This window comes from Adiantum capillus-veneris, chromosome 15, assembly GCF_014529385.1.
Source record: "Adiantum capillus-veneris isolate H3 chromosome 15, ASM1452938v2, whole genome shotgun sequence".
Lineage (NCBI taxonomy): Eukaryota > Viridiplantae > Streptophyta > Polypodiopsida > Polypodiales > Pteridaceae > Adiantum > Adiantum capillus-veneris.
In genome coordinates this window covers 128,479,762-128,551,850 of record NC_140945.1, presented here as the reverse complement: position 1 = coordinate 128,551,850, position 72,089 = coordinate 128,479,762, and the positions used below count along the sequence as shown (strand labels likewise).

Below are 72,089 nucleotides of genomic sequence, written 5' to 3'. Positions count from 1 at the left end.
TCTTCTCACTATGGTCTTCAGCTTTCTCTTTGCCTTTTTCTGCTTTCCATTCTCTGCAGTCTCTTTTCATGTGACCCTTCTTGCCACAATGGTAGCATTCTATGTCACTCTTGCCTTTAGCACTGCGGGACTTGCTACGAGACTGATTCCTCTTTCCACCTTTGTACTTTTCTTTGGTCCTTCCCCTGACAACTAAGGCTGTTCCTTTGCCTTTGTCCATTGTCTTTCTATTGGTTTCTTCAGTAAGCAGACTTCCTTCTACACCTGCTATGTTCAAACCATCTGGAGGTGCAGAATTACTCAAAGCTGTGCGAAAAGTGTCCCAACTTTCCGGCAATGTGATCAACAGGAACATAGCTCTAACAGGTTCATCAAACTTGACACCTTGAGCTGAGAACTGACTATAGATTGTGTTGAATTCATTCAGATGATTGGACATAGGTGTCCCTTCTTTCATCTTCAAGTCAATAAGCTTCTTAAGCCAGTATACATGTGAAGGTGCACTCTGCTTCTCATAAAGATCACTGAGCTTTAACCATGCTTGATAAGCCGACATCTCGTCTGCTACATTGAAGTAAACGCTTTCTGTCAAAGTCAGCATAATGGTAGAAAGTGCCAATTCATCCATTTCATTCCATTCATCTTCGTCCATATCTTCTGGTTTTATCCCCTTGAGCTTTATAGGTTTTATCTGCTTCTTTTGTACCAACACGTGCCAAATCTTCTTCTTCCACAATGGGAAATTGGTTCCATCCAGCTTCTTGATATTGTAAAGAGCAGTGTCATGTGATCCAGCCATAGCTACTCTTCACAGTGGTTTACTTTCCTGGGAAAAATTCGGCAGAGTTTCCCCTGTAAACTGACCTCTGAACCAATATCAACCTGTCAAATGAACCAAGAAAGCTTCACATTCTGCATAAATTTCGGCAGAGTCTCCTTTGTAAAATGGCTATGGTGTACTCAAAAACAGACCAAAAAAACACCTCAAAAAACACTGTCTCTCTGACACTGTAAGCTGCGGGTAAACCTGTCCTGCACCTGTACTGTCTCTGACTGTCCTGTCACTGTCCTGTAGGCATAGACTGCGACATACCTCAACGGCAGTAAAGCAAAGATGCAATCCCAACTGTCTAACTCACAGTCAATACATCCTAGCTGCCTATCTAAGGGTGCTCGAGGGATCGCTCCAAGACCTTTATCACCGAAAGGATCTCAACATTCGAGAATCCCTCAGCTCAATAAAACCTCACTCGACCCTCAACAAAGGCTGCAGTAAATCTGACAGTACATAGACTTCCCACAAAGTCATACATCCACAAATTTCCCATTGTATGCTGTAACCGCTGCGGCGGTTGTTTGCTGCGTGACTCACAGCCAGCAAACCCTCAACAGACATACATCATCTCTGACAATACATCCCATGTGGAAGTACCTGCAATGTCAGGATGAAATCTGAAATATCAAGCAGCAAGCACAAGCTACCTGATGAACTAGTGGATGTCGCCTACAGTCTGTGTGTAGATGTGCCCGTGTCGTATGTGACACGCCTCCAAGAACTGTGAGCCGTCCTTCGATGTGTAGACAGCCACAAATCAACACTCTGGGAGTGTCGATATCCTCAGCACCTGCAGTCGTAGGCCGAAAACCCCAAATTTGCAGAGTCGGATCTGCACCCGTCGAGACCACGTAGTCGAAAATGGCCTGCGCAGACCTTTGTCGAAGCCGAACGGTGGCCGAGATGACCTCAGAATGAAATTCTGAGAACACGAAGCCCTTCGGGCCGGCCCACAGGATTTGGGGCCGTGTCTTCGCCTGTCGAATTTCACTCCAATTTGAGCTGGTGACTCTAGCCTCCTGCAGTGCTGCCGCGAGCCTCGATCTGAGCTCTGATACCAGTTGAAGGAGTACGAGTGGAAGTGCGACGCGAGAGAGAGTGCGAGAAGAAGAGCACGACGATATGGTGAACTCGCTCTACTGTAATGTGTAGAGCATAGTGAGTTCTTATTAGGTTTTTACAAAAGAAAATGTGTACATACCTGGCGGCCCGCCCACTTACCTGGGCGACCACATTGGGCTTTATACCCCAACAGTATATTCCGTCCTCGGAAGCTATTGAGTTGAAGCTCGTTTGTCGAGGTGGAAGGCATTTGAGATGAATGTCCTTAGCCTTCTTCAGTCACTGCAAAATCAAACAACATTGGCACAGTAATTGCATTCTCATATAGAATTAAAAAGCATATGCAGTTTTAGGCAAACAAATTGATTGGTAACAGAATTTTAAACAATTTGTCAGCAATAAACATTAAATTGCAATATAATCAAATGCATAAACAGATGTAAAGGTAAAAAATTAAACAAGTCTAGGGTCGCTAATTTAACGATCGAAAGGCACTAGAGATCGACTATTAATACCATGGGTAAGCTTCTTAATTTTCTCTGGTCAATTAAGTTGTTTAATCGCGAGAGCCAAGTATTTCATGTTCGAGGGCTGACTAGAGGCTATACCTAGAAGACCTTGTAGTTAAGCTACGATAAAAGGAATTTCTCATGAAATCATCGCCTGACTGAGTACCTTTTCTTTGACCCCCCAAAGTCTTTTCACAGTGATTCAATTTTGATGTGTGTGCTTATTTTGTATGCCAAGTGGGTTTTTTGCTTTTCAAGGAAAAGCGCCCACACTGGGAACCTCTAGGGCTCTAGTACCATAGGCGATACATGTGAGTGAAGTACCCAATCAAGCTGAGATTTCTCTTTCAGCTTAAGATTTTACAATGTGGCACTTTGATTTTTTGTTTGTTCATTTTCAACATTTTAATTTTGTAACTTTGGGGGGTCATATAATACTGATACACCTCCCCAGGCTCATCACACAAGTAAACTCCCTTTATAATACTTAAGCTAAAGGTCAATTAGGTCAAGCCCACTAGAAAGCCCTAGTACATTTCACACAATTCTGCCTAAATCGGATTAAGAACCTAAGTAACCATTGATTATTAGGAAGGCATTCCCCATGGTATTAAGAAAAGATCTCTAACACCTAACTTGGTCAAACTAGCTTAATCGGACTGCTTGATTTTTAAATCTAGACAAGTGATTATGACAAAAATTCATTGAATTTAATGTTTGGTACTAAGCAAATGCGCTGAATATTATGCTACCAATCACAATCAAAGCAGACAAACATGGATGCAAAAAGATAAGAGGCAATGCTAATGGACAAGAAACACCTGTTTGTGTCAATGGTCGCGCTTGATTTGAAGTGTGAATGAGAGAAAGATCCCATGAAGGTCCAAATCCTAACAACAGCAACACGTTCCTGTACACACTAAGAAACACAAAGAATACCTCTAGGAGGCACATCAATGGGAAAAGGTACCAACACTTATTGAACACAACAAAAAAAACATAAGGAATCCTAACCTAATTATTTGCACTCCCCCTAGAGAGTCAAGGGAATAGGATATTGTAGAGATTGGGGGGAAACCCTAAGGCTAAACCCCTATCCTCGTCTTCAAGATAAACAAAGTCATCATCCATGAGACCATATGTGCCATCCGTGTAGTCATGTAAATCTTCTTCTTTCTCATAGGTACCCATGTTTACTAAGAAGGTCACTAGACGCCTATAGTCATCTTGGTCAAAAGGATAGGCTTGTGCAATGGGAGAAACGCTCTCTACTAAGTATGGATCAGTCGTGGTCAAGAGATATATCAGCCACTCGAACTCCTCAAAATTCCTCTCACATGCTAGCGTACTTACCAAATCCCATTCACATGCAAGCACCGGAAAGACCATGTGAAACATTTGTGAAAAGTAACGAGGGTACCTCTCACCCAAGGTAGGAGTGGATGACTCTAGCGTACTAGCCATATCTGTACACGCAAATAGATGATGGTTAGAGTGCAAATATTACAAGGGTCGTGTTCTTGTGCATAATGTGTTTTAATGATTTTGTATTATGGTTCTTGCTCTTTTACTTTTTTATCTTGTTTTTGTGAGTATAAGGCTTTATATATACATTCCCTAAGATTGGAGATTAAGAGGTCAGGGAGAAAGTTTGAGAGGGAAGCAAGTGAATGATGGATGTCAGCAAACACTCCCCCCTTCCTTGGGTAGATCATACCGTTTGAAATGATGTCGTCACCCTTTGAAACCAGTTGTTCCAAGTTGTTATAGGTGAAGGCTTTAACCAATAGTTTTCGATCTCCCTATGCGTTTCATCTAGTTGCAAGGGTGGTAAGGTACTCTCTCATGATTTTATTTGCAACATCGTTGTAGGTGGTGAACTTACAACCGGAGGTATAAAATCTTTCTTGCTTGTATGGATATGTGCAATGATAGGTGGAGGTTGTGTCGAAGCTTCTATTTCCGTACAGGAACTACATGAAGAGAAAGAAGCTTCATTTGTTTTCCATGTTCCTGAGCTAGGTGGAACAAATCGTTCTTTCTTCGGTACCCAAACTAGCTCTGGAGCAGGTGTGTAGCATTCTATGATTTTTTTCTTTCCACGATCTTTAGTTCGTTTTGAAGCTACAGGATTGGGCTCATATGGGTCAAGTGACAAGTAAGAACACAATCTACATTTTGGCACCCAAATTTGATCATTTCCTTCATAGTAGCCTTGGGCTTCCAATAGTTTTTTAGGAATCCAACGCCACATTTCCTTACATTTCTTGGAGCGAGTGGGACGTTTCTTACAAGGCTTCTGTTTTTTAGCCCTAGCTATGGTCGCTAAAGAAGCTTTAGGGACTCACTTGTATGTTTTCTTCGTTACATTAGGATGAGTCTTGTCATAAGCTATATGCATTGCTTTTAGCATATTTAAAGGTACGAGTGGTGGCATTTCATCGCCCTTAGGTGTTACCCACGTCCTCCCCCTATTTCCCCAAGTGTCTATGGTTGCTGCTAGGTGGAACCAATCCACATTGTCCGACTCAGTCATCCCAGGTAGTACATCCATATAAGAAGAACCTTCCCCAACATCAGTGTCCGCTTTACATGTGTAACAATACTGTAATGGGGCCAAGTGAACTGTGGTGTTAGATCTATGATCAATTATAAACCTGTTTCCTAGAGGACGTGCTTGACCAGTAACAAGATCCACTCGAATGACAGAATCTTGGAACTGCAAGTAGACATGGTTTTTACACCAGTCATGCACCATTTTTGCTTCCCTCATGAAAGGACATCCTAAGATCATCTCTGATGCCATAGTGTGCTTGGAGAAATCCATAACAATGAAGGTAACTCTTATTTTATTTCCAAAGACTTTGATCTTGAGATCTTCTAGCATCCCAATAGGTTTAACAATAGACCCATTGGCCATCTTCACTACTATGGTTGTGGTCGCAGGGTGAGGTCTTCCCATAGTTTCCCAAAAAATTTTAGTCACAATGCTAACCCCGGCGCCACCATCAAGGATTCCCTTCACAGTTAATCCCTTAGTAGTGATTGGTATGGTCACATTGGATTCATCACCCTCAAAGTATTGTCCCAACTTGTTAACATGTATTTTTATAACAAGGCTCTCATATACGTTGGGTTGTGGATCTATGTATTCCTCCTCTATTGGCATCTCCCCAGCTCCATCCATCTGTGCAAATTGTGGTAGCCCAAACTTCAGTTCTCCATTGAGGAAGGCTCGAAGAGCTGAGACTAGCTCAGGGTCTTTATATAGTTTGGACATGATGGCGGTTCTAACTTCTGAAGACATGAAATCCATCAATTTGGCAATGTTTAACGGCACCTTTTGGCCTTGAGTCCCTTGACATGGGGAAGATGGGATCTCCATTTCTTCGATAGGATCAGGTAGTCCCTCTGTAAAAATTCTTTCCATCAAGAAGTGAGTACGCCCACTTTCCCATGACTTTAAGTCGCTTTCTTCTTGGATGAGACTAGGTATGTCCAAGGGTCTATGGACTTGGTGAGGTTGTTGTTGCGTAGGGAACATGATGTCTGTAATCTGGATCTTCCTAGGTGCTGGTTCTAGATCCCTTTGGGTATCTTCTACCAAACTCCTTAATTGCTTGACTCGCTCAATCTCCTATGTAGGGTTTGGGTAAGTTCATATCTTCTTTTTGGATCCTGGCCATTGTGGCTCATGAAGATCTTCCTTGTTGGTTTCTATGTTAGTGGTCGTTTTGGTCTCCATGGTTTCACCTGAATCAGAATCCTCTTCAGCGTCATTCATATATACGGGGTCGTCACCAGTCCCTATGTTGGTCTTTGAATTGCGGTCTGACTTTGCTACTTTTTGCGATCTCTTCCTTCATGTTTTCTTATTTTTCTGAGATTGGAAAATTGATGCCGTGTCTCTTTCCTCAAGAATATAATTTTGTTTTTATAGAATCGATGGTACCACGGGTGTACTTGGTGATGGCTCCTCGGTAACTTCAATCCAGTTTAATGGCATGATCTTCGGTGCATTTGGATTATTTGGACATTGGGCAATCAAATGATCTATGCCACATCGATTACACATGAGTATCGGCATTGTAGATGTGCTCGCTTGATTGGTTTGCGTTAGTGTGGCGTTCTTTTGTAGCCTAATAGGGCACTCGGCTACACGATGTGGACCTCCACACTCATAGCATTGAAGAGGTGGTCTCTTAGCGGTGTAATTGATATTTTGGCCTCTTGCCGCAAGAGCAGCTACTTGATAGACAGGTTTGACTTGTCCCCAATAGTCCTCCATGTAGTATTGTGGACTTTCTTCAAGCGCATCCATCCCATAGGCGATATTAGGATCCATATCTTCCTCATAGCCTTCCAAACAAGCAATAGATAACTCACAACCTACTTGATTCACATAAGTGATTCTCGGATGTGGTGGTTGCGGTCCTAGCACTAGAGGTGGTAAAGGTGTTGTTTGTGTTAGGAAATAAGATGTAGCTAAATAGATATTTGAGTAGATTACTTAATGGAGAGAGATAGATTTAGACACAAGATATTATAGAGTAGAGAGAGAGAGAGAGTACACACGATATACGTGGTTCACCCAATGTGGGCTACGTCCACGGGAAAGCAGCCACTCAATGGCTTTAGCACTTCAAAAGAAGAAGTAGTTTACAAAGGGATTAAACCCTTAATAGAGCTCCCGCCTTGCTTCACTCTCACCACCTCACACTCACCTTGTTGCATCAACTTCACACTATGAAATGTGTGTAGAAATGGCCTCCTTTTATAGGCCAAAAGGGTTGCCCTCTCTTATGAGAAGCAGCCATGTGTAGCCGCCCTTGTGTGAATAAGTCCAAATCGGACCTTCCAATCCGCCCATGTGTGGCCGCCCTTGTGTAGACAAATTCGCTTTTGAATTCGGCCACCGGCCATTGACTTCTGACCACCGGCCACCGGCCATTGACTACCGGCAACCGGCCAACCGACCGGTTGTTTTCCGACCACTTTCCAACCGCCGTCCGGCCATAATATTCCAGCAAAAAGGAATATTCCGGCGAGGAAAAAAAAAGTCTCGAGGGCTTCCGTCCCCGAGGCCCCTAAAGTTCCCTTGATTTTTGGCCGTGAAAATTTTGGTTTCCGGCGAGTGATTTTCCTTCATGCACGATGGCTTCTCCTCATAATGGGGGCCTTACAAATGTACGCTTTTATCACAAAAAATTACAAGGGTAAATCAGGCTCCATATTAACAATCTCCCACTTGGAGACTGATCTCCAAACCAAACCTGTGACTGCTTTCCATTCTGACTTCTTATCCTTGAATGCCGATTGAAGATGAGCAAAAGCTCAACTTCTCCTTGTTGACCACCTTTGTAAACATGTCTGCATGATTTTCACTTGTATGCACCTTTCCTAGCTTTAGCTGTCCCTCTTCCAAAAGAGTGCGTATGAAGTGATATCTCACCTCAATGTGCTTTGTCCTTGAATGAAAGGCTGAGTTCTTCGCAAGATGGATAGCGCTTTGGCTATCACTGTACAAGACACAATTGTCTTGTTTGAATCCAAGCTCTTCTAAGAATCTGTGAAGCCACAGAATTTCTTTGCTTGCCTCCGTCATTGCTACATACTCTGCTTCTGTGGTAGAAAGTGAAACCACTTTCTACAGCTTTGAAGCCCAGCTTATTGATGTGCCTCCAACCGTAAACACATAGCCAGTAGTGATCCTTCGAGTATCTTTGTCACCTGCCATATCTGCATCAGCATACCCTTCTAGAAAAATATCAGTTCCTCCAAAATACAAAGCATTTGTTGTTGTCCCTTTTAGATATCTAAGTATCCACTTCACAGCTTGCCAATGCTCTCTACCTGGGTTGTCCATGAACCTCCTCACAACTCCCACTGCATGTGCAATGTCTGGCCTTGTCCAGACCATAGCATACATTAGAGAACCTACCGCTGCAGCATATGGAACTTTAGACATATAGGCTATCTCCCCTTGTTTCTTTGGACATATATCCTTCGTTAGTTTAAAATGACTAGCCAAAGGTGTAGAAACTAGTTTTGCATTTTGCATTGCAAACCTTTCTAGTACCTTCTTGATGTAATATTCTTGAGATAGCTTTATTGTCTTCTTCATCCTGTCCCTTGATATTTTCATACCAAGTATCCTCTTTGCAGCACCTAAATCTTTCATTGAAAAAGATTTAGACAGCTCCTCTTTTAGGTCTTTGATGTCCTGCATGTTAGCACTTGCAATCAACATGTCATCAACATACAACATTAGGATGATGAATTTCCCATCTCCCAAATTCTTCGTGTAGACGCAGTGATCCGAGTTGCATCTTATGAATCCATGATCCAACATCCATCGCTCAAACTTCAAGTACCATTGTCTTGATGCTTGTTTTAAACCATACAAGCTCTTCTTTAATCTGCAAACCATTTTCTCCTTACCTTTTACTTCATACCCCTTTGGTTGAAGCATGTAGATTTCCTCCTCTAAGTCACGTGAGGGAATGCCGTATTTACATCCATTTGCTCAAGATTTAGATCATGAGCAGCCACAAGGCTTAAGATAAGCCTAATTGAGTTCATTTTTACAACAGGAGAAAATATTTCATTGAATTCAATACCTTTCTTTTGAGAAAACCCTTTTACCACAAGCCTAGAATTGTACCTTTTCTACCCACCTTCTTCTTCCTTCACTTTGTACACCCATTTGTTTTGAAGTGCCCGCTTACCTTTAGGCAACTCAACCAACTCCCATGTTTGGTTGCGATGTAGTGAGTCCATCTCCACTTGCATGCTCTTCATCCATTCTTCTTTGGATTCATGTTGCATAGCTTCTTCATATGATTCTGGCTCTCCGGAATCTGAGATCAAGAGATGGTTGAAGGAAGGAACAAACCTTTCTGGAGGTCTACTTGCTCTTGTAGATCTTCGGGGAATAGGTTGAGGCTCCTCATTTGGTTGACGTTGTCGCACATTGTCACCGTTTGCAGTCCTTGAGTCTTCACCGTCCTCAAGCTCCATGTACTCATCACCTGTTTCTTTTGTTTGTTTTCTTTCCAAGTAATCTTTGTACATATTTTGTTCGTTAAAAATTACATCCCTACTCCTTAAGATTTTACCATCTTCAGGATTCCATAGGCGATACCCAAAGTCACCTTCTCCATAGCCAATGAAGAAACACTTTTTGGACTTTGCATCTAGCTTTGATCTTAGGCTTCTATCTATGTGCATGAAAGCCTCACACCCAAACACTTTGAGAAATGCATAATTCACCGGTTTACCTGTCCATGCCTCTTCTAGAACTCCCCCATCCAATGCCGTTGAGGGTGACCGATTGATTAAGTACACATACGTACTTACAGCTTCCGTCCAAAGCTCAAGCGGTAGGCCAACATGTAGCCGCATGCTTCGTGCTCACTCCATGATTGTCCTATTCATCCTTTCCGAAATCCCATTTTGTTGAGGTGTCCTTGGGGTTGTCCTTTGCCTCTGAATGCCATTTCTAGCACAAAAGCTTTCAAAAGCTTCGCTGCAATATTCACCTCCATTGTCAGATCTGAGGCATTTAACCTTGGTACCTGTTTCATTCTCCACAAAGGCTTTCCACCTTTGAAATATGGAAAATACATCGGACTTATTCTTCATGACATAAACCCATGTTTTTCTAGTCACATCGTCTATGAATGTTACATAGTACAATGAGCCACCAAGTGATGGTGTACTTGCAGGACCCCAAACATCAGAATGAACCAACTCAAGTTTTTTTATTTTTTCTTTCATTTCCTGATTTTTGAAATTTTACCCTCTTTTGTTTACCATAAACACAATCTTCACAGAACTTTAAGTCTACTTCTTTCAAACCTGGTAGAAGCTTCTTTGTTTGAAGGATTTTCATTCCTTTGGCACTCATATGCCCAAGCCGGTAGTGCCACACCGCACTGTCAACTTCTGTAGTTGCTGCATAAGCTGAAGGTTGTGTGCTAATAGTACACAAGTAAAGTGTACCGACCTTTTCTCCTTTGGCAACCACCAACGATCCCTTTGAGATCTTCCACAGTTTGTTTCCGAATGCAATGTTGCGACCTTCATCGTCCAATTGTCCTGTAGAGATCAAATTTTTTCGAAGAGAAGGAACATGCCTAACATCTTTAAGCTTCCATTCATTTTCATTAGCAGTTTTGATAGAAACTGTACCTTTGCCGACAATCTCACAAGCTTCATCATCTCCCAAGTATACATACCCAAAATTACCTTTGGTGTAGTCTTGGAAATGTTGCTTGTGTGGTGTCGCATGGAATGAATCCCCGGAATCTACTATCCAGGAATTAGACACATTGTCTAATGAGAGAATTAGAGCATCTTGCTCTACTTTACCTACCACATTGGCCTCTGATGTTGGCTTGTTGTCTTGAAACTCTACCTCCTTCTTCTTCTTGGACCAGAAATCCTTCTTGACGTGGCCCTTCTTGCCGCAGTTCCAACATTCAAGAATTGACTTTGTGCGTGACTTGCTCCGCCTTGAGCAATCACGACCCTTTTGGTTTTTGAACCTTTCCTTAGGCCTTCCTCTTGTTTCCACTGACAGTGCAGCACTTGATGATTCTCCTGTGCTTCTCCTTCGTATTTCCTCGCTTAGGAGAACACCCACAACATCATCAAACTTAAGAGTATTTGTGCCAGAAATAGAATTACTTACAGCCATCACAAGGCTGTCCCAACTATCCGGTAGAGATGATAGTATAAGGAGAGCTCGCACTTCGTCATCGAAATTGATTTTCACCGATCAAAGTTGACTTATGTTTGTGTTAAATTCATTTAGGTGTTCTGCAACTGAACATTCTCTGTCATCTTTAGATTGAACAAGCGCTTCATAAGAAATACCTTATTGGATGCCGATGGTTTCTCGTAGAAGTCGTCAAGTGACTTCATCAAGTCCTCCGTGGTCTTCATCTCCGAAACATTGAAGGCCACCGTTGACGCCAAGCTTAACCGGATTGTTCCCAATGCCTTTCGATCAAGGACAATATATGCTTCATCTACCATTGTTGCGGGCTTCTTCGCAAGACCGCTTAGTGGCAAATAGAGATCCTTTTGGTAGAGATAGTCTTCAATCTGCATCTTCCAATGTTGGTAGTTTTTGCCGTTGAACTTCTCAATCTTGAGCTTCCCTTCCTCCGCCATAACTCCCACTTAATTCAAGGAATCCTTTCCTTGAGATAATTTAGCTACGAGCAAACCTTGCTCTGATACCAGTTGTTAGGAAATAAGACGTAGCTAAATAGATATTTGAGTAGATTACTTAATGGAGAGAGATAGATTTAGACACAAGATATTATAGAGTAGAGAGAGAGAGAGAGAGTACACACGATATACGTGGTTCACCCAATGTGGGCTACGTCCACGGGAAAGCAGCCACTCAATGGCTTTAGCACTTCAAAAGAAGAAGTAGTTTACAAAGGGATTAAACCCTTAATAGAGCTCCCGCCTTGCTTCACTCTCACCACCTCACACTCACCTTGTTGCATCAACTTCACACTATGAAATGTGTGTAGAAATGGCCTCCTTTTATAGGCCAAAAGGGTTGCCCTCTCTTATGAGAAGCAGCCATGTGTAGCCGCCCTTGTGTGAATAAGTCCAAATCGGACCTTCCAATCCGCCCATGTGTGGCCGCCCTTGTGTAGACAAATCCGCTTTTAAATTCGGCCACCGGCCATTGAATTCGGCCACCGGCCATCGGCCATTGACTTCCGACCACCGGCCAACCGATCGGTTGTTTTCCGACCACTTTCCGACCGCCGTCCAGCCATAATATTCCGGTGAGGGAAAAAAAAAGTCTCGGCGGCTTCCGCCCCCGAGGCCCCTAAAGTTGCCCTTGATTTTTAGCCGTGAATTTTGGTTTCCGACGAGTGATTTTCCTTCACGCACGATGGCTTCTCCTCATAATGGGGACCTTACAAATGTGCGCTTTTATCACACAAAATTACAAGGGTAAATCAGGCTCCATATTAACAGTTTGAACAACATTTTGGGCCCTAGGGACCATGTGTTGTGATGTTTGTTCAAGAGGTGGGGCCGGCATCAATGCAGGCACTCGAGATGTATCTGTCCATGCTAAGGTTGGTCTATTGGGCATCGCGCGCTTAAATACTATGCAATCCTTAGCTTGATGACCATACCTCCCACAAGCATTGTAGTTCCCATTGAATTTTACTCTAAAAGTAGGGCATTCACTGGTACTATGCGGTCCATAGCATACTGAGCACCATTGCTACTCCCTTCTTGGATACATATGATTGTTTTGCGGAGCACGATTGTCTCTAAGACTCTCTTGAATAGCTTTGGTGAGATCTTCTAAAGTCATCTCAGATATCTTTGGCTCCTTAGCAATAGGCTTTAGGGTCATTGGCTGATGCCCTGATGCTTGCGAGCTAATAGATTTAGTCTCAACAAACACTCTTTCTCCTTGAATCATTAAATTATCCTCCAATTGGATCGCATTGGTGGTGATTGCTTCCCAAGTGGTGATACCTCTAATGACTAGGCCATTGTAGATATCCTCATGTCGTAATCCCCTAATTAATTTATCAAGCAATTGGTTATTGTTGAAGTGCTCATTTGGATTACAACGAGAATTCAAATGCTTCAAGCGACTTATAAAGTCTCTCACCGACTCTCCTTCCTCTCGTTGGGCTTTTTGGAGTTGAGAGGCTACACCCCAAAGCACTGCCTCTCGTATGTATTCTTTTAAGAACAGTCTGCTAAGAGTAGGGTAAATCGTTTTTTCTTCCACCCTTAGGGTTCTATACCAATCCCAAGCCTTTCCACTTAAGGTTAGGATTAAAGCATTTCTCTTATGTAGGTCATTGTGTTCTCCTAGAGAATCGCATATTTGTTCAAACACTTCGATATGCTTTCTCACATCAGTGTCTCCATAAATTTTTGTATGAGCTTGGCTATTTGTACTGCCTTACTTCTAGGCTCTCTATCAGGCGCATAACACATATTCTCAGCAATAGATTGACCGATAGCTTGAGCAAATGTTGCCAAGTCACCTAAATGAGCAGGCACCGTGGGTGAAGGCGCTCCAAAGACTACATGTGGAGTAGGTATTGGCATTGGGCTTGGCGCATAGGAAGCCCTTGGGTTCCACGTTGGGTATGATGTTGTGCCATGTGGTGGTCCATAGTTCATATGGGTGGCCCTAGGCATAGCAGATGTCGGATGTGACATGCTAATGCTAGCTGGTATAGTCCCATGGAAATAAGAACTTGTGTATTGTGGTTGTGGAGCATAGGTAGTTGAAACAATGGGAGGAGTAGGGACAACATGAGTGTGATGACCCATAGGTGCATACGATTGGTACACACTTGTAGGTACTGTTGCAGGCATTGAGCTACCATGTAGTGGTGCTTTACTAACAAAGGAGGTCCATGGCGTGTTTCTCGGCATGCCCATCATTGGGGTAGGCATGGTAACCATGGTGTCATCAAGGGAAAGATGAGCTAGACTTGGAAAGGTGAAGCTATCACTTGTGGGCTCAGATTGCACTGAGACCCCTGGAGAAACAACATATGGGGGATCCATCGGACTTACCGAGGGAGTCTCCATTTGCAATAAGGTCGGTTGTTTAGCCTTCCCTGTATCCAAGAATCTCATGAGACCCGTTGAAGGCATGTTGATCCCCTTGTTCTGTCTCTCTAACTCAATGACCCTATGGATGACCTCACAAACTCTTTGTTGTTGATCCTCTACACTAGTAGCACCCATTGTGGATTGTAGGACATCTAACCAACCCACATGATAGGTGTGACATGTGTATAGGTCGATTAGAGTCTCTGTTTGTAATTTGTACTCCCAGTTCTCATTTAAGAACACTCCATCTAGGATTGAGGTGCTCGGGGTGTCCTTTGAGCTAGATGCAATGTTGCTTTCTAGGGGTTGGCCCTTAGCGGTTGCTAAATCAGGAGCACTTGATTGCTCTCTTAGCAAGGATATTGACATAGGAGCTTTCGCTTTTAACTCTCTTCGTTGCTCCGCCTTGCGTAAGCTCTCGACTTCCATTTCCCTCGCTGCAAGGATATATCACTCAACCTCTTGCACTTCGGCAAGGCTTCTACCATCGGGTAATATGACCTCGAAGGGGAATAGCTCTGAAGAGTCAGGAGGTGCGGTGAATGAACTATTCACGTGCACATTCTCTAACGGTATAGGATCTACGTTTGTCACGAATGGAGAATTTACTTCCCCACCCCCCTCGTTTACATCATTAGCTCCATGTTCGGAGCGAGTGGCTCTACTAAAGGTTTCCTTAGGCGGCTAAGCACGCTCGGCCCGGATCGTGGGCCCATGGCATGCATGTCTTGGCTTGAGCTATCGGGATTAGGCATTGGGAAACCCTCCATGACGTCGTAGTCAGAGGAAGAGTCACTAGACGCTATGTTCGGGTCTTGGTTTGTACTACCTTGGGTCCTCGCCGAGGGCGTGGAACCTAAAGTAGGTGGATATTGAGAGCTGGCGTAAGTCAAAATTCTCTCTAGTTGCTCCGTCTCTAGCACACGACCAGAGCGTAGATGCATGTGTCTTCGAAGGTTAACCGCTTACCTTTTTTAAGCGTCCGTTTTCACTCATGTTTTTTACATTTTTAATTTTTTTTTAATTTTTTTTAATGTTTGATTTTTTTTATTCAAGTGTGTGATAGCTCGAAATGAGCGTATCACTTAGAGGGTCGCTCTGTGCTTTACAGCACAATTTTTGGGCATCTGACGTTCTATTGGTCCTCAAAAAATCGATTTTTAGCTACGTGTGAAGCTAAAATTCATTTTTTTTAAAGGTGACTGAGGCTTAGGCCTGAGCGTGAGCTTGGGCTTGGGTCTGGGAGATATTCCCGATCCCGGTCCTACCTTTAAATTTTATTTTATTTTTTATTTTTAAATTTTTAAATTTTTTTTTTTAAAGGATAAGGTCGTCGTGGCCTGCGCGAGAGCACACACACACTCTATCTACCTACTTCTAACTAATACACCTACTATTACACACTAACACACTCTATTAACTCTCACAAATCTACTTCCTACTTACTGTACACAGAAAACTAACAACCTTAGTACACAGAGAATAAACACAGTACCTTTGAAAACTCCATTAACAAATAAAACTAACAACCTTAATACACAAAGAATAAACACGGTACCTGTGAAAACTCCATTAACAAAAAAAAACCACACATTATAACACCAAATCTCTCTTCTCAACACTCACACCCTCCTTCCTTACCTTTCCTACAATAGAAATTGCACAACAAAATAAGCACAGAGTGCCATTCAACCTTAGTGTATGGCATTCCCCAGCAGCGGCGCCAAAAATGTGTGCATATGTCGCACGTGTCAATGCAAGGAGCTTGTCGATACACCGTGTGCGAGCCACAAATGGCTCCAAGCACACAACAAGCCTAAACTAGTAAGCTCAAAGAAGGCGATGGTGTGTCACTCATCGCTCTACGCTTGCTTCGTGGAGGATTCATCGCCGCGAAGAAGAAGGAGCCGCCGCTTCGCCACGCTCAACCGCTTCACCGCCGCCGTGCCGTCGTCGCAATGTTCAATCGCACTCTCTCTCTCTCTCTCTCTCTCTCTCTCTCTCTCTCTCTCTCTCTCTCTCTCTCTCTCTCTCTCTCTCTCTCGCATACACACACACACACACAAGGAGAAGAAGAAGAAGAAGATGGAGATGGAGCGAGAGCACTCTTCTATTGCACAAATGAGAGAATGACTGAATTTTAGGTTTAGTTGACTTTTATATGAGCTCGCCCCATTCACACTTGGGCGCCCATGCTTAGCCAACTAATCCCTTGAATGTTCCAGTTAGAGTGCGTCTCTCATCAACGATCAGTCTTACCCTTTTCCTATTGGACCGACAAGCCCAGTACCTAACTCTACAAGTAAATAATACAACGTCCGTCGTAGGTGATAGGGTGTCCATCAGCCGTGAGGGTTAACACTGAATCACCTTGTTTTGGACCCTGCAATTTTTGAGAAAATCAAAGATATCAGTAAAATTGTATGTCTGAACATATAACTCAAAATTTAATGCATTCCCAAGATACACTCACAATTTTGGCAAAATCTTGCATCCCATTCAATTAAGAAAATCTACACTGAGTCAATCCATGGAGGATGGTAGGAGGCTCGAGCTCAAGTTTGAGCCTGTATGTACATCCAAGTGCTAGAAATCTAAAGCTGACAAGAGTTGCAAGATAGGGACTATGTTACATTGTAGAGGCACCCATGGAATTTGATAGGAGGATGAAGCCTTTATGCACATCGAAGTGCTAGAAATATATAGCTCACAAGAGTTACAAGATGGATCTCGAGTTATATTGAATCAACCCATTGGGGATGGTAGGAGGCTCGAGCTCAAGTTTGAGCCTAAATGTACATCTAAGTGCTAGAAATCTAAAGCTGAAAATAGGTCCAAGATGGTGCCTAAGTTACAATGTCGGAGCATAGATGCCGGAGCATAGATGGAGCCTAAATGTAGGTCTAAGTCCTAGAAATCTTTAGCTTAAAATAGTTGCAAGATGGATCTCAAGCTATATTGAGTCAACCCACGCACGACAGTAGAAGGCTCAAGCTCAAGTTTGATCCTAGATGTACATCTAAGTGCTATAAATACCTAGATAAAAAGAGTTTCACAAAGCCAAAGTTTCATAGAGACAAGCATGGAATTTTGTAAGTGGCTCGATCTCAAGTTTGAGCCTAAATGTACATCCAAGTGTTAGAAATCTATACTTGTCACACGGGTTGCAAGATGTAGCCCAAGTTACATGGAGGCACCCATGGAATTTGGTAGAAGGCTCAAACTCAAGTTTGAGCATAGATGCACATTCAAGTGTTAGAAATCTACGAGCAACAACAGGTGTGAGAAAAAACCCAAGCTATGTTGAAGTAGCCTTGAATTTGGAAGGAGACTCAAATTGAAGTTTGAGCTATATTGTACATTTAAAGAGTTGTAAGGTGGAGACAAGGTAATGATGAGCTTCACATCAAACCTAAGTTTCCTTGAATGACCTATCAAAAGAGTCGGAGCTTACAAGAAGGTGAGGCTTCAAAGTAGTTGCATGAGTGGCTCAAACTTAAGTTCGAGCATAGTTAGTCATATAGTTTTCTTTTAGGATAGGACATTAGTTCGAGTATAGGTGGCCTTGGAGATTATGCTATGACAATTGAGCCTTGATGGACATTCAAAATACAATGAGGTTTTTTTCTCAGTTGTTTATGTGTAAATCGATTCTTGGTGATTATAGTCCTGGTGTTTTACATGTTGTAGCAAGACAATTTTACATGCAAAAAGGTGCAATGATATCGGTTAAGGAAGAGGATTGGTGGAGGCGGATCCCTCACTCATTGATCCTAAGAGGTTTTAGCCAAGGGAAGTCAAAACTATGTCCAACTTGTGAGTATTATTTTTCCAAAACTCTCAAAAAACTAGTTCTAGACACCCCTAGCTTCGTCGAATTTTTTGACCCCTTAAACGTCGTTTTTTTGAAAACTGTTCAGAAAAGTGTAGAGCCGCTCTCAAGTTATAGGTTCATAAAAAAAGTTTTGCAATCGGACTCCGTATGTGAAAGTTATGCTAATTTTCGTGAAAAGGTTTTTTCCACTTCTTTTAACCATCATGAAAACCATTAGTTTTGATCCACGCATGTGAGTTTGCTAATCTAACCTTCGTAGGGTTGGTGAGAAAAGCTATTAAAGACTTTCCAATGCTTTTAAAACCTTCTATATTATAATAGGTTTGTATTTTTCTACAGACTATGACGAATTCGACAACGGCGCGACAGGTGAGATTCTTTACTCCCACATCTCCTTGCCCTCTGTGAATCTGCTCGCGGCCCCACAAGGCTCTTTTTCACAACTCTATATTAATTCTCTATCTCTCTCTCTCTCTCCCTCTCTCTCTTCTACATTAAAACAGGGTTTCGGTTTTTGTGCAGACTGTGAAAAAACTGATGACGACGTGACAGGTATGGCTCTTTACTTTTCCATCTCCCTCTCCTCTATGAATCTATTTGCAGTCCCAAAACGCTCTACATTAACTGTGTGTGTGTGTGTGTGTGTGTGTGTGTGTGTGTGTGTGTGTGTGTGTGTGTGTGTGTGTGTGTGTGTGTGTGTGTGTGTGTGTCTTTTTTACTGCAGGTGAAGATCTGATTGCAGTCTAGATTTGCAATTTGAATTTCAAATTCGAAAGGCTTATCCAGGTGCACTTCTTTGTCTCTCTCTCTCATGTGTGTGTGTGTGTGTGTGTGTGTGTGTGATATCTTCTTCTAATCTTTCTGTGTAATTATCCTCAACTCCTCTTAATCACTCCCTAATCTCTCTATGTAACCTCCCTTGCCTCCTCTTAATCACTCCATAATCTCTTCTAATCTCTCTATGGAATCTCCGTTACCTCCTCTTAATCATTCCCTCCCTTCCTCTTAATCTCTCCTAAACCTGCATCTCAAAAATTCAGTCTTCAATATCATTCTATTAGTTTCTAATCTCTATTTAATCTACTTCTAATGACTACATATACTCATTATTGTTTGCTACCGTCTCCTTGATACACCTTTTAAACTCTATCATTAAGTTAATCAAACTACAACTACGTCTAAAATCACGCTCTATAAATAGAAAGTAAGTGGCTATTCTTTAATTAGAGTACTTAATCAATAAGTACTTTAATTAACTTTTTTTAAAACTGTAATTAAGTAATTAATCTACTTAAAGAAAAAGATAGATAACAATACTTACTTGGTTGGGTACTGAGTGTGACATTTCCACTTGACGTAGATTCTTTGCTTTTGATATTTAGCTCGTTTTTGGTGCCTTGTTTCCTTGTTGAGAGACTAGAACAATGAGCTGATGTACCTTAAACCTCACCTTCTAATGCTCTCAAAGCACTAGCATATTCCACTCTAGTGTGACCTCATGAGCTTATTGTGGATATTTTAGCATGATAGCGTTGTCTCATGCAAGTGCTTGAGACTTAACCAGGGCCAGAGCATAATAGATCTAGGGAAAGTGGCTCAAATTTAAGTTCGAACCTCGCCTACATATGCTATTGTAGCAAGTCTGGCTTAATGGCATCCTTGTGGCTACTTAGGGAAGAGGCTCGAGCTTAAGCTTAAGTTCGAACCTTGCTTATATATGCTAATATAGCAAGTCTGCCTTGAACTTAAGCTTGAGCCTCAACTGTATATGTTACTTTAGCACTAGGGTGTACGGTTAGCCTCATGACATCTGTGTGGCTACCAATGCCAGTAGGCTCAAACTTAAGTTCGATCCTCACTTGCATATAGTAGAGTAGCACCATCATGTAGGGCTTGTTGCTACCAAGGGCATAGAAGAACACCTTTAGGCTCGATCTTAAGTTCGAGCCTCAAGTGCATATTCTTTAGAACTAGGATGCAAGGCTTGCCTCCTAACATCCTTGTAGCTACCAATGGAAAGAGCCTTGCTTGCTGTGTAGCCCTACTATGCAAGGGCATAGCCTCATGACATCCTTGTGGCTATCAAGGACATGGCAAAATATCTTTAGACTCAAGCTAAAGTTTGAGTATTTCATACTGTAGCGCTAGGGGGAAAGGTTAGCCTTGTGAAATCCTTATAGCTACTAAGGTCATAGAATAGCATCCTTGTGGCAAACAATGGGAAAAGGCTTGCACTTAAGTGTAGACCTTGCCTACAAATGTCAGTATAGCACTACGATGCATGTATAGCTTCATGACATCCATGTGGATACCAAAGGAAAAGAAAAACACTTTGAGGCTCGAGCTTAAGTTCGAGCCTCAATTGTATAAGCTATTGTAGCACTAGGGAGTATGTCTAGACTCATCCTTTAGAGATACTTATTCCAAGAGGCTCGAACTTAAGTTTGATCCTCACTTGCATAGGCTAGTGTAGCACTAGAATGCAAGCCTAATGCCATCCTTGTGGCTACCATGGGTATAGAATAGCACCTTAAGTTCAAGCCTCATTTTCATATACTGGTGTAGCACTAGGATGCAAGGCTTTCCTCATGACATCCTGGTGTCTACTAAGGGCAAGAGGCTCTAACTTAAGTTTGAGCCTTGCCTACATATGCTAGTATAGCACTAGCATGAAAGTCTAGCTTCATGACATCCTTGTGGATACCAAGGGAACAGAACAACACCTTTAGGTTCAAACTTAAGCTTAAGCCTCAATTGCATATGATATTGTAGCACCAGCGTGTAAGGCTCAAGTGCATATCCTTGTGGCTACTTAGGGAAAGAGGCTCAAACTTAAGTTCGAACCTCGCCTACATATGCTAGTATAGCAAGTCTAACCTAATGACATCCTTGTGGATACTTAGGGAAAGCGGCTCAAATTTAAGTTCGAACCTTGCCTGCATATGCTATTGTAGGCTATCTTAATGACATCCTTGTGGCTACTTAGGGAAAGAGGCTCAAACTTAAGTTTGAACCTTGCCTACTTATGCTAGTATAGCAAGTCTAACTTAATGACATCCTTGTGTCTACTTAGGGAAAGCGGCTCAAATTTAAGTTCGAACCTTGCCTACATATGCTATTGTAGCAAGTCTGGCTTAATGACATCCTTGTGGCTACTTATGGAAAGAGGCTCGAGCTTAAGTTCGAAAGGCTTGCCTACATATGCTAATATAGCAATTCTGCCTTGAACTTAAGTTTGAGCATCAACTGTATATGTTACTTTAGCACTAGGGTGTAAGGTTTAGCCTCATGACATCTGTGCGGCTACCAATGCCAGTAGGCTCAAACTTAAGTTCGATCCTCACTTGCATATACTAGAGTAGCACCAGCATGTAGGGCTTGTTGCTACCAAGGGCATAGAAGAACACCTTTAGGCTCGATCTTAAGTTCGAGCCTCAAGTGCATATTCTTTAGCACTAGGATGCAAGGCTTGCCTCATGACATCCTTGTGGCTAGCCTTATTTGCATATGCTATCATAGCACTAGGGTGTAAGGCTAGCCGAGGGACATCCTTGTGGCTACCACAGGCAAGAGGCTCGAGCTTAAGTTTGAGCCTCACCTAGATATGTTATTATAGCACTATCATGAAAATCTAGATTCACTAAGTCCTTTTAGGATTCATGCAAGAATAGAAAAACACTTAGGATTGAACTTAATTCTAGCCTCATGGCATCCTTTTGGTTACCAATGACAAGAGGCTCAAACTTAAGTTTGATCCCCACTTGCATATTTGAGTGTAGCACTAGCATGTAAGGCTAGCTTGATGACATATTTGTGGCTATCAAGGGCATAGAATAGCACCTTTAGGCTCGATCTTAAGTTCGAACCTCAAGTGCATCAGGGAATAAAAAAATCACTTTTAGGCTCAAACTTAAGTTTGAGCTTCCTCTCCATATGCTAATGTAGCACTAACTTGCAAGACTACTCTCACGACATCCTTGTGGCTAGCAAGGGTACAAAACAACATCTTTTGGATCAAACTTAAGTTCGAGCCTCGCCTACACATGCTAGTGTTTTTTTTTAAATGTACTATTTAACTTAAACATATGCTCCTTGTTTAGGTTCTAACATTGTTCTTTTTGGTTGTTTCAGGAATGGAGGCTTCCAATGTACCAAGTATCCCAAAGCAAGGTGCACAAGTCTTCACACTCGATGTTCTTGGAATGTCCACTCACGCCAAAACTACTGCTCCAAGAATAAAGGTTGACAAGACCTTTGAGTTAACAAAAGAAGAAGGAGTGAAGTGGTTTGTGGATACCTATGATACAGATGCAAACTACAAAGGTGACATCCATCTATATTTGTCACAAGGTGATATGAAATATGGAGACATGGGGATTTTTGTGGGTGTCAAAGATGACGTGGATGCAACAGAAATGCCATGCTTTGCATGTAATGTGCTACCTATTGGAGAGACCACAAAGGCAAACAAGTTTTGCTTATCATTGGGCACTTTTCATGTAGCAGACATGAATGGTAGCAAACTAAGAAAAGAAAATTCTATTGTAAAATTAGGATTGAAGATCTCCAGCTTCACTAATCAAGAAGACTCGGGTGTGGACTGTGTGGAAGAACTAGTGAAGGCAGTGAAACATGCAAAGCGAGTCTTAAGCTTACCAAAGAATATTGTACCTGCAAAGAAACCAATAGGGACACTACCTAAGAAAGTTATGGAGAAGACAGGGAAATCCATAGTTAGGAGTGCACTTGCAGCATCAAGAGGTGCCCGTGCAAGCGCTTCAACACATGTAGAGAAGATCACTGCCACCATTAATTTAGAGGAGCAAGAAGGTTCACAAGGGCAAGATGCACAAGGACTCAGAAGAAAAAGAAAGGCAAAGGATGATTCTAGTCTTGAGGAAGATCGACAAAAACTAGCAAAGAGGAAGATGAAAAAGAGTGCAGAAGAAAAAGAGGTTTTGGAAGAGGAGTTGATGGACATGGAAACTCCATCCGAAGATAACAAGGCACTGACCTCTTTAGAATTCAAGAAGGGATTCTATCCTTTTGGGATCAATGAAGTCTTTAGCATTGACGTGACAAGGTGTTTTCTTGCTCCATCAAACTATGTGTACAGAAGATTAAATCTAGATTGGGTCAGGATTTTGACTTTAGACTTCATTCAAGAACCAAAGCAAGATGAGATACTAGCAATTTTGATTCCTTGTGATCCTTCCAAAAAACATCCTCTTGACAAACTTGCCAAAGAGGATGTTCGCAATGTTGATTACTGGATCATCTCTAGACAACACTCCATTAGTGCTGCAAAACATTTGCAGGGTGCAAACATTGCAAAGGTTACCCCTCAATTGCGTCAACAATTCAAATATAGACGATCAAAGATTATTCTCAATTTCCCACCAAAGATCTCTCGTGAAATCTCCAAAGATGTGAATCTATCTGTTGCAATGTCAATGCAAAAGGAGCCATTTCTTGACCAACTTATGCAAGCGCGAGCACAATGGCATGCAAATGGTTGTCCTTCTAAGCCACCACTTGGTGTCAACCAAACCAAGAAGGACTTTGAGGCTTGGAAGGTACTTGTTTGATTTTTTGAAAACATGGATGTGAGTCTTTTTAATCAATATCTATTTGTAAACTAGAGTCTATCATAGGCTCAAGCAAGACCTCCATGTGCTCATTTAGAACTTAAATTGAGGTTTTAACTTAAGATTTAGTGTCACTTGCATATGAGGCTATAACACAAACAAGCGAGGCTCGAACTTAAGTTTGAGCCCCACTTACATATACCCATGTATTTTGGACTTTGCATAGATGTATGTGAGCATATAAAGAAACAATTTAATCTAGCTAGTCTTGAACTTATTAAGTATGTGTCTCAATCCCACAAGTTAGAGCCTTGTCAATATTGATGTTGGAATTTTCAATTTTGCAGACCTTTGTTGAGACAACAGAGCACACACTTCGAAAGGGATTTGTCAAGACCAACTTGCATTTGCTTCTATGTGATGAGAAGATATGGAAGAATTGGGTCAAGATCATGAGACAATATGCTCGAGGCTTGCTACCAAATACAAAGGGAGAAACAATTGATGAAGGTTCCAACGAAAATCCTAAATTTCTAACTATGAAGGGTGGTCAGATTCGACAAGCACTTGGCACAGCAACACTGGCACCTACATTGTTCAGGTGCATTTTAGGCCTCGAGAATAAAGAAGTTCTTGAACTACAAAATGCAATCTTGGACAAAACCATCTTGCTAAAGAAGAGCAAGCATACCCCTCATAGAATGGACATGGATGAGATGGCTTGGAAGCTAAAAACAGATCGAGTGTTGAAAGAAGCAATAATATCATTCTTCTTTGATTTGACAAGCGAAAATTTATCTTGGGAGCAAGTTTGTGAGAAGTACAAGCTAGGAGAGCATGAGTACAATCAAATGAGGAGCTATAGCCAGTACTATGTCAAGGACTCCCTCAATAGAGCAAAGAAGACTCCACCCTCACTTCCAAAAAGTGTAATAACTCTCCTCAATCATCTTTACAGAGCTAATATGGGCATAATATCTCAAGATGAGTCTATTCCATGGAGAATCAAGGGGGTGGGATTTGATGTGGGGAAGATCAAAGACTTTTGCAATACAGAGCACGTACCATTTCAATTGGTTGTCTTGGATCTTCATGGTACTAAAGAAAAGCTCTCTATAGATTTTTTTGCAAATTTGGCACTCAATCTAAACACATTGAATGCACAATACGAATATGTGCTAGTGTGTTTCATTGATTTCATCAATATCGGAATGCTTGTTGAACGGGTTTCTAGCCAGTCAACTAAGGTCCATATTGAATATGGAAATATCCAAGCAACAAGAGATGACTCATGGATAGATGGAACTGTGGACTCTGCAATGGTTGCTCTTTTTGTTAGCAAGGTTGATAGATTTGAGGCTATTGACAAAGCTCATACAAAAAGAGTCTTTTTCTCAGGCTCTTGTGGCAAGGATCATGAATTTATTGATAGAAACTTCATTGATGGCCTTATCATAAGGTTTTGTCCTGAGCAAAGCTATGTTTTGGAATTTTTTTGCGGTGGAGTTGTGTTGGAGCAAAGCTTGTCAAAGAAGAGAAGGGCAATTGCTCCATGTAAAGATGATTTTGAAGTAGTGGAGTTAGAATCTCAATGCTCTAGTATTTTGGAGAGCAATCCGTCCTTGCAGAAGTGGTGTGGTGCAAGTCAAGCATCACTTGCAAGACAAACAGTGGAGCTGGATGATAAAGAAAAAGAAGACCTTAACAATCTTGACATCGATGAGCAACAAAGCAGTGGAGAGGATGTTGATGGAAATGAAGACAACGATAATGTAGACAACACGGATGATAGTGAAGTTTAAGAAGCTACGAATCTTGATCATTAAGGGGGGGGAGACAATGTTGGAGAAATGAGTCCAGTTGTGGATGTTGAGTGTGCAAAAGAAAACGATGAAGATAATGAGGATGATGATGCAGGCAATGAGGATGCACATGAGGATGATAGAGCCCCTCAAGACATTGTAGTAGCTGATGAAAAAGGTGTGAATGCTTCTTAGAGTATTTTTGATACTAGGTTTAATGATGCATGCCATTATCATGTACCAACAGACTCCTAAAGTATAAAAAGGCACGATAGTGTATTGAATTGATCAATTGTGATACTTTAGGTCCTTCAAACACTATTTTCTTAATACTATCCTGTGTCTTTATCTAAAAGTATGTCATTTTAATTAGATTTAATTGCTGTTGTTTTAAAAAATGATGTTGGGGATCAAACTTGAGTTTGAGCCATCACAAAGCACATGTCTTTATTTAAAGTGTCAATTCACAAAGCATAGCTAACATACAGATGTGTATTAAGAGTAAGAAATTTTGGTTTTGGTGAGACAATAATGAAGCATTACCAAACACTAATGAGACTCAACTTAAGTTCAAGCCTAACAAGGAGAAATAGTGAAGCACTTTTGTATGAACTTCAATCAAAAAAGTCACGGCTGAGTTGTTCTAAGTGAGACTTGAACTTCCATATCCTAGCATAGCACTTGTATATGTTACGTGAAACTCATAATGTCTTTGTACTTAACAAGGCATTGAAAATTAGTTTGTAGGCTTAAACTTAAGTTTGAACCTTGCCTCCACATGTTAGTGTAGCACTACCATGTGAGGCCGAGCTCATGAGCACTACCATGTTAGTCCAATCTCAAGAGCATTGTAGTAATATAATCTTCCAAATAGCAATACTTACGGATCATGAAGTAAAAAGGATCATACCTTGAAAAATTCATAGTTGAAAGGTTTTTTGAATAGGCCCTAGATGTGCACAATATAATAATTTTATACATAGTAAATGCGTTGAGACTAAACATGGCTTGAGATTTAAGCCTTACACTTTAAACATAAGCTTAAGGTTAAGACTTAAGCCTTAGGCATGAACTTAAGTTTGAGCCTCACCTCCAAATGTGAAATAGGTAGCATGTTAGGTGAGCATCACGTGATCATGTGTATGAGTTTCAACAACAAAAGTCCTTGTCATAGAATCCTACCTCAGTACTTCCAAGTGAAGCTCACAATTTCATATCCAATTGTAGCGATTACATATGTTAAGAAAGAGTCGTAATCTATAACAAGAAACTGAAATTTATTTTGTAGGATCGAACTTAAGTTCGAGCCTTGCATTTGTATGTTAGTGTAGCACCACCATATGAGTCCAGTCTCATGAGCATTGTAGCAAAAAAATGTTACAAATAACAAAATACTTATAGATTATGAAGAAAATTGGATGATACCTTGAAAAATTCATAGATAAGGGGTTTTATAAATAGGTCTTCAGTGCACATAGTATAAAAGGTTTTCACATAGTGAATGATGAAGACTAAAAAGGGCTTAGGACTTACATTTTAAACTTCAAACATAAGCATAAATTTTGAGGCTTAAGTTTTAAGTTTGAAACAAAAGCCTAAACTTTGAGACTTAAGCCTTAGGCTGGAGCTTAAGATTAAGCCTCACTTTCAAATGTGCTTTAGGTATCATTCTAAGTTAGCATTTTTGTGTTAATGTGCTAAATGGAGCCTTTCTAGCATAAAACATCTGGGTTAGATGATGGAAATGAAATGGATTCTATGGTTATTGAAAATCCACTAGACTATTTTCTAAATAGGTAAAAATTTGGCTTTTTTCATCTTTCAGATGAAGACAACAAAATAGAAGATGGAGATAATATATCTCAAGCAGCACAAGTGCTACCCACCATTGTTGGAGAGACCCAGTTTCATAAAGGTGATCTTGTAGAGCACAAAAGTGATCTTGTAGAACAAACCTCTCAAAAAACTTCAAATGACATGACTAAAGAGAGCGAGAACATGCTACCTACAATTGGAGAGACCCAAATTCATGAAAGTGACATTAGGAATAGTGAAGAGGAGATGGTGGTGGTAGAGCATCAAAGTGATTTTGTTGTGCAAAATTCTCCAAAACCTTCACACGACACTAACAACATGCCTCAAAGAGATGAGGATGCAGAGGGTAGTGAGAAGAAGGGTGAAGCCAATGAAGAGCTCCAAGCGACTCTTGCAACCAAGGACATACAAGAAAAAACTGACAAAGGGAGAGGAAAAGCGACACCAAATACAAACAAAGTCCAAAGCATTCAAAAAAGGTAGCAAGGGATTGAAGTTGGTGAGAAAAACAAAGGTACTTATTTGTCCAATGTGATTAGTATAGATATGGCCCCTTTTTGGAAGATAATACAAAATTCTATTATGTTGTCTTTGCAGGTGAAATTGACATTCAAAATCAAGGATCCAGTGTGCCACAAGTAGACATCAATGTTGAGGAGCTACGTCGTGATGCACAAAAATGTAGGCCACTTGGAAGCTTATATTCTTTTCAGAGAGATGGAGATAAACTAGTCTTTCAGTCTTCCCACATCAATAGAGAAATGCAATCACTTTTAGGAGACATCATTATAGATGAGTATGGGAGTATGAGACGTAAATAAACGTGTGCAATTTATAATTATGTGCTGCAAATATATGGTTCCTTGTTTTGAGATTTATAAGTGCAAAAACTTAAATTGTTATCATTCTTTTGTATCGTATGCATAAAATATTGCTCATGCAATCAGCATGAAGAAACATGCACTCATTCTTGATCTTAATGGAGTTTTACTCAGCAAAGAAGACAAGAGGCATCCATGCACAGATTGTGTCAAAATTGACCTTGGTCACTCCACAATTGTTGTTCGCCCGGGTTGTTTTGAGTTTTTGGATGAGATATGTCAGTACTTTCATGTTGGTATTTGGTTCACCATGCTACAAAAGAATGTTTGCACTTATGTGAACACTCTTGAAAAGCATGCACATAAAAAATATCATTTCTTTATGGTATAGGGACAAGAAGATTGCTACATCCATAATCTTCGAAAAGTGTATAGACCGGATAAGCCTAATGTTGAGGCTATGTTTAAGCCTTTGTTGAGGGTCTGGTATCAGTGCAGGAATTTATGCAGTACAAAGAATACATTGCTCATTGATGATAGCCCTTTCAAGGTATGTATTAACCCAAACGATAACTGCTTATATCCTGAAAGTTTTCAAGGGAGGCCCGACTATCTTCTTTGCAATGAGCTTCTACCATACCTTTTAAATCTAAATAATACAGATGACATTTGATTAGTTATTTCACTCAATCAGCTGGGACAATCTCCAATCACAGAGGTTCATGACCTATTTACAAAGTTTCAAGACATTATGGAAGAATGGGGCATGTTCAATGTCCAAGTTCTAAGGGAAGAACTTGACAACAATTCAGTCGAAGTGGAAAGCTCATCTTGTGCATCTTCACAGCTACCATTGTGCAATAACAAGTTAAGTTATGTTCAAGAAAGTAGAGGCAAGAAAGTAGTAAACTCCTTAAGCAAGGATCTAGCTATGTTGGCATCCAAGTTTGGTGTGCCACTATTATCTTCAAACCAACTGAACTTGTTAAAATTGTCTCACAAAACAAAAAATTTGAGTGATCAACATGCTATTGCTTATGCTACTAGCTCGGGGTATGGTCGTGGTCATTTCATTACCGGAGTTGCAGCAAAAGCATACATATCAAAGCTACAAAAGGCCTACTTAAGCTTATGGGTAGGACTCACTTTAGATTTATAAAAAAATATAAAAAATAAAATCAAATTTTATCTAATCTAGCATATTTGTTATTGCAGGTGGAAGAAAACAACTAGTAAGGGCTTGGCGTGCACGTTGACTTAATCACCTGGAATGTTCACATACATCTAGAGTGGTCGAAATGTGTTAAGAAGATTTTGACCAAAACAATGTGTTGGGCTCTAGTATTCCGGCCAAAACAATGTGTTGGGTCCAATTATTTGAACATGAACCAAATATGTACACTTTTATATTTCATCAACTAGATGTTATTCAACCTTGGAAAAGAAGTCTCTCTTTTATCTTTGTGGTTGGAGCTCTTTGTACAAGATTTCTTCTGTGTATTGAAGAAAAATATTTTCTTTTGTTGTCTTCTCAAGGTTTAAGTCTATATATATCATGGATAAAATAAATAATGTTCGTGCACAGTGTGTTAATTGAAAATAATATCTCTTCCATTGACCATCATGTCTTTTTTTTGGAACAGGAGATTCTGAAGCATATAAATTTGATTTCAAATGTACAAAAGCATTTACTATTGAGGTGGCACATGTCATTGAGGACTCATAGGCCTAGAAGGAAATTGATTACACCACCCTCAGATACTATACGGAAACAAAGAAGAGTATTGATCCTTGAACTCAACGGTGTTTTACTTAATACCATTGAAATGCAACATGGTGATGTATGTCCAGATTGGGGAAAACATATACATCTCGTTGAAGAGAGTACAAATGTGTGGCATTTTATTCGCAAAGATGCATTCACTTTCCTTGATTTTTGCATGCAATGGTTTGAGGTGTGGATTTGGAGCACTAATAGATTGCAAAGGACTCGTCGTATTCTTGAGTTATGCTTTCCACAACACCATCAAAAATTTACTGTCATAGCAGGACAGACAGCATGCCAAAAAACAAATCTTCTAACTGGATATCGATTTGTATACCACAAGAACTTGGATGTAGCATGGAGAATTTTTCATGATTTGGATAGAAAGAATACTTTAATTTTTTACAAGGCCCTTTACAGTGTAATGTGGAATATGCCCGGAACCTACTTGATTTTTCCAAAAGTGTGGAATCAATCAAAAGAAGAGCTTGAAAGTTTTTTGGAGAGAACAATCACTGCATGGTTTCTTGGTTGGATCTATGCAAGGGACAAACGAGAGTATACTTGCAATATGTTGGTAAATGAAGCAGCTTGTGATAGAGAAACCTTGTACGTATTGGAGCAATACATGAGAAAACGCCAACTTTAATGATGTATTTATAGTCATTGAGCCTCTTGACATAGTATCATTTCCTCGGATGAGTTGTACAATACTTGGATCCATGTAAATATGTGAATTGAATTTTATTTTTTATCTTGGTGTTTCTAAACACCACACTATTTTGAGGTCCTTCAATTCTAAAATTTGTTTTTGATTATTGTAGATTCTTTTTATGAGTGTTGATGTAGCCAATTCTTTAACGTTAATGTCTCAAATCTGAGCTACTGATTCAAAGAACTTTTTCTACATAAATAATGTTGTATAATGCAAATTGAGTTAGTGCCATGCTTCCCACATTCTTTTGATGTCATTCTAGTTGATGCATATAAGTATGTATATAAATACACATATCCCTATAGATATGTGTTAAGGGGTATATGAAACATGGAGTGTAACCGTGAATAGATGATAGCTCAAACTACACAAAAATACTAAATTTTTAATAGCGTTATAAGAAATGGGACTTGAATAATTCCCAAAATTCCTAAATAGGTCTTTGTTGTAGCCCGAGTCCATTCTCCGACACGAAGACAAGGTACTGAGAGGCAGTAAGACTATCCGACGTTATCTTATTAAGTTTAAAAATTATCCTTTTAAAGATTCTAGATGGATTCAAGGCATACAATTAAAGGATAACCTAAACCTTGTCAATGCTTACAATGATTCCCTAGAGTAAGCAAATGTAAATGTGTATAAATGAACAAAGTTTTGTCTTATAAGACTCTCTTTTCTTTATTGTCCACAAATATTAATAAGTATGCATGCTTAGGATCATGTTTGTGGAGACGACGTCTCCCGAACACCAAGTAGACTTTGTCACTCTACTACAGAAGATTGATATGGACTAATGTGCAAACATGCTTGCGGAAGCTACGGATCTCAAACACCAAATGGACTAGTCATCCATTCTGGAACTGTGTCGTAGGGTAAAATAGGGATCCTCTACCCGCTAGCAAACGGACTAATGACTAGGCTTTATCTTCTCTACCTCACAGTCGAGGACGACTATGATTTTAAGAGAGAGGTAATATCATAAAAACTAATAACTAATTCTCCCAAATGATTTTCTCATGTTAAAATGATCATTTAATATGGGGAAGTACCAATGGAGTAAAAGATAGAATATTGGTAAGGCTGCCAGACTGGCCTCAACAGGGATCCAAAGGAGGGAAATTAGGGATCCAAAGGGGGGCCAATCTTCTGCAAAAGAGCAATGTGCATCAATGGAGCTTATAAGACCTAAGGTTCAACTCCATTAAGACCTCCATAGGCTAAGGTCCCAAAAATCAACTAAAAAGTCCAATGGCCAAAGGTGGGATAAATGGATGGTTATGGGAAGACTAAAAAGTCTTCTCACATCCCTAGGAAGGAGGGGGCAAGTCCTAAAGGTAGGGGAAGAGAGAGAAACACACACACATACACACACACACACACACACTCCCAAGCTCTCCCCAAATGGAAGAATGGGCACATGGCATGCTCCTAGTCCAATTGCCTCCAATCTCCCCTCAAATCCTATTGGATGGCCATAGAGGTGGACCAATGAGAATTAGGCTAGAGTAAAATTAGTCTAATCAATTTAAAAAATTCTGATAAAAGAACCAATAGAAATTAAGCTCCCTAGAAGACTATTGGACAGTCTACCAAGGGGTCTAATGAGCATCCAACAGCCCAATGGCTTGCTTGATTCCTATTGGTCAGAAGACAAAAAGATCCAATGAGAATTTAATTAAATTATTTTCTTTACCTAAAGCTCTCACAAAAGGGGAAAGGGGGACACTTGTCACAAGGCTATCAATTATTCTTCTTAATTGTTATTGGCTAAGCCCTACAGGAACCAATGGAAAGCCAGCAAGAGAAAAGGGAAGAGGGGTCGACCAAGAAGAGAGAGAGTTGGCATTTTTAGTCTAACTCACTTGGTTACACACACACACAACTCATGTGTTGAGCAAGAACTCCATCTCCTTCTCCAAGCATTGAGAAGTAGAGGCCTACACTAACAACTCTTGGCTATGGAATGCAAATCCAACCAAGAGCCAAGCTTCAATGGCATGCTCATCTCCTCTATCATTCTAATTACTAAGCTAAGTTATGCTATTAGAGTGATTATGTGAGGAGAATACTTCTTTCTCGTAAGATACATCTTCTTTCTCTCAATCTTTCCTCATTTCCTGCTAGCTCTCACCATTTTTGAAGGTGTGTGAGGTCTTGGGACTGAGGCTAGGGACACTAGGTGTGTTTTTCAAGCATAATTTGGTGCATGAAGCTTCCATCTTCATTGCACCAACGAGTTTTGTCAAGGAACACAAGAATTGTATTGTACAAAGTCTCCTTTGATGGGAGAAGCTATAATACAAAGCCTTTTTGGAGGGGACCAGCTCCATGTAAATCTGGTCCTCAATTGTTGTCAATTGTTCTATTTCTCTCTCTTTTGAAGTATTGTCTATTGCCAAACTAGCTAGGTGTAAATTGCTATGTTGCTTTCTCAAACTAAGTACTCTCTATATGCTCATTAAGAACTTATTCTTAATGAAATGCTCAGTATGTTATCATTTTCTGCTACACACAAGTTACTAGTGCTTAAATGTTACAATGGGTATCTACGCTAGAGCTTACATGCAAATCCCACAGAAAACTCTATATAGTTTGCATAGCCCCACTATGAATCATGCTAGTGTCAATCACTGCACGACTGATAATCCCTGTTGCAAATGCTCCCAATGTAGTTGCTAGGTCAAGCCTCAACAATAGTAGATCATATATGAGGCACCCGAACGGTGATGAAATATGCACAAACATGGCTATACTAGCCTCTTGAGTGCTATTTTCATGCATTGCATCATCATGACTACTCATCATGTATGTATGTGTCATCATCGACATTGAGATGGCTACGTCTCTCTCATCCAGAGGCAGAATTGTGTGTCTTGGCATCAACTCATTAGTCTCTAGCATGAGCACATCAAAGAACCTTATGTCTGTCATCTCTGCATGTGTCTCTAGGGAGAAGACCCGCTCTACCTCTACCTGCACATACTCTAACAACACCTGTTGTGTCTCACTATAGCACTGCCGCTCTACCTTTGTCTCTACAGAGTCTATTGACATGCCATGCATAGTTAAATGCTCTTTTGAATGAGCATGGTGAAGCTCACTCGCGAAGGAGACATGTCTCGTCTCTTGCTCAACATATGCCAACAAAAAAATTGAGACTATGGTGTCTCGTACCTCATATACATGCATAGGATATACCAAGCCACTCCCGTCTCCCCTGGCAATCACTAGTGATCCGCAAATGCATCTAGAAAGACTGCTTCTAATCAGTATCCGACACCCACAATTTGCTAAATATCTCATTGAGATCAATAGCTAAGGAACATAGCGCACATGTTGTAGCGTATAGGATGCACCACGATAATGACAAGAAAATATCTCTTGCATTTGCAATGTCAAAGGTCGAACCATCAACCAAGCACACACAACCATAGCTCCCACTAGAGAAAATGCTAAGCCACTCATGATGTGGTGTGACATGGAAAATTGTATCCTCATCTACCAACCAACGGGGAGAAGTGTCACCTCTCAAAGACATACTGATAGAGTCTCCCTATAGACTAAACAAAAAACTCAAGCGAAATCTCAACCATAAACCATGCCAAAATGGCAATAACTTGGGAGATCACTCAACTACCACACAATCATGAAAACCATGATCAATCGCATCAAAATCGATGCTTGCATATCCATAAATAGGTTCTACAATAAGTGTAGAGTGTAAAGTCCACGATCTATAGGCATAAATAGTGTCACTAAACCAAGTGAGCCCAATCTGGGGGACAAACAACTCAACCGAGCATAAAGTGCACAACCATATATGCAAGTAGTGAACAAACATAAAGCTGAAAACACATCCCAAAAGAAAACTACCTCTGGAAAGGTCTGTCAATGGTCCAAAACCCTATAGAACCTATAAAGCTCCTGACTACCTGTAATCTATACCCACACAAGCATATGCAAATCTCACTCTTGCGAGAGTGGGCACAAGAACACCAAATCCATGTCCAAATTGAGAAAACCTGTCAAAGTGAGAGTAAAAATCTATCACCGTCAAAGTGGAAGTCTTGCTCGATCACTAAACCATTAGAAATTAAATTGCATATATGCATAGAGCATGGTAAGAATCTCGAAAAATTCTTGCAGAGTTTCCCCTGAATCTTGAGCAAAATCTTATATTAAACCTCACCAAAACCACATGCAAGTGTGAATAGTCTCAATAGCAAAACCACATATGGCATACATAAACTATCGAAAGTCTGTCAATCTAGCTCACTCCTGAACGATCGGCTTTATGGACAGTTGTACATGTCCAAAATATTTGTAAGCCTGCAAATTTTCCACTTGCGAGTTGTACCTAGCTCACGCTATATTTGCATATACATATACATCATAAAACCACACAAAACCCTACTAAAACTACTCTCTAGAATGACCCACACGATAGAGTGTAGGCAGTTCGACAAAAAGTCTTTCGCCCTAGTGCAACATTGCAACATGGCTGTAGGCAGTTCGGCTAAAAGTCTTCTGTTCTAATGTGCCCCCCCCCCCCCCCCCAAGTGAAAAACTGCTGCCCCAAAAGCTGACAGACCAGTACCAACAACGTGTTCAACTGTTGCACTTTCCCTGAAGCTTTGACACGTTCGCTTAAATCAAGCTCCCATGATCCTGCTGCCTGTGAGGATAGCATCATGACGGCAAGTGAAGCTTGAAGTAGTGACAAGTGAAAGTAGGCGCCCTATTTGTCACACAGGACGAACTAACTTCAAGCATCCGACACGTCACGAGCGGACGTTTGTTGCCACAGCATCCCACACGTCACGAGCGGACGTTTGTGACAGGGGCTTAGTATGTTACATAGACATAGTGCATCGTCCATGCCTGGGGAGTTTTAAATGGAGACTCTTTGCCTGCATCTCGATTACTGTGCTGGCGAGGGCGATAGAGATGGCGAGCGAACCAGTGGGAAGAAGGAGGCATTGGGAAGGCTCGAAGACTTCCTTTGGCAACGTTTGGGCTCGGAAGGGCGCTCCGAAGCACGGATGTGGCTTTGCACAGATATCGGTTCGTTACAGAATATACCTCGTGAAGTGCAGGCTTCCATCTTTCTCAGCCTCATCAGGCCCAATGGGCATACCTTGGACGAGCTTTTATGCAGGCAGACTCTACGTGTAGCATGCGAGCGGCAGCCCCGCAGGGTAATGCGGATTTTTACCAGAGATAGCAAGCTAATTCGCAACTTCTTCTCAGGTTCCTCCCTTCCTATCCTAGTAGAGCTGCTGCAAGTTTGGAATCCAGACTTTAAATTTTCCCTCAGTTCCTTGAGTAGTCTATGTGCCCTTCATTTCTATCTGTTTCTTCATTTTTTCAAATGGTGTTAAACAACCCTTTGTCAAGTCAGGAGGGTTTGAGCTCTGTTTAATCCATTTTGCCATTTACAAGCAGTATGTAGCATGGAAAGGATTCTTCTGCTTAAGCAAACCTCGGTAGCCCGTTGATTTCCACATATTTTGATCTGTCAAGGTGTGTAGATTTTTTTTGTGTGGCATGGAAGCCAGCGGGTGTGATTTGTTTGGTATGCATATCAACATCTACACTCTAGCGAAAGGTTGTGTGAGCATTTACTTTTAGATTGTTGCGATGACCGATTTTACTGAAATCCTTTAATTTCATGGTACACTTTATGTTTAGAGATTTGTAGTCTTGAATGGGAACACTCCCCAATGCCTACACATAGTAGACACTGGTTGTGCTCATGTGCAATTAGAGGATATGCAACTACACTAAAGTGCCTGGACATGGACGTGTTGCGTACAAGGCTCACAAAGGTATCAGGACACTTCCTAAGATGTCCTAAACCCTAGAAATAGGAGTTATAGCTAGGGTTAGATGTGCACATGACAAGAGGTGCACATGACAAGAGGACTCACTTATCATTAAATTAACCAAAGTGACTGCTCACATGCGTAAATGATTTTTACGTCTTATGATTGCACCGTGCAAGTGAGGTATGCAACTATAGACCCGCCTGATCATGCAAGTCCTTCTAGAGGCTCACAAAATTGCCAGGCTAGATACGTAATCTTTTCTAACTAAGACTGATGCTGAACTGTAGCGGTAGCTTGTTCTCGTGGCTCAAGTGCAATGGGCATGTGACACTAAAACTCCCTTGCACAATTTCAAGGCTGTTTGTAGAGCAGATGCTTCGTCAGCAAGCTTTTGCAATTTGCGGGCTGGGCGCCACCGGTCATGTCAGCGGCGTGATATCTTTCCTTTAATCTGGAAAGGGCCATAATACCTTATACTAAGCTTTGGAAAAAGCCGCTCCTTTCCCTTTCGTTTCCTTAGGCGTGCCTTCTCAAAATGTAAGAGCACCCAATTGTCTTCCTTTAATTTCAAATCTCGTCGATGTCGATCTGCTTTCTCATGTGAGTCCCAAAACGTTTTCGTGGTTTCGGTCGTTTCGGGGTTTTGAGGTTTTGAAACGTTTCGTTTCATAGCATCAAAAACATGAAACAGGTTTCATAAATGACATTAAATTATATATTAATAAAAGATGATAAATATGTATACAATGTAGCACACATGACTCTAGACTTTAATGTCCACGAGAGAGAGAGAGAGAGAGAGAGAGAGAGAGAGAGAGAGAGAGAGAGAGAGAGAGAGAGAGAGAGAGAGAGAGAGACGTGCTCACTGCTCAGTGCTCACTACTTAGAATCGACTTCAAGCGATAATTGATGCATCATTGATTCATTTAGCAAAGTACTTCTATTGAACAAAGTTCAAACTTAATTCAATGTCACAAACCATAAGTTTTAGGGATCACAATCATCTGTTAATTGGAGCTAGACCTCAAAAAAATGAAAAAAAAGCCCCAATTTTATGCGTTTCATAAAAAATGCATGTCCGTTTCATGCGCTTCGGTAAAATGTTTCATAGGTTTTAGGGTTTCGGGGTTTCATCTGCATGAAACGTCCAAGTCCCTTGTGTACTGGTCGGCTTCAAAAATCTTGTCTTTAGTGCTGAGAAAGAGTGGAACCTTCTGAGCACCTTCAATTATCTTAAATGGTGCCTTCCTTGTCGAAGAGTGAACCGTGTTATTGTAGGCAAATTCCACCAAAAGGCAATTTTTTTCCCATTGAGTCTTCTAATCAGAGATGTAAGGTCCACGGACACATAGGGTTGGATGTGTCACGTGACATTACGAGATCACAAGTTAGTGATTAATGCAAAGAAAAGTGAATTTTTCCTACCAGAGATACACTTTTTGGGGCACATTGTCTCAGCAGCAGGAGTGCAAATGGATTCGGCCAAGAAAGAGACTATACGTGATTGGCCCGACTTCAAGAATGTCACGAAGTTAGAAGCTTCTTGGGACTGTGTTCGTACTACAGGCGGATCATTCGAAAGTTTGCAGAGGTTGCTTCCCCTTTGCATATCTTGACACAGAAAGCAGTCCCTTTCTCGTGGGGACCCACAAAGGTGAATGCCTTTCAGACATTGAAAGAGAAATTGACTACGGGACCAATTTTGACTTTGCCGGACTTACAGAAGTCATTTGAAGTATATTGTGATGCTTGTGGTCGTAGTCTGGGTGCGGTCTTAATGCAAGAAGGCCATGTCATTGCTTACGAGAGCCGATTGTTCTCTAGGCCGGAGATGACAGCACAGATTTATGAGAAAGAGCTTTTGGCGGTTATCCACGCTCTTACTCAGTGGCGGCATTACCTACTCGGAGCGGATTTTACTGTCTTTACAGACCATTAGAGTTTGCGCTACTTCTTGTCACAGAAGCAGCTTTCGGAAAAGCAGATGCGGTGGGCGAACATCTTGTCACAGTTTCACTTCCAGATTTTCCATGTGCAGGGAAAGAAGTTTGTGGTGGCAGATGCTTTGTCTCGGAAGCCGTTGGTTCTGGCTACTTCCGCGATACATCATAGGAGCTTCGAGGATATGGTCGATCAGTATGCCATAGATACAGATTTTGCAGATATTTTCACACGGATACGGGATGGGGAGACAGTAGCAAGATACTCCATTCGGGAAGGCTACTTGATGAGAAAAACCATGTTGTGCGTCACACAGCCGTTGAGAGAAAAGGTTATGACTAAATGCCACTGTCCACATTTTACGGGTCACCGCGTCATTGCTACCACCATGAAAGGGGTAGAGAGATACTTCTTTTGACCGAGACTCAAAAAAGGATGTGGAGGAGTTTGTGCGCAGTTGCTTAGTATGCCAGAAGGTCAAGTTTGACAGGCATAAGGCACAGGGATTGTTACAGCCTTTACCCATACCCGCCCGCCCCTGGGAAAGTATTGCAATGGATTTCATTTTTGATCTCTTGAGAACACAGAGTGATCACGATGGTATGTGGACTGTTATTGACAGATTTAGCAAACAGGCTCATTTCATTCCAGTAAAGAAAACAGTCAAGCCGGATCACTTAGCGAGACTGTTTGTGGCCTAGATCTTCAAATTACATGGCATGTCTGAGACGATTGTCTTCGACAGAGACCCCAGATTTACGAGTTTGTTTTGGAAGGCAATTTGGGAGAACATTGGCACGCGGTTGCAGTTTTCGTCATCGTTTCACCTGCAGACTGATGGGCAATCTGAGATTGCAAATTCAGTGGTTCTAGATTTATTGAAGTCTTATATCTCAGATCAGAAGACTCAATGGGAAAAGTACTTACCTTTGGTGGAATTTGCCTACAATAACACGATACACTCTTCGACGGGGAAGGCGCCATTTGAGATTGTTGAAGGTGCTGCGAAGGTTCCACCCTTCCTAAGCATGAAAGATAAGATTTTTGAAGCGGATGAATATACGCGAGATTTGGATACGGCTTTTGCCAAGGTTCGCGAGACTTTGCAGAAGTCTCAAGAACAACAGAAAAAGGCAGCGGACCGCCATCGTCACGACTTGAAATTGAAGGAGAATGTTACGTTTTGAGAAGGCACGCCTAAGAAAGAAAAAGGGAAATTAGAGGCTTTTTCCAAAGCTTAGTATGCGATACTACGGACCTTTCCAGATCACTGAAAAGATAAATGATGTCTCCCTCCGATTGAAACTGCAAGATACTTGGAGGATTCACAATGCATTTCATGTGAGTCTCTTGAAACCTTTTAAGGGTGATGTGCCTGATGATGGGAGCTTGATGAGCAACCCGAAGTGGAAGAAAACGAGGAGATCCTTGTTCCTGAACAGATTTTGGCACATAAGGATATGAAGAATAAAGGTAAAGTCCGAAGGCAGTTCTTGGTTAAGTTCAAGAACTATCCTGCATTGGATGCGAAGTGGATGGAGGAGGAGGACCTAACAGATACTCCTCAGATTGTGAAACTTTACCTCGATGCTTTTGGTTTAGCATAGTCTACTCCAAATGGAACCTAGAATTCAGCTTGGCCGTAGATTTGGTGCAGTGGATGCACAAGAGGGGAGTCACTCCGCTCCTTTGTCAACAGATGTCACAAAGTGATGACGCGGCGGGCGGACAGCAGAAACCCTAATTTTTGCCAAAAACCCTAAAATTCCTGCAAACCCTAATTTCTGCCAGAAACCCTAATTTCCGGAAATCACGGAGTCTTTTTTTTTGAAATGATGAGCGACGCGAATTTTGCTTTTTTTTAGTAAAAAAAAAGAGAAAAGATTCTCTAAGAGAGAGAGAGAACTGATGCTTTTTATTTTAAAAGCTTTTGGGGCTTTGCTTTTGGGCATCCCTTGTATCTTAAATAAGTGGTGAGGGCTTCACTTCTCACAGCATTTGGACGCAGAGTCTGAGAGTGAAACCCTAGCAACTCTCTTGTACTTTGAGCTGATTAATGTAAAAAGAAATACTGAAAGGGGCGCCAGTCTTTGGGGCCAATATCTCTAGGCACGGTACTCCGCCGGGCCAGTGCAAATCTATTGTGATCTGTGAATTGTTTTGAAGTGGTTATTTGGTGCTATCGCGGTTGATTCTTGACTTGGAGTGCCGAAGTCTGTTACAATGGTATTAGAGCACGGTCGATTTCTCTTCTACGGGAAATCCGATCCCCAATTTTTTTTTCCGCGGCACCTATGGCTTCAGGCAATGATCAGTCGACTCCCTCTGCATCTGGAGATGCGGGCTGGGATCACAATGAACATTCAGACAGAGAGTATGGCCTACCTCGGCCTACTCAGGCGGAGCAAAGAGAGATGACGCGTCGTCAATTGATCGGCGATTTAACGAAGATGATGTTCAGTTTTGTCAAGGACCCGAAGATGGCAAAATATATGAACCAGACCTCTTTGGAAGAGGTACAGATGGAGTGGCAAAGAACCACAACACCACTCCCGAAACCCGCTCTCAAGAAACCTTCTACCTCCAAGAAATATACGGAGAAGGAACTGGAGAACGTGGTTGATGCACGGATTGCTCAGCTTTTCGACGTGCAAAAGAAAGGCAAAACGCACGGCAAAAAGCAGAAGAAAGGCACTACTTCCCGGGATATTTGGGTCGTCGGTCGACATTTGACAAGGCAAAGAAATTGAAGAAGCGCGTCAAGTTTGAAGACCTACCCAGTTCTTCTTCTTCTGACAGTTCTTCTAGCTCTTCAGACTCGAGCGAAGAAGACAGGAAAAGCAAAAAGCGAAGCAAGAAACAACGCTTCGGAAAGGGCAAGAAAAGGCAAGGAAGTCTTAAGTCTTGCACAGTGAGTGACACTTCTACAGAGGACTCGTCTACGTACAGTTTAGACTCTGACAACGGAAATTTTTATGCGAACAAGAAGAATTTTTACAAAGCCAACCAGTATGACTTTCTCGAAGATAAAAGCAAGAAAGTCCGAGAGTTTAAGGAAGGTTGGCCACTCGATCAAGTTTGATACTTTTTCAAGATACTCAGATGCTTCGAAGGCTTTGTCTTTTATACAGCAGTTTGACATCGCTTTCACGGGAGGACGCTATTCAGAGCACTCCAAGATTCAGAGAGCTGCCTCTTACTTTAAGGGGAATGCTCGTACTTGGTGGTCAACGCTTCTTTTAAACAAGACTGCGCCAGTTAAATGGCTGAAATTTAAGAAGCTTTTATTCCTTCTTGGTTGACGCAAGAATATGAACGAGATATACGAGCTGCTTGGAACCATCTTCTGATGACCAAGAAAGACAGAATCAATGCTTATTGTGAAAGATTCTGGAGCTCTTTTCTACCCGCCTCTTCATTCAAGAAGATCTTGTTAAGAGAACAGATTGAACGGTTTACCTCGGGTCTACCTACAGAGATCCGAGATCACTGCTTGGAATAGAAGTCAGCTTCTATTTAGGAGTTGATGAGTCATGCGAAGCGGGGCTTTGCCATTCACTCTGGCAGTTTGACCTACCCCACAGATAAGGCCATGGCACAACGAGCCGAACAGACTTCTGGGAATGAAAGTAGAAAGAAAAGGAGCAACCCAGAGAAAAAGGATGCACGACCCAAGCTTACTCCTGAGGAGAGAGCTCGCTTCATCGGAGAGGGGAAGTGCTTTGGATGCGGGGAACATGGACATATCTCCGCGAAGTGCCCTAAAAAGGCATAGAAAGAACAGAATGATAAAGACGACGACATGGCTGAGAGTTCGAGAGCAGTTGAGGAATGTGGCAGAAAAGGAAGATAGAAAAGCAGAACTGGTACCACATGGCGTGGGACCTACACCGAATCTAATGAATGAAAGTACAAACTTTGCCGCTTTTGGGGCAAAGTGAAGGATCAGGAAGCTCTTTTGAAGGAGCCAAGGCCAACTTCTTTTCACTTGGAATTGGCGGCTCGATCTGGAATTACGCCCGACAGACTGACGCTACAGGCGGAGGTAGTTCGACTGGCACCCGGATGGGATGTTGCCATTACACCGAGCATTGGCAAACTTCGTTTGCAATGACAGGGGTGTTCAGGGCACGTGAGTGACGTTCTACTCAGGATCCCTTGGTACCACAAGAACTACGCTGTGGTTGACTACCGGGCCGAGAAAGCGACTTTGATAAATGAAGGGCTTAGAGATTGTACTTGATGAACTTCAGTTTCTTACTCATTCTTTTGGGAGAGAACTGAACGATGGATAAAGGTTGAATATGTTTTGACCTGATCAAAAGAACGCCAGGATTTTTCTCCACACTCATGCCGATTGCTTTTCCGAGGGCCTGAAGATCAAACCATTGATCTGATACTTGGAAGCACGCCACCGAATCGGCCACCTTATCGTGTGAGCCAAGTACAGAATGAAAACATTATGAACCCAGTGAAAGACCTCTTGGAAAAGGGTCTTGTCTAGCCTAGTACTTCACCGTATTGCTCTCTAGTGTTGTTGGTTTTGAAGAAAGACGGATCTTGGAGAATGTGCATCGATTATAGCACTCTCAACGAAATCACCATCAAGAACAGATTTCCGATTCCTAGGATCGATGATATACTCGACAGGTTACAGGGATCCTCGTGCTTTAGCAGGATTGACTTGAAGAGTGGATATCATCAGATGAGGATAGCGCCAGGAGATGTCTACAAGACAGCTTTTCGGACGACTTTTGGGTTATTTGAGTTTTTGGTGATGCCTTTTGGCTTAACAAATGCTCTTGCGACATTTAACCGGATGATGGATAGGATTTTTCGAGAATACAGGCTATTTGTTGGCACTTTCTTTGACGACATCATTGTTTTCTCCAAGAATGAGGCAGAACACAGAGATCATCTGCTTCATGTCTTTCAGGCATTACGAGATCACACATTAGTGATTAATGCAAAGAAAAGTGAATTTTTCCTACCAGAGATACACTTTTGGGACACATCGTGTCAGCAGTAGGAGTGCAAATGGACCCGGCCAAGATAGAGACTATAGGTAATTGGCCCGATTTGAGGAATGTCCATGAAGTTCTTCTTGGGATTGTGTTCGTACTACAGGCGGTTCATACGAAAGTTTGCAGAGGTTGCTTCCCCTTTGCATGCCTTGACACAGAAAGGAGTACTTTTTTCGTGGGGACCCACAGAGGTGACTGCCTTTTGGACATTGAAAGAGAAATTGACTACGGGACCTATTTTGACTTTGCCGGACTTGCAGAAGTCATTTGAAGTATATTGTGATGCTTGTGGTCGTAGTCTGGGTGCGGTCTTGATGCAAGAAGGCCATGTCATAGCTTACGAGAGCCGTTGTTCTCTAGGCCAGAGATGACAGCACAGATCTATGAGAAAGAGCTTTTGGCGGTTATCCATGCTTACTCAGTGGCGGCATTACCTACTCGGAGCGGATTTTACTGTCTTTACAGACCATCAGAGTTTGCGCTACTTCTTGTCACAGAAGCAGCTTTCGGAAAAGCAGATGCGGTGGGCGAACATCTTGTCACAGTTCCACTTCTAGATTGTCCATGTGCAGAGACAGAAGAATGTGGTGGCAGATGCTTTGTCTCGGAAACCGTTGGTTCTGGCTGTTTCCGCGATACATCATAGGGGCTTCGAGGATATGGTCGATCAGTATGCCATAGATACAGATTTTGCAGATATTTTCACACGGATACGGGATGGGGAGACAGTAGCTGGATACTCCCTTCGGGAAGGCTACATGATGAAAAAGACTATGTTGTGCGTTACACAGCCATTGAGGGAAAAGGTTATGACTGAATGCCAGTGTCCACCTTTTACGGGTCACCGCGGCATTGCTACCACCATGAAAGGGGTAGAGAGATACTTCTTTTGGCCGTGACTCAAAAAGGACGTGAAAGAGTTGTGCGCAGTATGCCAGAAGGTCAAGTTTGACAGGTATAAGGCACAGGGATTGTTACACCCTTTACCCATACCCACCCGCCCCTGGGAAAATATTGAAATGGATTTCATTTTTGATCTCCCGAGAACACAGAATGATCACAATGATTTTCCGATTACATGGCCCGACAGAGACCCCAGATTTATGAGTTTGTTTTGGAAGGCAATTTGGGAGAACATTGGCACGCAGTTGCAGTTCTCGTCATCGTTCCACTTGCAGACTGACGGGCAATTTGAGATTGCCAATTCAGTGATTTTAGATTTATTGAAGTCTTGTATCTTGGATCAGAAGACTCAATGGAAAAAGAACTTACCTTTGGTGGAATTTGCCTACAATAACACGATACACTCTTCGACGGGGAAGACGCCATGTGAGATTGTTGAAAGTGCTGCGAAGGTTCCATCCTTCCTGAGCACGAAAGATTAGATATTTGAAGCGGATGAATATTCGCGAGATTTGGATACGGCTTTTGCCAAGGTTCGCGAGACTTTGCAGGAGTCTCAAGAACGACAGAAAAAGACAGCGGATCGCCATCGTCGCGATTTGAAATTGAAGGAGGATGATTGGGTGCTCTTACGTTTTGAGAAGGCACGCCTACGAAAGAAAAAAGGGAAAGGAGAGGCTTTTTCCAAAGCTTAGTATGCGATACTACGGACCTTTCCAAATTACTGAAAAGATAAATGATGTCTCCTTCCGATTGAAACTGCCAGATACTTGGAGGATTCACAATGCATTGTATGTGAGTCTCTTGAAACCTGTTAAGGGTGATGTGCCTGATGATGGGGAGCCTGATGAGCAACCCGAAGTGGAAGAAAACGAGGAGATCCTTGTTCCTGAAAAGATTTTGACACACAACGATATGAAGAAAGGTGAAGTCCGAAGGCGGTTCTTGGTTTAGTTCAAGAACTTTCTTGCATTTGATGCGAAGTGGATGGAGGAGGAGGACCTAGCAGATACTCCTCGGATTGTGAAACTTTACCTCGATGTTTTGGTTTAGCATAGTCTACTCCAAACGGAACCTAGAATTCAGCTTGGCCGGAGATCTGGTGCAGTGGGATGCACAAGAGGGAAGTCACTCCGCTCCTTTGTCAACAGATGCCTCGATTTTGATACTAAAGTCACTGATGTCTCTTTGAGCTTCAGGGATACTGAGAGCTGACAGTATTCTGCTGGATGACTTTATGAAATGGAATTCCTGATAATGATACTGATTTGTTCTTGACTTCTTTTGAGTGCAGGAACTGATAGCCGAAATGACTGCAGCATTTTGGTCTGATTGATCTCGAATAGACATGGTTGCAATAGGGGTTAGTCAATCGGACATCGCGGAGGTCCCGATTGGACCTAGATGTGATTGCTAGCTACATTGCCGATAAATCATGGTCTAAAGATCCGAATGAATGTTGAATGTCATGTGATGTCTTGTGATGTCGTGTGATGTGACTGTCGATTTTGTACATGTGCTAGATGTGTGTTCCTAGTACATAGGTACTAACAGTCAGTGTCTGCTAAGACGGTTTATGGATTTTGTCGGTTTTGCAGGCATAATCGCGGTCGATTACAATGCTTTCAAGAGGGGGGTATGTCACAAAGTGATGACGTGGCGGACAGCAGAAACCCTAATTTTTGCCAGAAACCCTAATTTCCGAAAATCGCGGAGGCTAAATTTTTTAATTTTTTGAAATGATGAGCGACGCGAATTTTGCTTTTTTTTATTAAAAAAAAGAGAAAAGACTCTAAGAGAGAGAGAGAACTGATGCTTTTTATTTTAAAAGCTTTTGGGGCTCTGCTTTTGGGCATCCCTTGTATCTTTAAATAAGCGGTGAGGGCTTCACTTCTCAGAGCATCTGGACGCAGAGTCTGAGAGTGAAACCCTAGCCACTCTCTTGTACTTTGATCTGATTAATATAAAAGGAAATACCGAAAGGGGCGCCAGTCTTTGGGGCCAATATCTCTAGGCACGGAACTCCGCCTGGCCAGTGCAAATCTATTGTGATCTGTGAATTGTTTTGGAGTGGTTATTTGGTGCTGTCGCGGTTGATTCTTGACTTGGAGTGTCCAAGTCTGTTACAACAGATGCCTTGATTTAGATACTAGAGTCACTGATGCCTCTTTGAGCTTTAGGGATTCTGAAAGCTGACAGTATTGTGCTGTATGACTTTATGAAATGGAATTCCTGATTATGATACTGATTTGTTCTTGACTTCTTTTAAGTGCAGGAACTGATAGACGAATGACTGCAGCATTTTGGTCTGATTGATCTCGAATAGACATGGTTGCAATAGGGGTTAGTCAATCGGACATCGATGAGGTCCCGATTGGATCTAGATGCGATTGCTAGCTACATTGCCGATAAATCATGGTCTAAGATCCGAATGAATGTTGAATGTCATGTGATGTCGTGTGATGTGACTGTCGATTGGTACATGTGCTAGATGTGTGTTCCTAGTATGTAGGTACTAACAGTCAGTGTCTGCTAAGACGGTTTTTGGCTTCTGTTTGTTTTGCAGGCGTAATCGAGGGCGATTACAATGCTTTCAAGAGGGGGGTATGTCACAAAGTGATGACGTGGCTATTGAGAGAAGAAATCCTAATTTCTGCAAGAAACCCTAAAACTTGCAAACCCTAATTTCTGCCAGAAACCCTAATTTTTGGAAACCCTAACCCTAACTGCTGGCTGAAACCCTAAATGTGGTGGAAACCCTAACTTTGGCGGTTGAAATGCTACGTGGGAAGCAATACGGATTTCGGAAATTGCGGCGGGATTCACGGCGGAAAAAGGCCAGCAAGCGACGCAAATTGGGCTGCTTTTCTCCACGCATGGGTAAGGAGAGAGAAAAATTGATTTGCTTAATTTTATTCTTTGAGAGAGAGAGAGAGAGAGAGAGAGAGAGAGAGAGAGAGAGAGAGAGAGAGAGAGAGAATTTTTGCTTTTGTTTTGAAAGCTTTTGGGGCTCTGCTTTTGGGCATCCCTTGTAATCTTTAAATTGGCGGTTTAGGGCTCACTCTGCAGAGCATATGGACGCAGAGTCTGAGAGTGAAACCCTAACCACTCTCTTGTACTTTGACATTGATTAATACATAAAGATATGCCGAAAGGGGCGCCAGTCTTTGGGGCCAATATCTCTAGGCATGGAACTCCGTCGGGCGAGTGCAAGCTTATTGTGATATGTGAATTGTTTTGAAGTGGTTATTTGGTGATGTTGTGATTGATTCTTGACTTGGAGTGTCCAAGTCTGTTACAGCTTGACCCTAGGATTATCGATTTGAATCTCTAGTGCTTCTTTTTTAGAGGAGCGTGGCGGGATGTGGGCGAGGTGCCAGTTGACAGGGAGCTTGAGGAGCAACCTAAAGTGGAAGAGAGCGAGGAAATTCTCGTTCTGGAACAAATATTGGCTCACTAGGAAATGAAAGTGAAAGGTAAAGTGAACGGTGGTTCTTACTTAGTCAAGAACTCTCCGGCATTGGATGCGAAGTGGATGGAGGAGGAGGACCTAGCATATACTCCTCAGATACTGGAACTTTATCTCAAGGCTTTCGGTCTAGCTTTGACTATTCCAAGAGATCCCGGAGATCAGCAGGGTTGAATTTGGTGGAGACGGGACTGCACAAGAGGGGAGTCACACCGCTCCTTTGTCACAGGTTACCGAGATGGAATGAAGTCACGGATTTTCCTTTGAATTTCAGGGATATTGATGGGTTGATAGTATTCTGCTGGATGACTTTATGAAAGAAGTACTTCGAATTGGGAATTCTCGACATGAATCTGATTTATGTGTGCTCTCTTATGTGAGTAGTGTCTTAGTGCATGTTTGAAAGATGAAACGACTACAGCATTTCGGTCTTGTGATTCAGATGGGATGGACATGATAGCAATAAGAATTAGTCAATCTCGACATGAATGAGATCTGGGATAGATCTAGATGCGATTTTTAAGCATGTGGCCGATAGATCATGATCCGATATCTCTATCATCAATGGACTTTATGTGACTTGATTTGAATGTGATTTAAATGTATAGTGACTGTCGTCTTTGTGCAAGTGCTGGATTTGTGTTGTCTAGTGCGTCGGTACTTAGAGTCAGTGTCTACTGAACTAGTTTTTAGCTTATGTTGGTTTTGCAGGCATAATTGAGAGCGATTACAATTCTTTCAAGAGGGGGTTAGGGGGGTATGTCACAAAGTGATGATGTGGCATGCCCATCTGGACGGACTCCGACAGTAGGAGGTCCAACCCTTCCAGTAAGATGCAGATGAAGTTTTACCAATTTGCAGAACCTTCTGAGGGGCCTAAAATTAAAGAGTCTGAAGCTTATAAGTTGTACCAACTTATGGTACCCCATCCGAAGGGACCCAAGGGACAAAAGGACACGAAGATTGCGCAAGGATGTTGACGTAGGCAGCGCAGTACGGACATCCCGCGTTTTTTGCTGATTGTTGACGTGGCACCGTACGGATTTGTGTGATTTGCGTTGGCTACCTTGAGCGCTAACTTTTGGGCCTGGGATGCTTTTGAAACTTGAAGCTTTTCAGGTATTGCTTTTGGGGCTCTGCTATTGGGCATCCCTTTACTGTTTATGAGAGCCCTTTGGGCCTCACTCTGCAGAACATCTGGACTCAGAGTCTGAGAGCAGAGGTCCCTTGGGAGTTGTACCTTGTTGAGATCAATAAATAAAGAAATACCGCAAGGGGTGCCAATCTTTGGAGCCAATGCTTCAGGGTGTGGAACTCCGCCGTGCCGTATTTACTCTCTCTCTCTCTCTCTCTCTCTCTCTCTCTCTCTCTCTCTCTCTTAAAGTTCAGTGATTTTGAAGTTTTTGTTCGTGTGTTGCTTTTGATTTCTCGCTTCAAGCGTCCAAGCTTGTTGCACCAGTAAGAAAGTGTTCCAAAATTTCTGACAGTAAGTACCTAGGGTATCTTCCTTGGTCATCCTCAGACGATTTCAAGTTGTGATCACATCGTGTTCGTATTCTTGGGTAGGCATGAAGAAGTAAAAAATTGCTTGAACTGAATTCACTGCGTTGGTGCCTCCCTCCGTAGGACCAGGATAGACCACAAGGTTTGTGCGTTCCCGTTGAGGTAAGATGGCGCCTCCCGAACCTTGGAATGCTCTGAGTAGCGTCTTCCGGAGTATGCGATGTCAAATTGTTTGATAAAAGTGACGGCCTTGTGGGTATCTTTAAAACTAGAAAAAGTATCGAACTTAATTGTTTGCTCGTCCTCTTTGAAATCCTTAGGCTTCTTACCCTTATCCTCGAGACAATCATATTGGTTGGCTGTGTAAATATACTTCCTCTTGGTTGAAAACATCGGCTCATGAGAATCCGAACTAATTGAGGAGAGAGAATCCTCGTCCGAACCATCAAAATACTCCCGAGATCTTCTATGGGATGGGCTCTTCTTTGCCTTCTTCTTGCCTCTGCGGTGTCTCTAAGTCTTTCTAATCTTCTTGCTCTTCCTCATTGTCACAAATTGGTGACGTGTTATGCTTGGACATTGGGTGATGTGTCATGCTTGGATATTGCTGGGCAGCAGAGGACACATCCACACACCCCGGTGAAAATGCTGACGTGGCTGCAGATTTACTGGCGACTGACACGTGGCAGCCGTAGGACGCCCGGAATTTTGCGGCGTGCTTTGGGGAGATGCTGACGTGGCAGCAACGAGTGGCAATTTGCTTTTTGCTGTCATTTTGGTTACGCAATCTAGCTTTGCTCCTTTATTTCACGCAAGGAGATAGAGAGAGAGAGAGAGAGCTTTAATAATCAAAAGCTTTGCTTTATTTTAGCTCAAGAGAGCTTGAGAGAGAAAAAAAGAATCAGCTTTTGATTTTCAGCTTTTGGGATAGCTTTTGAAGCCTTTGGGGCTCTGCTTTTAGCATCCCTTGTAATCTTTAAACATGCAGGCAGGGCCTCAATAACTCAGAGCATTTGGATGCAGAGTCTAATTGTGAGCGTCTGCCCGCACTCTTGTACTTTGAACACAGATTAATACAAAAAGAAATATCGAAAGGGGCGCCACTCTTTGGGGCCAATATCTTTAGGCACGGAACTCCGCTGGGCCAGTGTCAATTCAATTGTGAACTATGAATTGTTTGAAGAGATTATTTGTGGTGTCGTAGTAGATTCTCGTCTTGGAGTGTCTAAGTCTGTTACAGTGGTATCAGATCACGACCGATTTCTCTTCTACGGAAAATCCGATCTTTTTTTTCCCGCGACACCTATGGCTTCAAGTAAAGATCAGGCGACTCCCTCTGTATCTGGAGATGCGGGAAGGGATCACAACGAAGATTCAGGCAAGGAGTATGGCCCGCCTCGGCCTACTTTGGCGGAGCGTCAACGATTGATCGGCGACGCAACAAAGATGATGCTCAATTTTGTGAAGGATCCAAAATTTGCAAAATATATGAGCGAGACCTCTTTCGATGAGGTGCACACGCAGTGGCAGAAGACCACAAAACCACCCCCCAAACTCGCTCTTAAGAAACCTCCTATGCCCAGGAAGTATACAGAGCAAGAATTAGAAGAGGTGGTTGATGCACGAATTGCTCAGCTTTTTGACGCGCAGAACAAATTAAAAAAGCACAACAAAAAGCAAAAGAAAAGCACTGACTTCTCGGGTTATTTGGGTCGTCAGTCTACTTTTGAAAAGGCAAGAAAGCAGAAGAAGCGTGTTCGATTTGAAGGAGTACCCAATTCTTCTTCTTCTTCTTCTTCTGACAGTTCTTCTAGCTCATCTGACTCGAGCGAAGAAGACAGAAAAGGCAAAAAGCGAAGCAACGCTTCGGAAAGGGCAAGAAAAAGGCAAAGAAGTCTAAATTTCGCCCCGTGAGTGACAGTTCTACAAAGGACTCGTCTTCAGATAGTTCGGACTCTGATGACAACTTTTATGCAAAGAAGAAGAAATGTTTATAAAGCCAACTAGTATGACTTTCTGGAAGACAAAAGCAAGAAAGTCCGGGAGTTTAAGGAAGGTGGACAATCAATTAAATTTGACACGTTTTCTGGTTATAGAGATGCTTCGAAGGCTTTGTCTTTTGTACAACACTTTGACTTCGCTTTCGTGGGAGGGCGTTACTCAGAGCACTTTAAGATTCGGAGAGCTGCCCCTTACTTTAAGGGGAATGCTCGAACTTGGTGGTCCACGCTTCTATTAAACAAGACTGCGCCAGTAAAATGGCTGAAATTCAAGAGGCTTTTTATTTCTTCTTGGTTGACTTGAGAGTATGAACGCGATATACGAACTACTTGGAACCATCTTCGGATGACTAAGAAGGATACAGTGGACGCTTATTGCGAGAGATTTCGGAGCTCTTTTCTACCTGCCTCTTCATTTAAGAAGATCTCGTTCAAGGAACAGATTGAGCGGTTTACTGCGGGTCTATCTACAGAAATCCGAGATCACTGCTTGGAACAAAAGTCAACTTCCATTCAGGAGTTGATGAGCCATACGAAACGGGGTTTTGCCATTCACTCTGGCAGCTTGACCTACCCCACAGATGAGATCATGACGCAAAAGGCTGAACAGACTTCGACAAATGAAAGTAGAAAGAGGAAGAGCAACCCAAAAAAGAAAAAGAAGGATGCACGACCCAAACTCATTACTCAAGAGAGAGCTCGCGACATGAGGGAAGGGAAGTGCTTTGGATGCGGGAAAACTAAACATATCTTTGGATGCGGGAAAACTGGACATATCTCCGCAAAGTGCCCTAAAAAGGCACAGAACGACAAGGACGACGAGAGGCATGAGAGTTCGAGAGCAGTTGAGGAACGTGGAAGAAAAGGCAAGATGAAAACATGACTGGTTCAGATTGCATGGGTACCGATCCCATCATGATGGACGAGAGTACAGAACTTTGCCGGGCTTGGCGCAAGTGAAAGACCAAGAAGCTCTTATCTTCTTTGATGGAGGAGCCAAGGCCAACTTCATTTCACCGGAATGGGCGGTGTAACTCGAGATCACTCCCGATCGGATGGGACCACTTGTAGAGGCATTTCTAGCGGCACCCGGCAGGGATGTAGCCATTACACCTGTCATTGGCAAACTTCGGTTGCATTGTCAGGGGTATCTGGGGCATGAGGACTTTTACATAATGCCTTTGGAAGGTTGTGATGTCCTCTTGGGAATTCCCTGGTACCACAAGAACAACGCCGTGGTCGATTATCGGGTGAGGAAAACGACATTTACCACAGAGAAGGGCAGAACCATTGTACTCGATATAAAACTTAAGGGCGAGTCTGTCCCTATTGTATCGGCTTCGGCCATTTCAAAGTGATGAAATCTAGTTTGTTTGTTTACTCGATTTTTTTGAAAGAGTTGAGTGATGAGGATAGGACAAATATGTCTGAACTTGATAAAGAACTCCAAGATTTTCTCCACTCTCATGCCGATTGCTTCTCAGAGGGCCTGCCGGGCGAGTTACCACCCGATCATCCTGAAGATCATACCATTGATCTGATACCTGGAAGCACACCACCGAACCGACCACCTTACCGTGTGAGCCGAGCCCAAAATGAAGAGATTATGAACCAAGTGAAAGACCTCTTGAAAAAGGGTTTTGTCCAGCCTAGTACTTCACCGTATTGCTCTCCAGTATTGTTGGTTTTGAAGAAAGACGGATCTTGGAGAATGTGCATAAATTATAGAGCTCTCAACAAAATCACCATCAAGAACAAATTTTCGATTCCTAGAATTGATGATATACTTGACCGAGTTCAGGGATCCTCATGCTTTAGCATGATTGACTTGAAAAGTGGATATCATCAGATCCGAATCGCGTCGGGAGATGTCTACAAGATAGCCTTTCGGACGACTTTTGGGTTATTTGAGTTTTTGGTGATGCTGTTTGGCTTAACCAATGCTCCTACGACATTTAACCGGATGATGGACATTATTTTTCAAGAGTACACGCTACTTGTTGGCAATTTCTTTAACGATATCATTGTTTCTCCAAGGATGAGGCATAACATAGAGATCATCTGCTTCAAGTCTTTCAGGCATTACGAGATCACAAGTTAGTGAGTAATGCAAAGAAAAGTGATTTTTTCCTACCAGAGATACACTTTTTGGGACACATTGTGTTAGCAGCAGGAGAGCAGATGGATCCGGCTTAGAAAGAGACTATCCGTGATTGGCCAGATGTGAAGAATGTCCATGAAGTTAGAAGCTTCTTGGGATTGTGTTCGTACTACAAGCGGTTCATTAGAAAGTTTGCAGAGGTTGCTTCCCCTTTGCATATCTTGACACAGAAAGGAGTCCCTTTCTCGTGGGGACCCAGAAAGATGAGTGCCTTTCAGTTATTGAAAGGAAAATTGACTACAGGACCAGTTTTGACTTTGCCGGACTTGCAGAAGTCATTTGTGATGCTTGTGGTCGTAGTCTGGGTGCGGTCTTAATGCAAGAAGGCCATGTCATTGCTTACGAGAGCTGATTGTCCTCAAGGCCGGAATTGACAGCACAGATTTATGAGAAAGAGCTTTTGGCGGTTATCCATGCTCTTACTCAATGGCGGCACTACCTACTCGGAGCGGATTTTACTGTCTTTACAGACCATCAGAGTTTACGGTACTTCTTGTCACAGAAGCAGCTATTGGAAAAGAGATGCGGTGGGTGAACATCTTGTCACATTTTAACTCCCAGATTGTCCATGTTCAAAGATAGAAGAATTTGGTGGCAGATACTTTGTCTCGGAAGCCGCTGGTTCTGTCTATTTCCGCGATACACCATAGGAGCTTTGAGGATATGGTCGACCAGTATGCCACAGATACGGATTTTGCAGACGTTTTCACACGGATACGGGATGGAGAGATAGTAGCGGGATATTCCATTCGGGATGGCTACTTGACGAGGAAAACCATGTTGTGTCGTTGAGGGAAAAGGTTATGACTGAATGCCATTGTCCACCTTTTATGGGTCACCGCGGCATTGCTATCACCATGAAAGAGGTAGAGAGATATTTCTTTTGGCCGAGACTCAAGAAGGATGTGGACGAGTTTGTGCGTAGGTGCTTGGTATGCTAGAAGGTCAGGCTTGACAGGCATATAGCACAGGGATTGTTACAGCCTTTGCCCATACCCACCCGCCCCTGGAAAAGTATTACAATGGATTTCATTTTTGATCCCCCAAGAACACAGAGTGGTCACAATGGTATCTAGACTGTTATTGACAGATTTAGCAAGCAGGCTCATTTCATTCCAGTGAAGAAAACAATCAAGCCGGATCACTTAGCGAGACTGTTTGTGGCCTAGATTTTCAGATCACATAGCATGCCTGAGACGATTGTTTGCTACAGGGACCCCAGATCTACGAGTTTGTTTCGGAAGGCAATTTGGGAGAACATTGACACGCGGTTGCAGTTCTCGTCATCTTTCCACCCGAAGATTGACGGGCAATCTGAGATTGCCAATTCAATGGTTTTAGATTTATTGAAGTCTTATATCTTGGATCAGAAGACTCAATGGGAAAAGTATCTACCTTTGGTGGAATTTGCCTACAATAACATGATACACTCTTTGACAGGGAAGGCGCCATTTGAGATTATTGAAGGTGCTGTGAAGGTTCCACCCTTCCTAAGCACGAAAGATAAGATTTTTGAAGCTGATGAGTACACGCGCGACTTGGACACGGCTTTTGCCAAGGTCCGCGAGGCTTTGCAAAAATCTTAGGAAAGACGGAAAAAGGCAGCGGATCGCCATCGTCGCGATTTGAAATTGAAGGAAGATGATTGGGTGCTCTTACGTTTTGAGAAGGCACGCTTGAGAAAGAAGAAGGGAAAGGAGCGGCTTCCAAAGCTTAGTATGCGATACTATGGACCTTTCCAGATCTCCGAAAGGATCAATGATGTCTCATTCCGACTGAAATTGCCTGACACTTGGAGGATTCACAATGAATTTCATGTGAGTCTCTTGAAACCTTTTAAAGGAGATGTGCCTGAAGCTCGGGAGCCTGATGAGCAATCCGAAGTGAAAGAAAACGAGGAGATCCTTGTTCCTGAACAAATTTTGACACATAAGGACAGAAAGAATAAGGGTAAAGTAAGAAGGCGGTTGTTGGTTAAATTCAAGAACTATCCTGCATTGGATACGAAGTGGATGGAGGAGGAGGACCTAGCAGATACTCCTCTGATTGTGAAACTTTACCTTGAAGCTTTTGGTTTAGCATAGTCTACTCCAAAGGGAACCCAGAATTCAGCTTGGCCGGAGATCTGGTGCAGTGGGTTGCACAAGAGGGGAGTTACTCCGCTCCTTTGTCAACAGATGCCTTGATTATTGAATAGTAGAGTCACTGATGTCTCTTCGAGCTTCAAGGATATTGAGAGTTGACAGTATTCTGTTGTATGACTTTATGAAATGGAATTCCGGAATATGAAACTGATATGTTCTTGACTTGTTTTTAAGTGCAGGAACTGATAGACGAGATGATTGCAGCATTTTGGTTTGAATGATCTCGAATAGACATGGTTGCAATAGTGGTTAGTCAATCGGGCATCTATGAGGTCCTGAGTGGATCTAGATGCGATTGCTAACTGCATTGCCGATAAAGCATGGTCTAAGATCCGAATGAATGTTTAATGTGGATTGTCATGTGATGTCCTGTGATGTGACTGCCGATTGGTACATGTGCTAGATGTGTGTTCCTAGTGCGTAGGTACTAATAGTCAGTGTCTGCTAAGGAAGTTTATGGCTTCTGTCTGTTTTGCAGGCGTAATCGGGGCCGATTACAATGCTTTCAAGAGGGGGGTATGTCACAAATTGGGACGTGTCATGCTTGGATATTACTGGGCAACAGAGGACACATCCACACACACCCCGGTGAAAATACTGATGTGGCTGCCGATTGCCGGGGGATTGACATGTGGCAGCTGTACGGATGCCTGGAATTTGCGGCGCGCTTTGTGGAGATGCTGATGTGGCGGCAGCGAGCGGCAGTTTGCTTTTTGCTGGCTGATTTTGGTTATGCAATCTAGCTTTGTTGCTTTATTTCATGCAAGGAGATAGAGAGAGAGAGCTTTAATAATTAAAAGCTTTGCTTTATTTTAGCTCAAGAGAGCTTGAAAGAGAAAAAAAGAACCAGCTTTTGATTTTTAGCTTTTGGGATAGTTTTTGATGCTTTTGGGGCTCTGCTTTTAGCATCCCTTGTAATCTTTAAATATGTAGGGAGGGCCTCATAACTCAGAGCATGTGGACGCAGAGTCCGAGTGCGAGCACGTGCCCGCACTCTTGTACTTTGAACACAGATTAATACAAAAAGAAATACCGAAAGAGGCGCCAATCTTTGGGGCCAATATCTCTAGGCACGGAACTTCGCCGGGCCAGTGTCGATTGAATTGTGAACTGTGAATTGTTTGAAGAGATTATTTGTGGTGTCATGGTAGATTCTCGACTTGGCGTGTCCAAGTCTGTTATACTCATCACTGAACTCAGAGGTAGAAGAACTGTCTGAGTTGTCAGAAATGGATGAGGATAATGTAACAAACTTGGGTCACCCCAACTCTAGATTCTGTTGCGACACAATAGAGATTCACTTAAAATGCTTCACAATTAAAGAGTCGACACGGCTTGGCGTAATTTTGTGCCAATAGAGATTGGCCCCAAAGACTGACACCCCTTCCAGTATTTCTTTTTATATTAATCTTTGAGCAAAGTACAAATCTCGCGGGTCCTCGCTCTTAGACTCTATGTCTAGATGACTGGTTTAGTGATGTGGTTATAGGAATCAGATCATTGATCCTCAGGACGAGATGGAGGTAACTTGCCTGGCAGGCCTTTCGAGAAACAGTGAGCATGTGTGTGCAGAAATTCTTGTCATTCTTTGTTCAATTCAGACATGTTCTTTCGCTGTCAATTCTTTCAAATAAATCGAGTAAACAAAAAGACTAGATTTCTTTAATTTTGAAATGGCCAAAACCGATACAATAGGGACAGACTCGCCCTTCAATTTTACATCAAGTACAATTTTCCTGCCCTTCTTATTGGTCAAGGTCGGTTCTTGGCCCGCTAGTCGACCACCGCGTTGTTCTTATAGTACCAAGGGATTCCTAGGAGGACGTCACATCCTACCAAAGGCATGATGTAAAAGTTCTCGTGCCCTAAATACCCCTGACAATGCAAACGAAGTTTGCTAATGACAGGTGTAATGGCTACATCCCGTCCGGCCGCCGCTAGAACTGCCTTCGCCGGTGGCCCCATCCTGTTGGGCATAATCTTGAGTCGAGCCGCCAATGCAAGTGAAATGAAGTTGGCCTTGGCTCCTCCATCAAAGAAGACGAGGGCTTCTTGATCTTTTACTTTGCCCCATGTGCGGCAAAGTTCCGGTAATAGTCCTGCTTTCATCTTCCCTTTGCCTTTTTTATAAGGTGCAGCGGAATGAATGTTTGAACTTTGCTCAAGATGAGTGCTCCGAACTGTGCTCAAGGTTCCTTTTGTTCTTATGGAAGGGAGAGCCTTCCGTTCTTAATGAGAGAGTGCAATGATCACAAACAAAGTGAATGGACACTATGTGTGCAAGTGTATGAGACTGAGAGATAGAGAGAGAAGAGAATACGACACCAAAGACGTAAAACCCTCCTCCGAAGGCCCCACTCCGAAGGCCCCACTCGTTGGCGAGAGTGGTCTAGATTGATTGCACAAACTGGTACAAATTGGATGCATGTGATTGATGCAAGTCTAGGCTAGATCGATGTCGACGACGACGGGGATGGCGAGACCGAATTAAGGGCTGAAATTTGAAGCTTTGGTACTATTGTCCAAAAACGCTAGGGGCTGAAATTTGAGGCTGAATTGTTGCTGTCCCAAAACGCTACTGGCTGAATATCATCGGGACCAAAAACGCTTAAGGGTGCTGCTCTCTGATGGCTGAAAACTGATGGTCTTTATGATGGTAAAGGCTGAAAACTACTGATGCTTGTCTGCTGAAAACGCCATGCACAGAGAGGGCGATGGAGGTTTAGAAAACGCTAGGGCTGCACTTCCGTCCTGGAGGAAAAACGCTAGCAGGAAGTAGATGCTATGGCGATGAATGCTTGTTGGAAACGCCAATGGCTGAGATCTTCAGGCGATGGGTATCCGCTGAGGAAAACGCCAAGGCTGATGTTGATGAAAAACGCTAGGCTAGGGGAGTCTTTCTGCCTGGAGGGAAAACGCCACTAAGGGAGGTTCTTTCGCTGCTCTAGGACTCCTAGACCTGTCTTCAGTTTGTCCTCGTTGTGCCTTTTTGGGGCACTTAGGCGGAGATGTGCCCTTGTTCCCCGCAACCAAAACACTTCCCCTCTTTGAGATAGGCGGCTCTTTGTTCCGTAGTCAAAAGGGGTCGTGCATCACTCAGACTTTTGTTCAAGGCAGTAATCTTGGATCTTTGTAGGGAGTCCGCAGCAAAACCGCTCAATTTGTTCTTTGAAAGTGACCACCTTAAACGAGGAGGTCGGTAAAAGGAATCCCAAAACCTTCACAACAGGCATCCAAAGTGTCACCCTTGGTCATCCGAAGATGGTTCCGAGCGGTTCTCACATCTCGTTCGTACTCTTGGGTCAACCAAGAAGAAATAAAGAGCGGTTTGAACTTCAACCACTTGGTCAGAGCTTCTTTCCTTGGAAGAAGAGTAGACCACCATGTTCGTGCATTTTCCTTTAAAAATGATGTTGCCCTCCTGATCTTGGAGTGCTTTGAGTAATGCCCTCTAGAGAAGCTCCTTTGTCTTCTTGTTCTTATCTTCGAGGAAATCATATTGGTTGGCTCTGTAAAGGTGTTTCTTCTTTTCATTAAACATGTGATCGTCGGAGTCCAAAATGTCAGAGGATGACTTCTCCGTAGAACTATGTTAGGTGCAACGGAATGAATGTTGTTTTTTCTCAAGATTAGTGATCTTTACTGCTCAAGGTTCCTTTTAGTTCTTTAGGGAAAGAGAGAGCTTTCCGTCTTGTAGAGTGCCGTGGTCACGAACAAAGTGAGTGGATTGTGCGTGCAAGTGAATGAGACTGAGAGAAGGAGAGAGAAGAGATACGACACTCAAGAGGTTGTAAAACCCTCCTCCGAAGGCCCCACTCTCGTTGGCGAGAGTGGTCTATGTCTTGATTGCACAAAGGTGTACAATGCGTATACAATGGACTATGCAACTTGGTCTATGCCGATGACGACGACGACGACGATGACGACGATGACGACGACGAAGACGACGACGATGACGACGACGATGGCTGAAATCTGAGATCTTCTAATCGCTGAATTTCGGGACTGTTTTGGTGGCTGAAAATGACTGTTTTGGCTGCGTTTTCTTGGCTGAAAAATGAGGTTTCTTAGGGCTGAAAACTGATGGTCTTTACGGCCTGAATCTGCTACACTTTAGGTGAATGATGCCGGTCTTAATTTGCTGCTGAAATCCAAAAACGCCAAGGGCTGAAATTGGTCCTTCTTTTGCCGGGGTTCTACAAATGCAAAAACGCTAGGCTGATCTGCTGTGTCGTGATGACGCCGGGGCTGATCTGTTGTGCACAAATCTCCAAGGCTGATCTGATGCAAAAACGCTAGGTCTTCTGTGGAGAAAACGCCAGAGTAGTCGCGAGGGTTGGTCTTGCTGAGAAGTTGCCTGTTGAGCAAGGTGCTCCTGTTGCCTCTTCTGCCATTTAGTGCTAACTTGGGTTTGCTTATATAGAAACTTAGCAAAATTGCCCTACCTACTTTTGTTGGAAAGTCACTTAAAAATAATAAGTGAAAATCCCAATAAATAGGAAAATAGGCTAAATGCACTTGAAAATTCCCCTAACTGATGCTAATGGATTCTGATGGGAATTCCGACGATCATGCTGTGTGCAACCGGAGGATATGCATCTATGCTAAGTGACTGGGCATGCACGGTCTACGAAGACTCACAAAAGTGCCAGATCACTGCTAATCTAAACTTGAATGAACTGACTGAACCATGCTGTGGTGTAGCTTGTCCACGGACACATAGGGTTGGGATGTGTCACGTGACATCCCCTCCTTTTCAAAGTGAGATACTGGTACCGAACTGTATGGCGTCGAGGGAGATCGTCAACAGCATCCGGAATTCTGGAAGGGACTCTTCGCCGGCCCACTCTGATGTGTGGGTCGTGCGGTACTTGAACTTCATAAAGGTTTGCAACGCTTGCTTCTTTGGGCCACACTGAAAGCGACTCAAAGTCTTCTGAATCTCCTTTCTTGCTTCAACTTCGTCGAGAGTTCTGCTTCTTTCGTCTTCAAGAATCTCCATGGCTGAAAATTCCTGAAACAATCTTCAACACAAAACCATTAACATACGCATTCCATGTAAAGTGAAGGAAAAAAATCTTGTCTTCTCTAAAGACCGTGTATGCAATATAGATGAACAAATAGACGGAGTGACAACCCGTTCATCAAACACATATAAACAATGAGGTCGAATCTTTTCTGTTTGATCGAAATCAATCAACTGTGGCAAATCCCAATGGAAATGCCCATGCTTGGTGCTCATACTATCATGTGCTCTTTCGGAAACTGTGTCATGCCAAGGAAGAGACATGGAATGTGATTTCCTGACATACAAACTTTTCAGCTTTTCATGATCAATTGGCATACATTCGTGGTCATTCATGAGAGAAACGTGGTCAACATACAATATGTCATGCCTAATAAAAGGGATCACATAACGATGCTGACTAAAATACAGGAAACCGTCACGAATGAAACACTCGAACAATGCGTGCGTATCAATCATGCGAACACACAATACTTCCTGTGATGGTTCTTTGGACCAAGGCTCGAGAGCCAAGATCGCTTCTTCGGGATCCATCGAATCGTCTTGTGGGGGTTCTGTGGACCTCGACTCGAAAGCCAAGATCGATTCTACAACGAGGTTAGCTTCGCTAGAAAAAGCATCCACTAACACATCATCCTTGTGAACAATCACAACATCTACATGCAACTCATCATGCTTGTGAGAAATCACATCTTGATCATGCAAATCATCATGCTTGTCATTGTCATCCAAATCATTATGCAAATCATTGGCATCCAAACCATCATGCTTATCATTGTGCTTCAAATCATCATGCAAATCATTATCATTCTCATCATCATGCTTCTCATCATCATGCAAATCATTATCAATCAAATCATCATCATGCTTCACACAATCATGCAAATCCTGGAGTCATGCTTTGGAGAAGAAGAAACGGAGAGAGTCTCCTTTTCCCGAATTTTGTGCATCGGTGCCGGCACTTGAGAAAAGAGTTGCAACAAGGCGGCTTTCCTTTCTTTGTACTCATGCTTTATGGCTACCATTCTTTCTTCGTGTTCACGCTCTCTTTCTGCTTTTCTTTCTGCATTTCTTGCTTCTCGTTCTAACTTTTGTTTCAGAAAAAATTGCTACAAAGCCTCTATAGGAGTTAGTGCAATCTTTGTCGTAGATGGGGAAGGGTCGGAAAAACCTCCTAGTGGGGAAAATTCTTCTTCGCCTCTCTCATGCTCATCACCTCCAAGCGAAGTATCCATGCCGCTTCGAGTGATGACCATTCTGCAATCGTGTGGGTTCTTGTGGGTCTTGGGTTCTTAAGTCCATGAGGAACTTGGGTTCTTGCGGGTCTTGAGGTTCTTGAGGTCCTTGATTCGTGAGAATCTTGGGTTCTTGAGGTTCTTGATTCTTGAGGGTCTTGGGTTCTTCGGGTCCTAGAGGTTTTCTTTTGCTTGCAAATCGCGTTGGAGAAGGATCTTTTCTTCACCCGAGTTCTACCCTTTTTTGCGGGCGCACCCCTTGGCGGCCTTGCGCTCACACCAAGGTTGCTTTTTCCCACCTCACGTCGATTGGCCAGCCGCTAAGTGCACGGTCCGCTCTCAATGAGTGAAAAGAGACACAAGGGGAGGCTGGACAAGCCCTTCTTTCTTGGGATTCCTGTCACTCTTCAACAAAACACGATTAGGAATCGCCACACCCGAGCGAACTTGGGTTCATGCGATCGCAACAAGCAAAAAATTATTGTGGTTCTTTCCTTGAGTAATGCAGAACACTTCCAAAGCTCTGATACCAATGTTAGGTGCAACGGAATGAATGTTGTTTTTTCTCAAGATTAGTGATCTTTACTGCTCAAGGTTCCTTTTAGTTCTTTAGGGAAAGAGAGAGCTTTCCATCTTGTAGAGTGCTGTGGTCACGAACAAAGTGAGTGGATTGTGCGTGCAAGTGAATGAGATTGAGAGAAGGAGAGAGAAGAGATACGACACCCGAGAGGTTGTAAAACCCTTCTCCGAAGGCCCCACTCTCGTTGGCGAGAGTGGTCTATGTCTTGATTGCACAAAGGTGTACAATGCGTATGCAATGGACTATGCAACTTGGTCTATGCCGCCGCCGCCGCCGACGACGACGACGACAACGACGGCGGCTGAAATCTGAGATCTTCTAATCGCTGAATTTCGGGACTGTTTTGGTGGCTGAAATGACTGTTTTGGCTGCGTTTTCTTGGCTGAAAAATGAGGTTTCTTAGGGCTGAAAACTGATGGTCTTTACGGCCTGAATCTGCTACACTTTAGGTGAATGATGCCGGTCTTAATTTGCTGCTGAAATCCAAAAACGCCAGGGGCTGAAATTGGTCCTTCTGTCGCCGGGGTTCTGCAAATGCAAAAACGCTAGGCTGATTTGCTGTGTCGTGATGACGCCGGGGCTGATCTGCTGTGCACAAATCGCCAAGGCTGATCTGATGCAAAAACGCTAGGTCTTCTGTGGAGAAAACGCCAGAGTAGTCGCGGGGGTTGGTCTTGCTGAGAAGTTGCCTGTTGAGCAAGGTGCTTCTGCTGCCTCTTCTGCCATTTAGTGCTAACTTGGGTTTGCTTATATAGAAACTTAGCAAAATTGCCCTACCTACTTTTGTTGGAAAGTCACTTAAAAATAATAAGTGAAAATCCCAATAAATAGGAAAATAGGCTAAATGCACTGGAAAATTCCCCTAACTGATGCTAATGGATTCTGATGGGAATTCCGACGATCATGCTGTGTGCAACCGGAGGATATGCATCTATGCTAAGTGATTGGGCATGCACGGTCTACGAATAGACTCACAAAAGTGCCAGATCACTGCTAATCTAAACTTGAATGAACTGACTGAACCATGCTGTGGTGTAGCTTGTCCACGGACACATAGGGTTGGGATGTGTCACGTGACAAACTAACAAAAACTGGTCGGAATCTGATCTACTTTGCCTTTTTCTTGTTCTTTCTAAAACTTTGTTTCTTACTTCGCTTCTTGCCCTTCTTGTCCTCCTCGCTTGAGTCGGAAGAGGAAGAGTTGGAAGAACTGTCGGAAGAAGAGCTGGTAGTCCTTCGAAACGCACATGCTTCTTTTGTTTTCGTGCAATTGCAAAAGAAGATTGATGGCCCAAGTAACCGGGGTAGTCAGTCCCCTTATTGTGCTTCTTCAATTGCTTCTTGGATGGTTTCTTCAATGGCTTCTTCGTGTCCAAATTTGATTGATTTGGGTCTAGACCACATCATGGAGTTCTTCTTTAGTGAACATCCTCGGAGTAGGAGGTTTCTTAATTGCTGGTTTGATTGGTGTCTCGATGGCTTTTTGCCAATGGGTATGCACTTCAGCCATTGACTGCTGGGTCAAAAACTTTGCGTATTGGGGATCCTTGGTAGACTGAAGCATTTGCTCTGCACAACCGTCAACCTGCTGTCGATGTTGCATCTCCATGAGTTCATATGGTGCAGTGGCCCGTACTCATTCTCTACTAAGTCGCTTGAATTTTCCGTATTGCCTCCTGTCTCAGGGGTGGCAGATGGAGTCGTCTGATTCTCCTCGGAGTTCATAAGTGCTGCAATAACAAGGATCGGATTTCTCGGTAGAAGAGAAATCGGCCGTGCTTAGATACCATTGTAACAAACTTGGTCACCCCAAGTCTAGATTTTGTCACGACACAGTGGAGATTTACTTAAAATACTTCACAATTAAAGAGTCGACACGGCCCGGCTTAGTTCCGTGCCAAGAGAGATTGACCCCAAAGATTGGTGCCCCTTTCGGTATTTCTTTTTATATTGCCCCTAGGGTCCCTTTATTCTTACAAAGGGATGCTAAAAGCAGAGCCCCGATAAGCAGTGAACTTAAAAGCAAAACTCCTAAAAAATTGATGGCTGAAAATCTGTCAACGCAAAAAGCGGAAATCTGTACGCTGTGCCATATCAGCCTGTCAGCGCGATTTGTTGCGTCCGTACAGTGAGCCACGTCAGCGTGTCAGCGCTACGGCATCCGTACAATGAGCCCCGTCACCGTCCATATAGTCTGTCGTACTGTTCTGCCACATCACCATCCTGCCGGGCGGTTGGACATGCCACGTCACCACTTTGTGACAAATAAACTGGAAACACCCTCAAATCTCACACACTTCTCTGCCTTCCTGGCATTCTCAAAAGTACATTTCCAACATAGCATGGATAGTTGGTTGCATGACTTTGTTTCCGTGGTTGCTTCTTGGTCTTCATGAGTGTGTTGACTCGCCATTCTACTGCTTCATTGAATTCCTCTAAATACACCGTTTGAGTTGGCTCTGGTGATGTAGACGTCTTCTTCAGAGATGAGCGGATGCGAGAATGCATCTCGTCAAGTGGATGCTTGACCAAAAACTTTGCATACTGAGGATCCTTGGAATATTGAAGCTTCTGTTGGTGGCTCAAGCATCAACCTGTTGTTGACACTGCATCTCCATTCGTTCGTACTTAGTAGGTGGATACTCTTCCAAAATGGTCGATGTCTGTTAGAATCTTCGTTTTTCTCTCTCGAACCGGAGTGGTCGGGTGCCAAAGTTTCCTTCTGGCGGGATTTGTCGACTGAATCCATGTGTTCTGCGAGTAAAGGGATCCTTTGTAGAGGAAGAATCGATTGGGCTTTGATACCACTGTAACAGACTTGGTCACCCCAAGTCGGGAATCGTCCACAACAAATGTGAGAAAACTGAAAGAGTTGAACAAAAACTGAGAGAGAGACGACACGGCACTGCGTAGTTCTGCGCCCAGAGAGTGGCCCCAAAGACTGGCGTCCCTTTCGGTATTTCTTTATTATTATTCTTCACAAAGTACAATGTTCGAGGGTCCTTGTCTCAGTAGTGCTCCCAAGCTAATCTGCCCGAGACTAAGGCCCTGGAAATTAATTTAGTTCGTGGACCTTCAAAAAGTCGTATACATGAAAAGCTTAAAGTCTAAAAGCATTTGGGCCCAAAAGCTAGCGTTGGGGGCTGTCAACGCGATTTGCGGAAATCCGTACTGCCTGCCACGTCAGCAGCATAAAACATGGAAATCTGAACAGTTACCACGTCATCAATGTGATTCGCGGGCTTCGGTACAGCTGCCACGTCATCAGACCTCCATGCAAATCTTTTATCCCTTTGTGTCTCCTCGGCCCCATGAGACAAAGGTCCCATAAGTTGGTAGAAACCGAACTCCTAAAATTTGGCCACTCGGCAAGACTTGAAAATTGGTAAAACTTCTATTGCATCTTTCACAAGGGATTTAACTGCTTTCTGTTCGGAGCTCGTCCTTTAGGTCATGCCACGTCATCACTTTGTGACAGGACCCTTGTGGAGTTGTACCTTGGTGAAGTAATAAATACCGAAAGGGGCACCGCACCCGTCTTTGGGACCAGCGTGTCTAGGGACGGAACTTTGCCGTTCCGTGTCGACTCTCCTCTTCTCTCTCTAGCTGTATTGAAGTTCAGTTCAGTTATTGCAGGTTCTGTTCGTGTGTTGCTATTGATTTCTCGATTGGAGTGTCCAAGCTTGTAACACTAACAACACCAAGTTGGTAATCTTGGACTGCCTATCGGTCTATGGATGAAAACTTAAGAATGTCGTACCCAATCTTGCGCACTGCCCTCCAAAACCTGTTCTTTGTCTGATACGGAAGATTGCACTCCATGATATCCGAAGATGTCCAATAATCAGTTTAGCCAAGTGATTGGCTTGGTACAAAGTGGAGCTTGCTTGCTGAATCTATCTACCATAGTCCACATGCCATCATGGTCTTTGGGAGATCAAAGAAAATTCATAGCAATACTCTCCTACGGTTGACTTGAAATTGGTAAAGGCTAGGAGTCCTGTCACCTTGTGCTTGTCATACTTCATCTTCTGACATATCATGCAAGTCCGCACAAAAGCTTCCACATCCTTCTAGAGCTGATGCTACCTTGTGCCCCCACAGAGGGGGATTATGGAACTCCGTCAACAATTTCTGCTGCAAAGCCCTCATCACACTTAACTTGGGCTTAGGCATAATTTTATTAGTGAGTAGGGTCCTTTGTTGATGTGAAAGCTATGTATCATAGTCTCATGATGATCAATTTTCTTCCTGCTGCATGCCTGCATGAGCTGTACTTTTTATTTTCATGTTTGAATTACTATGTTGGAACCTTTCAATAAAGTTAGACGTAGCTCTAAACTTACAGCTTGATACTAACCATGCAAGAACACACACACAAGCAAACATGCATGTATCCTGCACACAGGTAGTTTTGTTAGATGCACATTGCGGCTTGAAACCTGTGGTTGAACATTTCACTCATTGCTTTTCTATATTTATGACAGGCCATGCCAAGCGGATATTAGATTGGTTTGAGAAATTTTCTTCCTCGCAGAGGAGGGAGAAGGAGACAGGAGCTCAAGCCTTAGCTCGATTTGCATTTGTAAATCGTGAAAAGTATTGGAACGAGCTTGAATGGAAAGGGACACATGGGCAGGCTCCTGCAACACTAGCATCAAAGCCTCATTATTTTCTTGATCTTGATGTCCTGAAGACGGTCGAAAATTTTCTGGATTATGTTCCCGAGTTCTGGAGTTCTAATGAATTGTGGGACTCCCTTAAAGATGGTGATTTACTGTCTCTGGACATAGATTTTTTTGTGAGGAAGCTACTTGAAAAAATGGAAGATCAATCTTCTCTCGTATGGAAGCTGCTTGAGAAGTTTTTTTGGGAGGAGGACTTTACTCATCTATGTCATCGCCTGCTTTCCTTTTTGGAAGACCAAAAGCTGCTTCAACTTATCAATGAATTAAGCCAGGGCGTGGCACATGCTTCAGTTACAGAGGGTAGAAAGAGAGGTAAGAATGACGGCTGGTTCGTCAAAGTGTTGAGAATAGGAGCTGAATGTCCTTCACTAGAGTGTGTGATGATTTGTAATGCTTGCATTGCACACTCGCGACAACTTCTTCGTCTTTTACAAGATGAAGAAAATGTGAAGGACAGTAGTTCGTTAATCAGTTCGCTGCGAGAAATGACAAACAGCACTCAACAAAAGCATCGTGCTTTTTGGAAAGATTGCTTATGCTGGAATAAATGGGAGCTAGTGAAGGGATTGGCCCTCGAATCTTGGGCCATCCAAGTTCTGGTGTTGAAAGAAGCACATTCAACTCTATCTCTGAAGGCTTTCCTTTCGGCAAATTCAATTCAGTTCCGTCAAGCTTCCTGGGAGAGGAAGGATGCAAGGGTTGAGAAGATGAGAAAGAGGAGGAGGAAGAAGAGGAGGAGAACTGCACATGCAAGTAGTGATGAAGAATCTAACAGTTTGGAAAGTGATATTGCTACCAGTGATCGAGGTCTTGGCGATAATAATGGCCGTTGGTATCTCTCCACTGACAATTTCAACATGGGCATGGAAAAGGTATGTGCTCAGGTTCCTGATTTGACTCCGAGTTTCGTAAGTGCCTTCTTTCTGGTATTTCAGAAGCATTGTTGGGTTGCCATGATGCGTGATGATTGTATTATTGGTTCTTCCCTTGTGTACAGGATGAAATACCAGAACAGTTGGCAAACTTTGCTTTCATGAAGTGGCTGAACTGGGTAGCTTCACATGGATAGTTCTTATGCCTCCTAGCTATACGTTTCACAGTGGAAGATTGCAAAAGAGCTGAGCAGAGTATTGAGGTTTTTGAAAAGCCACGGTATGCTTCCCAGTTTCTTGCTAAAGAAAAATGGCCTGATGTTGACTACAGTGCAAATGCGGTAGTACTATTACTGAAGCCCTTGAAATAGAGAATTGGATTAATATCTTCCTGCAACTCCCTAGAGTGGGATAGTTTCGCAGAGACCTTCCTGCAATGACAAAGAAAAGCTCATGTGCGTTTTTATCAGCTTATTGAAATTGACTATTTCTTAAGTTCTTTAGCTTGTAAAATCTTTTAGTGACTGACTAGTGGAGAAAATTGTGAAGACGTGGCTATTAACATTGTTGTTGCTTGTAGCAGGATCAAGCTAGGCAGTTTTTCAAAAAGTTCAGGGGCTTATGACATCCATCGCTATTCGGTAAGTTCTGATTGCGGTCGAACTGTGCAAAAGTTCTGGATAGTTGGCCACTGCAATCACACGAATGGAAGTTTCTTGTGAAATGCTCGAGAGAGGGGAGGCTGAAAGTCAAGGAGAAATGAAAAACTTGGCAATTTGCTGGTCTGTCATTCAGCATGCTCTACAATTTTCACTACTCGCTTATAGAGAGATCGCTTAGTATTAATTGATGTAACACCTTTGGAGTGGAAAGATTATAAAAGCTTGAGTTCCATGTCTTTGTATCAGTGTGTGTATCCATGTTTACAGAAAACCGACCTTTAGTGTATTTTACACCGGTTAAAAGACAAAATCCAGGCTAGATTCGCAACATGTCACAGATATTTCAAATCTAACGATTTACACTTAATGCTACACACCTGACGTCATATGCCTCCTTTGTTTTCATTTTAAAATTAGGATGCATGTGCTATCCTTTGGTGTCATGATTCATCAAAATTTGGTCTCTGTTTTCAGTAAATGCTGGACAGCATCAAAAGCATGTAGGAAGCATGTGCACTGTTTATGGAAACTTGACGATCGGCAGAGAGAGAGAGAGAGAGAGAGAGAGAGAGAGAGAGAGAGAGAGAGAGAGAGAGAGAGGATGGGGGTGTGTGAAGTTTGTTTAAATTTTTCGGTTGTAATGTAGGCTCCACTCTTGCATGACTGATAAACTTAGGGCGTGTTGTTTGTCCATGTCCTTAGGTTTGCAATGTTAGCTTGTGGTCTTCAATGTGGGTGCACAAAGTGAGTGTGAATTCTGGCTCTAAGGCTCCTATCTCTTGAAGGTGGATGGGACCTGATTTTAGCCCATTTATTTGGAATTTGTGGAGCTATTGAGAGAGTAGAGGGTGATGATTTACGTCGTGTTAAGAGTGGTTAAATACATAGAGTAGAGCTCTGCATTGTGTTGAGTCTGGCAGTATTGTTTTGTTTGCTACAATTTGGAGCTGTGTTTGATTACAACCATGTGTTGGGGCACTTTTTCAAATAGTCCTACCACTTCGGCCTAGAAGAACATCCCAATGAATATAGAACAAATTTTCCACAACAAAAAATCTCCTTAGTCATGTTTTTTGCAATGTCAAATATAATGCCATTTGAAGAAATTGTATTACAAGGGAACACCAACGTGAGCTAGTTGGGCCCCCAATATTTTATATATTAAGGAGTTCTTGTAAACTCACCCAAAATATGAATGGTAAAAGTTCAAACTTAAAATAAGGATAAATAGATGGAAATTAGGCATTCATTCATACTCGAATATAAAATAAGGGTCAAGGGATTTGATGTTGGAAATGGGCTAAATCCCTCTGTGAGGACGGCCTCTTGTCATGAATATAGATAGTAAGCATATTATGCCATGTCAAAGAAGGCACCCAAAGAGAGAGGGCACTTGCAAGATGTGGTCATCAACTTTGTTAGCTAGAGATGCCAAGCATGGTCGTATATGAAAAGCTAGCTCTATGCAAAGTCTTTTTCCACTTGCATGATGCTGCCATCAAGTTTGCCATCCTTAAATCCCAAGCCGTCTCTTATCACTAGTTTTGTAACTAGACAAGTGTTTTCCTTCCAGCTTTTTGGATTCAATTTGTAAAGCTAGAAAGTAGTTTTGTTCATTCTGGAGTTAGCTTATGAGCCAAAGAAAAATGAGGATTTTTTTTAATGTCAAAATGAGTACTATAATAAGAGATTGAGCATAAGTTTGAAATCGAAATTTTTACCCAAAATTTAAGATATTTTCTAAAAATAACATTAAAGGCTTATAACTTCTTGAAAATAAACTATTTCTCTAAGTTCTTAAATCCTTGGTAATAGATATTTACTAGGAAAATAATAAAATTAACCTTAAAAGCTAGTGCTCATGCCTACTTAACATAACAAGCAATGAAATGCAATCTTCAAAAATGCTGATAAGGGAACAAAATTTGGTCTTTCAAAGCTTGTACCAAAGATTTTATGTAATCTTAGTGAAAAGCTATGATCAAAAGTGAATCTAATACAAAAAATGTGCATTTTTTTTGGGTGTCCAATCTCACATAAATCTCATACATCAAGTTGCTTGTCAAAATTTTGTCATGCTTAATCTATCAAAATAATAAACATGTCACCACAAACCCTTTTAAATAAGATTGTGGATGCTCTTTCTATGTTCTACATGAGGAATTAGCTATGTTTTATTGCAATTGAAAAAAAGTTCCTTTTTTGAGTTTAAATCTCTCAAACAAAAAATGACTTTTTTTAGTGAGTTCAATTTTGAGATAGAATAATGTATCCTACTTATAGCTTACATAAACAACTATAATTTCATGCTAATGTATTACTTGGATATCATCCATGTCTATATAGCATCAAGACTCTTCAGATTCTACAAATAAAATGTTCTACTTTGTATATAATCTTATGCATGAAACTTGTGTATTGAACAAACATAACATAGTATAATTTAATATGACATTAAATAATTTTTATTTGGTTAAAGTATAGACAAACATGTGGGACTAATATAGTTAAGCTACATACACATTTTTCCTAGGCCTCATGATTTTTTCCTATGTTTATTATACATATCCTTTATAATCACTACATGCAATTTTTGGGCGAGCACTCTTTATGGCCCAACTATCTATCACAATAAGCTCAAAAGTATAGGAAGCAAATTTTAAAAACTCTGTGATTATTGTATAAAAGACTTTGGCAAAAAAATAGGAAGTTTTGTTTTTAAATTGACATGAAATTCTATTCAAAAATTTGAAAAAAAGACACTAAAGTGTCCTATTTTGGTACCAAACTAGTGTTATACAGGGGGCCCTTTGTACACTCTTTCAAAGAATGCAAAGTTATGTTGTTTCAACTCTTTGCTTTTATTCGTGTTATCCATCCCAACCAAAAATTGGTATGAGAGCAATGAGGAAATTAGCACATCCTAATGCCAAACCGCTTTCATTATGCCTCTAGTTAATCCTATCAGTATTGTAAGCATTTCTTAATCTACATGAATTGGGCGAGTGTGGACATATTCTTGGGCAAACAATGGCAACCAATGAGTCACTACCCTCCTTGACTACATTGCCTTTTGATTAGTGAAGAGGTGTGTGTAGGTATTTGCCCTAAGTAGTGATCCATTTGGTTCACCATTGATCCATGATATCCAATTGGTGTGATTTTAGTTCTAGGAATCATTCTTAGATAGATTCTTAAGATCCTTTTTCATCATTATTATTTCTTTTTTGAAGCTCATTATGTGCATCAAAGACGTGTGCAAAAAGTTCTTTGCACTAATTCTCTGATGAGCCCCCAAGCACTCATTTTGCTGCAATTTCAAGCTTCAAATTAATCTAACTTAGCTTGTACACCTCTATGTGAGCTCCCTAAACAAGCAGGACCGAGTCTACTACTTGGTTAGATTGTGCCCTCTATCTTTAGGTGTATAAGATGAAGCTCATATTTCTTCAAATATTATTTTTAGTGTGTAGACTCACACTGAGTGAAAGTGGAAAGGTGACCGGATGTGACTCTATCGACCACTTCTATTTGATCGACATTTCACTTCGCTTCATCCAAGAGATTACCACTAGACCATATCTTTAAGTGACCATTCTCAGAGAAAAACCAATGTTGTTCCAACATTCTCTCTAAAAGGGCAATCTCAATATCTTCTTGTAGCAAACCAAGAGG

The 72,089-nt window shown here is 42.2% G+C and overlaps 1 protein-coding gene across 2 annotated transcripts; it reads left to right on the top strand.

The window, feature by feature from the left end:
* The first annotated feature begins 35,208 nt into the window (after positions 1–35,208).
* On the top strand, positions 35,209–68,475 carry LOC147441476 (uncharacterized). Of its 2 annotated transcripts, none has more exons than XM_086483106.1 (4): positions 35,209–35,628; positions 66,680–67,752; positions 67,878–68,207; positions 68,336–68,475. In XM_086483106.1, exons 1-3 carry the CDS (start codon positions 35,274–35,276, stop codon positions 67,947–67,949), a joined length of 1,500 nt encoding a protein of 499 aa, XP_086339232.1. In that variant the 5' UTR covers positions 35,209–35,273; the 3' UTR covers positions 67,950–68,207; positions 68,336–68,475. The 2 variants fall into 2 exon arrangements, with proteins under 2 accessions (XP_086339232.1, XP_086339233.1); XM_086483107.1 differs by having other exon boundaries at positions 67,878–68,032; positions 68,336–68,473.
* Positions 68,476–72,089: the final 3,614 nt, after the last annotated feature.

Coding starts and splice junctions, on each gene's coding strand:
- LOC147441476 (XM_086483106.1), top strand. CDS start 35,274: ATGGAGACTCTTTGCCTGCATCTCGATTACTGTGCTGGCGAGGGCGAT. Junction 35,629..66,679: donor AATTCGCAACTTCTTCTCAG/GTTCCTCCCTTC, acceptor TATTTATGACAG/GCCATGCCAAGCGGATATTA. Junction 67,753..67,877: donor TCAACATGGGCATGGAAAAG/GTATGTGCTCAG, acceptor CCTTGTGTACAG/GATGAAATACCAGAACAGTT.